A 72,089-nucleotide genomic window follows, 5' to 3' on the forward strand; every position below is an offset into this window, starting at 1 on the left:
GAGCGGATTGTGGGTGGTTGGACGAGCGTCTTGATGGCAAAGACGCTCGGATTCCTCACGTCTTGGACGGGCATCTTGCCTAGTTGGACGGGCGGATTTCATCACAGCTTTCTTTTCTTCTTTTCTTCTTCCAATAATCCTCCGAGATTTAGTCGGGGATGCAAGGATTTCTTCATCATTACCCATCTACTATAATATGTATAAAGGCCTTCTAGTCTTGTCTTCTCTTTGATGCTTGGTCATTAGATTTGATCAATTTAGCTCTATTTTGCCATGAAAATGCAAGGTTTGCACTCCTCTTCTACCAAGGAAACAAAACCTCAAAGAATATGCAAAACAAAGGACTAAAGATAGTAAATGACCCAAATATGCACTAAAAAACCATAGGAACGAGGCTAATTCGGGGACTAAATATGCTCAAATAATGGTCACATCAATGGAACAGGAACTCATAGGGAGTTCTATTCTGCATAAGAGTAGTGGGTAATCTGTTTATTATAAATGCTGCACTGGGGACACAATCACCCCAAAATGCAAGAGGTAGGCCAGAACTGAATCTGATTGCCCTGCTGATCTCAAGTAAATGTATATAATTTCTTTCAACCACTCCGTTCTATTGTGGCCTATCAACACAACTGGTTTGCTACCATATTCCTTTGGATAGTAAGAATTCTTTACTGTCACCTTCTGTAAATTCAAAACCATTATCTGATCTGAAGGTTTTGATAGTTTTTCCAAACTGGTTTTCAGCAAAATTATAAAATTGAACATGTAATTGAGCAACTTCAAACTTATACTTCATTAAGTAAACCCAAGTTACCTTGCTTTGATCATCAACTAAAGTCGGGAAATATTTATGTTTTTTTCTTGTCTCCTTTCTGTAGGGCCCCCACATATCTATATGGACCAAATCAAACAAGTCCTTGGCATTCTCAGTCCTTATGGAAAATGGTAGTTTTCTTAACTTTGCCATGGAACATGGAACGCAAATTCCTTTTGGGTTTAATGTTTGAACATTTGGGATATATTTTAGTTTAATGTCAGAAGCATAACCCAACCATTAATGCCAAAGATCAGAGTTTTTATCATTAAAATCAGGCAAGTCACTACACATACTATCAGGTGCACTACAAGATTGAATAGATGTGCCCCCTGAAACCATTTCTTGACTAGTGGTAAGAACAGATACATTTGTATTACAGACACCAGGATAACTATTCCTAGTGGAATTACCATCTACCTTAGGATGTTTAGTAACATTATTATTCATTAAGTAGTACACACCCTTGTTCTCTCTTCCAATCCCCCTAGTTGTCTTGGTTTGAGAGTCATGTACAACACACCATTTTTCATAAAACAGTACATAGCATTGCTCATCTTGAGTTAGTTTTTGTACTGACAATAGATTATGTCTAAATTTAGGAACAAAGAAAAAAAATTTAGAGTTAGGCCATTGGTGAAGGTGTGTATCAACATGAGAAATAATGGATGTTTCTCCATTTGGTAAGTTTATTTTGTCTTTGCTTAAGATAAAAGTAAGCTCTATTATTGTGCTTTGACACTTTCAAACTTGGGTGGTTTGCACTTCCTTGACTTGTACTTGCTTGACTTGTGGAGCCTTGACTTGTTTTTTTTTTTTTTTACACTCCCCCTCAAGATGAGAGCCTCAAGGATGAGGCGACTGATAACCATATGAGCTGAGCATTTACTGCTTTTCAACCAACTCGTATCTTACCTTTGCCTATTTATAGTACAATTTATCAACAAATTTATCTACAACAAAACTCATTCAAACTCATAGATAATCCATTCTCAAACATTGATACTTTATCAAAAATACCTTCCCTCATGGAACCAACTGACTCTCTTTATCTGCATCATGTAGAAAGCACTTATCCCTTGGTAGTAGACACTAAACTATCAGAGATTTAGAACTACTTAGAATGGAAAAGGCGGATGGAAATTGTCATCTGCTCAAAAAGAAAACTTGGATTCTTAACAGGAGTTGTTAAGAGGCCAACTGATGATCCTGTTAAAGCAGAAGCCTGGGATATCTGCAACAGTTTACTCATTTCCTAGATTTTTCATAATGTGGAAAAACCCATCAAGAAATCTGTCTTATATGTGAACTACAAAGGAGATATGGGAGTATCTTCAGGAGCAGTTCTATGACAGTGCTGGTGCAAGAAAGTTCAGACTCAACAAAGAACTTGAAAATCTTGAACAAGGAGAAATGAGCATCTGTGAGTACTTCACAAAACTGAGGATCTTATGGCAAAACTTTGAAATCATGACTGATTGGCCTCTTGTCACTCAAATGACTCCTGAAATCAATGCCTTGGCTTGATGCTCAGTTGAAAGAACGAGAGGAAAAGAAGCTCTTTCAATTTCAAAATGGACTGCACCCATCCTACACCACCATGAGAACAAATGTACTAATGATGACTCCCTTGCCTACTGTGGAAGACGCAACAGCTCTTTTCCAGCATGAGGAGGCTCACAGAAGAAATTACAAAGTCACTAAGAAAATGGAAGTGGATAACTCTGCCTTCTTCGCTGGTCAGAAGGAACCTGACACCACTCTTTTCTGTCCTCTATGCTCTAGAAAGGGACACACAAAGGATAAGTGTTGGAAAATAATAGGATATCGAGATGACCGCCTTGTATCAAAGAGATTCCCTGAAAAAATCTCAAGAGTACAAACTCAAAGGTGGATATCAGGGGTCAGGTGGATATCATGGTTCAAGATCCAAGGGTTAAAAAGGTGGACCATATAAAGGGAAGCAGTCTTTCAACTCCAAACATGGAAAATTTACAGCAAATACAAATATGGAAGAAGGTGCTAGTGAAGGAAGCATAACTCTCAGCAGTCAACAGTTTGAACAGCTAATGAGCAATCACAAAGGTATTAAGGGAACAAGTTACTATCCAGAGACTGATGATGAATTAGAGGCACACTTTGTAGGTATGGCCTACTTAAATTATAGCTATGCTTCTAATATCACCCAAGAATGGATCATAAATTCTGGGGCATCAGATCATATGGTATCCGACTTAACCATTCTGAGTAATATAAGGGAATTAAAGAACAAACCCAAAATAAACTTACCAAATGGAGAAACATCCATTGTTTCTCATGTTGTTACACACACCTTCACTAATGGCCTAACTCTAAAAAATGTTTTCTTTGTTCCTGTACTTAGACATAATCTATTGTCAGTACAAAAAATAACTAAAGATGAGCAATGTTTTGTACTGTTTTATGAAAAAATGGTGTGTTATACAGGACTCTCAAACCAAGACAACTAGGGGGCTTGGAAGAGAGAACAAGGGTACTACTTAATGAATAATGATGTTACTAAACATCTTAAGGTAGATAGCTTCTCCACCAGGAATAGTTATCCTGGTATCTGTAATACGAATGTATCTTTTTTTACCACTAGTCAAGAAAAGGTTTCAGAGGGCACATCTATTCAATCTTGTAGTGCACCTGATAGTATGTGTAATGACATGCCTGATTTTAATGATAAGAACTCTGATCTTTGGAATTTAAGGTTGGGTCATGCTTCTGACATTAAACTAAAACACATTCCAAATGTTTAGACATTAAACCCAAAAGAAATTTGTGTTCCATGTTCCATGGCAAAGTTAACAAAATTACCATTTTCCATCCGGACTAAGAATGCCAAGGACTTGTTTTAGTCCATAAAGAGACTTGTATTTTCTTTACATTATATTACTTCACCATAACCATACGGGTTGTATCTTACTTGACACTTGCTTTTGAAGCTTAAAACATGATGATTTTCAGTAAAAACTCAAGTCTTGAAAGTTGGACACGAACCCCTGTGCGATATTTCAAACGTAGCTAATGATACAATGTCGTTACTATGATAGTAACTACTCATTCTTTCGAAGCTTTTTTGCCCCCTTAATTACATATTATTTCTAGTAGACTAAAAATATAAAATGTAAGTCCCATTTACACATCATTATTTTACAAACACACTGTATTTAGGAGAAGTATATATGATTTTGAATGTTACTATGTTACACTAATTTTCTTTCAATGATGCTAAATTACAGAGAAAGCCACACAGAGTTTGTAGTAGCATATCAAAGATATGTAAACAGCATTTCCAATACAATATCTACTGGAACCCGATTTAAGATGAGATTTGACGTGGACGACTCACTTGAAAGAAGGTTCATCAACTTTAGCAATCTAAAATGTTACATTTTCCGAGTTTTTAACCCCTCTTATCGGATAGATCTGGGTCTGTTACGTGCGGTGGTGTCGTTTTTGAATGCTCAGTTGTCACTTGCTATGTTATTTTTGAGCCTTCAACTGTGGGGCTGCACCCATATCCTACTCGGCAATCCAGGATAAAGGAAATATTTTGGTTTCATAACATTTCCCTCAACTTGGATGACTAATACTTCATAACATATAGAAGTGCACCCATTTTAATGAGTCATTTGTTTTTTTCTTTTTTCTTTTTTAATAAATAATCTGTTTAAGATAATGTTGTTGAAATATATCAATGTTAAATCGGAACTAAATAAATGGAATGGAAGGAGTATCAATGATTAAATGTATTGGTAAATGTGTACAAGGGTGATAGCACAATAAAGAGTCATGTTAATTAGGAATAATTAGCTATCTATTAGTGTTACATTATGGGTCATTAGTTTATGTTTTGCAAATAATTGTTTTTCTTATCCTTTACTTGTGATTTGGCTAATTAAGGTTTATTTTTTAGACCTTTAGAAATGGTAATATAACATGTTGAGAATGGTTATATTGTATGGTTTGGTACATTGTAATGGGTTGAAGATTTGAAGAGAATAAGTCATGTGCTTGTTAAATGAAAGTCAAAGACAAGGTTAAGAGTCAAACTATCAAAGCCAACAAAAGTCAAGGGTCAATCCCGAACCTTAGTCAACAAAGGTAACAAGTGAAAAGTCAATAAAAGTAAGCTAATGGAAGATTTGAAGCCTTGGCATAGACAAACAAGAGCCAAAATGAAGAATTGAAAACTCGGTTCCACAAGGGTCAACTTCAAATGGATATATCTCGCGTTCTATACCGCGTATTGATGCAAGACCAAGTGGAGGTGAAAGCTTGTGATCTTAGCTTCCCAATGGTAGGTCACAAGCCTCATTTGTCCAAGAAACAAGGGAGATATGGCTCTCGCAAAAACGCGCTGCAAGGCTGAAAAGCGTAGGCTACGCTTTCTGCTGTTTTCAAGGCTCGTGATTCTCTATTTTGAAGACCCAATTTTGCCTTAACCTAAAGCCAAGAGCCGAGGGTATAAATACCCACATTTTAAGATCTTAGAGACCACCTCCTTACCATCTTAGATCTAAAATCTCGTGCTTTGTTTTTTAATCTTGTAATAATTAAACCTTAATCTTTCCAGAAAACTTTGGTTGTAAGACAATTATGAGGAGCTAATCTTCTCATTTCTTGCTGTAATTTCATTCAAAGTTTCTAACTTTAGTATTGTAAGACCTTCTAATCTCTCTTAATTTATCTAATACTCTTTTCTTGTACTTAATTTCATATGTTGAATGAGTTTATATTTGGGTTGGGCATCCATGCTTATTGTTGTTCAACTATTGCAAATCCTAGAGAAATGGTTTAATCTATCTAGGATTGTTTGAAGCAAATTTGTTGTATGTTGATTTGTTTTAAAGGATTCATATAACAAATAGGAAAGTTTGTGTCTTTTGCTCATTTTTATAGTTTAATCTTGTAAGGAATTGATTCCAGCATCATATTTTGGTTAAATCTTAATGCTCATGCTTAGTCTCTTTTCATGGTTTAATGACTTATTGTGTAAGCTTGAAGGGTGCATATAGATGGTTTAATTTACATGTATCAACATCTTGAGATGATAGTATTAGGTGGTGTTAGGAATTTATGCCTTGAATTTGTGTTGAAGACTGATGTGACTCATATTTGAGCACATTTAGTCCCCGAATTAACCTCGTTCCCATGCTTTCTAGCATATATTTGGGTCATTTCTTATCTTTAGTTTCCCATTTTGCATATTCTTTGAGGTTTTGTGTCCTTGGTAGGAGAGGATCGCTAACCTTGCATTTATGGAGAGAAATGGAGCTAAATGGATCGCATCTAATGACCAAGCATCAAAGAGGAGACCGACACTATAGGCCTAAGCAAATAAATAAAGTGAAATGGGCAATGATGAAAAGATTCTTGCATCCCCAACATGTAACACCCGCTCATACCAGGGTACCTTACCAAGGACTACCCTAGCATGGAAGGTTGTTACCATCTCGGTTTCCCGAGGTTAGTATATCAAAGTTACAATTTCCAAACAACATTTATATAAAGTATAAAGAGTTAGCTAATACATTATCGCAAACCAACTCAAACTAAAAGTGTAAGAACTTCAATACAACTGAAATCATTGACGGCTAAACTCATAACGGCGGAAACTAGACTCGAAGTGATGTCTCCCCATGTCTGTCCCATAACTAAACATCTGCATTACCTGTCACAATCTGCTCACCATCCCCGAATGGATCACCGCAGGTTTTACAAAACAACAACACGGGGTCAGTACTACTCAATCAATATAAGACCACAACAATACAAGCAGCTGATCATCGATTCCACACAGTAACCGACTACACACCGAAGTGTGTAGCCCTGCCAGATTACCCATCGCAACAGGTAATCCTCGCCGCCAGTGGGTGACCGCAGCCCATCCCCACCTAGTCCAGCTCATCAACGAGCGACTATCAATCCCTGTCCCTTAATGTGCACATCCCCTCCCGTGGCGGGTTCCACGGAGGGCGAACTAGGGTGTGAAGCCACTCCCGCAAGTGACTCCACCACAATCACAATCACATGACATCACAGCCATCTCAATCCGCTCATACCAACATCGTCTCAACAATCCCCATACTCCGATGATCAGCAGATAACAACAATTACAACAAGCACAATCTCAAATCAATTGACAGTAAACTGAGTAGGGAAACCCTACCTTTTCGCAATCCGCTTACGCTGCAATCAACCATACAAATGCATAACGAATATCATATTGTCACCTACAACAATAATCACATAATACAATTACACTTTGCACAATCCCATTTTCCCCCAATTCCATATATATATGTTGGGGTTGGTGTCCTTAACAGTTAGTGCAAGGACTTATAAACCTCTAAAAGGATCAAAGGGCATACTTTGGTATTATTATCAGTTGATCCACGTTTATCAATAACGGTTGGCTTGCTAGATAAGTTTGACGTTATTGTCATACAGATGGCGGTGATCAACTGGTCCCTAAAAGTCACACCTATAAGATACGTTCGAGAGATGTGACAGTATGAAAATACTGTCATGTAGATGCCAAAATTGACTAACCAGTTAGTCCGAGTTATTTGACTAAGTAATTAGTCAAATATGTGATGTTGAGATATTATATTTAATACGGATTAAATATCATGGGCTAAGGCGAATTAACCAGTTAATTCGTAAAATTAAATATACGTGATTTATATTTAATTAAATGTATATTAAAATAAATTATACAATACTGTTTTGTCGGACACGTATTAATAATTCAGCTAACTCGTATTATTAGCTGATGCCTTAATTTCCGATAACCGATAACAGTTTATAATATAAACCCGTCATATACATTTTAGCGATTTTGCGAACCAGACCATGAGCCAAGACTAAAAGGAAGTGGAAGCCCACTTCCCTAGGTAGCCCATGGCCGGCCGAGTGAGAGGGAACAAAAGGGAGGGTTTCTCCTCCCTTCTAACCAAATCAAAACATTTGTAAAAAAACTAGGGTTTCGAGAGAGCATTTTTCTCTGTAGAAACCGAGATCTCACATCTCAAGCAAAACACACATCAGTTCTCCCTATATTGCAAGGCAATCGGAGAACACTGTTCTAGCACAAGGGCATATCTCGGACAAGGTCTTGGGTGCAACAATTAGGAGGGAATCTCATTTGATTTCTGTTCTTTACGCCGCACTATAAGGACCCGAGGTTGATTCTAATTCCTTATCGTTTCCATATTGTTTTTATCGTTTTATGACTATAAATTGCATGTATAAATTTACGTTATAGTCCTGCAATTAAAGGGTAGTATACGGATATTAACCCACAAGTGGTATCAGAGCCAGGTTTGCACTACGATGAGATTTTTGCACCCGTAGTTATGCTGCGTTCCATTCGGATTATCTTAGCGATCGCCGCCTTTCATGACTATGAAATTTGGCAAATGGATGTGAAAACCGCCTTCTTAAACGGCTTTTTGGAGGAAGAGTTGTACATGGTACAACCCGAAGGTTTCATCGATCCAGTACATCCTAAGAAAGTGTGCAAGCTTAAGCGTTCCATTTATGGACTTAAGCAAGCATCAAGGAGTTGGAATCATCGCTTCGACCAAGTGATAAAAGAAAATGGATTTACTCGATCTGTCGAGGAACCATGTCTATATATCAAGTCGAGTGGGAGCAAGATTGTCTTCCTAATATTGTATGTTGACGACATACTCCTGATTGGGAATGACATACCTCTCTTAACTTCGGTGAAAGTATGGTTAAAGAACCATTTCCAGATGAAAGATCTGGGAGAGGCACAGAGAATTCTAGGCATCCGTATCTATCGAGATAGATCACGACGGATGTTATCTCTCGATCGGGGAGTCTTACATAGACAAAGTCCTAGAGAGATTCAAGTATGACTAACTCCAAGAAGGGGTTCCTTCCTATGGCTCCAGGGGTGCATTTGAGCAAGTCTCGGGCACCAGAGACACCGGAAGAGAAAGAGCGCATGACACGGATTCCTTATGCTTCGGCTATAGGATCAATCATGTATGCCATGATATGCACACGTCCGGACGTGGCATATGCATTGAGTATGACAAGTCGATTCCAACAAAGAACCAGGTGAACCACATTGGTTGTTGTCAAGAACATTCTTAAGTACCTACGGAGGACTAAAGATTGGGCTTTGACTTATGGAGGCGAACAAAAGCTATGCGCAACCGATTCTGCAGATGCTAGCTTCCAAACGGATCGTGATGACTCGAAATCTCGGTCAGGATTCGTTTTTACTCTTAATGGCGCTGATCAGTGGAAGAGTTCGAAACAAACTGTTACAGCAGATTCTACGACGGAGTCCGAGTACTATGCCGCGTCGAAGCAACAAAGGAAGCGATATGGATGCGTCAATTCTTACATGGGCTCTCCGTAGTGCCTAGTTCGAATGACCCGATCACCATCTATTGCGACAATAGTGGTGCCATCTTCCAAGCTAAGGAGCCAAAGTCTAGCAACAAGTCTAGACATGTACAACGGAAAGCTCATCTAATCCGGGATTACGTGGAGCAAAAGGAAGTAGTGATAGAAAAGATTGCTCTGAGATGATAACATAGCAGATCCTCTCACTAAAGCATTACGACAAGATAAGCATGAAGGGCACGTAAATTCCATGGGAATCAAACGTGTTCTTGAGTTGTAGTACTCTTTTATGGATCGATTCATTCTCCTTTGTACTCTATACGACATCATCGTTTTGATATTTTATATATATATTTTGTTTTTCATGTGGAATTGTACGACAATTTTGAACACCACAAAGTGAATTGAACAAACATCATATCTTGTTAGTCCTTAATTGCCCACATGAGTGATAACTCGCAATTATTTCGTGACGTTGGTTGATGGTGGGTTCAACGAGCCATAAGTCAACAAAGGTTGTCGACCAATCACAGAGGCGATTTATACGGATATTTCGTAGGACACAATTGTGACATCGACGTGGAGTCCTAAATGTTTTATAACATTCGTTGCCCGGTCGTGGATAGGACTTCCATAGTGATCCTAAGAGTCGATTCTTAGACTATCGACTGTCTCTTGAGACTACGGCAGATTTTGGGTGACTTTGGTTTCTTTCTCACGGTCATCCGTAACAGGGGGCCAAGTAGATTTTTTCGGGTCATTTCATCTTTGTGCTTAGATCGGAAGGACTCGAGTTGAAGGAAATATTCAGCCTTTATCAGGTACTCGATATTTCTCAGGGCCACTCGAGGAGTCAGAATCGAAATGCATGGCCATGCTCGGATACGGATTCGTTTTATCGGTTAAGTTACTCTCTAGTCGGGAAACCACTCTAGATACAGATCGATTGTAAAATACGACCTTTGTGGATCCAGATCTGCAAATTGTTTTACATTGAGTGGGAGAAATTTTAAATGAATATGAGAATCGGTTATCGCACCTACACTTGTTCGGACAAGTGGGAGTTTGTTGGAGCTTGTGTCCTCCAGTTAGTGCGGATAACGTCATTGCACATACACTTGTACGGACAAGTGGGAGCTTGTTGGGGTTGGTGTCCTTAACAATTAGTGCAAGGACTTATAAACCTCTAAAAGGATCAAAGGGCATACTTTGGTATTATTATCCGTTGATCCACGTTTATCAATAACGGTTGGCTTGCTAGATAAGTTTGACGTTATTGTCATACGGATGGCGGTGATCAACTGGTCCCTAAAAGTCACACCTATAGGATACGTTCGAGAGATGTGACAAGATGAAAATACTTGTCATGTAGATGCCAAAATTGACTAACCGAGTTAGTCGAGTTATTTGACTAAGTAATTAGTCAAATATGTGATGTTGAGATATTATATTTAATACGGATTAAATATCATGGGCTAAGGCGAATTAACTTGATTAATTCGTAAAATTAAATATACGTGATTTATATTTAATTAAATGTATATTAAAATAAATTATACAATACTGTTTTGTCGGACACGTATTAATAATTCAGCTAACTCGTATTATTAGCTGATGCCTTAATTTCCGATAACCGATAACAGTTTATAATATAAACCCGTCATATACATTTTAGCGATTTTGCGAACCAGACCATGAGCCAAGACTAAAAGGAAGTGGAAGCCCACTTCCCTAGGTAGCCCATGGCCGGCCGAGTGAGAGGGAACAAAAGGGAGGGTTTCTCCTCCCTTCTAACCAAATCAAAACATTTGTAAAAAAACTAGGGTTTCGAGAGAGCATTTTTCTCTGTAGAAACCGAGATCTCACATCTCAAGCAAAACACACATCAGTTCTCCCTATATTGCAAGGCAATCGGAGAACACTGTTCTAGCACAAGGGCATATCTCGGACAAGGTCTTGGGTGCAACAATTAGGAGGGAATCTCATTTGATTTCTGTTCTTTACGCCGCACTATAAGGACCCGAGGTTGATTCTAATTCCTTATCGTTTCCATATTGTTTTTATCGTTTTATGACTATAAATTGCATGTATAAATTTACGTTATAGTCCTGCAATTAAAGGGTAGTATACGGATATTAACCCACAATATAGTAACCCCAAAAGAATACAAATGACAAGGGAATGAAACTTACCAACAGTAGAACAAGAACTACACGCAAGGATTACGACGATTTGCACACACAACGAGATTAGAGGATGATTAGGGAGTGATTAGGGAGAGATCGTAGAAATGATAAAGCTTTCAAATGATATTAGAAACTGACGCGGAAATATAAAATACCCTAAACATTCCCTAATCAAACCGTCGAAATAACACTCCGCCAAACCGGACACTCGGTCGAGTAAGTGTATACTCGGCCGAGTGTCCCATACTCGGTCGAGTGTTCACTTTACTCGGCCGAGTGTTCCTCGGCAGAACCAAAACAACACACAACCTCAGCACTACTCGGCCGAGTAGGCTCTACTCGGTCGAGTAGTCACCAAGGAAAATCCGTAGTGTTACAATCTTCCCCCCTTAAAAAGAACTTCGTCCCGAAGTTCACACTCCACTATAAAACAAAGCACAACCCTACGCCACAAGACTATACCAACCACATATAACAACACCAAGGAACTATACAAGTCACCACAAAATCATTATCCCGACTCAAAGCAAACATCGAACAAAACAAAACACGACCGTGAAGTTCCAACCCAACCTATAAAACATGGACACTTAACACCAACTCCACAAACAACATGGCGCACGATATCGTCTCAACTATAGCATAGGCTCCCAATACTGGCTCCATAACATTACCCAATAACCACAAAATAATGTTGTCAACCTTGTATCGCTTCCATAACACTCAATAGCACTCAATCCACAAAAGAAGATCAATCATCAAAACGGAATGTTACATTCTATCATCCTTAAAACGAACTTCGTCCTCGAAGTTTACTCAAACACATAAACATCATCTTCCGACTGTCAAAACTATTGGACTCACAATCGTAATCATTCAACTGTCAACACTATTGAAATATTCTCTCATTCCTTAACATCGGACTACTACAGCACGATCATGACCTTATTAAAATCAACACAAATATCCGTCCTTTATGCTACACCAACACTCTACTTCCAATTATACCACCATATGCACAACCATAAAAATCTCTTTTATCGCATCCTACTCCTCTTAAGATAAATGTTACGTCCTCGTAACTCGCTATTACTAAATCCTAGCTATATATTCTCCTTATTCCCATCACCACCGCATGACAAAGATAACCACTTATAATCTGAACAGTCGCCATGCATATATCTTAGGCTCTCTTACTTAAACAACTCTCATCCTTCAATTCACTCGTCACACCCCCTAACCTATACCTCAAAATCCTTAACTTAACCCAAAACTTCAACTCTTCCACATTACCGCAATATGACATATATCTTTATATAAACTATATAAAACTCATATCACCAAAAGCATAATTCACACTCCACACTTGTTACGTACACTCACACTAGATCCTCAAGTTCTTTTCTTTCATTACCGCAAAACTCATACATAACTGAACATGACACTAATTCCCAATATCCTGCACTCACTATCTCAACAAAAGATTATGAACCACTTGTCGCTTTCAGATCATTACAACACATATTCCACGAATCACTTGCCATGACTATGACTACCGATGCCTCATCTTAAAACAAGATAAAAATTACTGTAACAACTTCTCACAACTGTGTCCCATCAACAGAATATCACTATACCATGATAACAACGAAAACATATACAACTCTCTTCCACATCATACTCTACCCTCATTCCCAAACTGAAACTGGTAAGAAACATCAACAAAACAAAACAACAGTCTTTATGTTCAACCAAAACTCACAAGGAACAGCAGCAAACAAAACAACAATCTATGTTTAACTGGTATGCACTTACGAAAACTTGTATTATAGTCATCTCACCTACTCCACCACAACCGGTGACAACATCGCAACATTGCCACCAACAGCCGCACCACAGTGCGAAAATACCCGCATCACAACAGTAAGTACCGTGCCCGGATCACCACCCGAGGCACCACAACCACACCGATAGACATCACAACATACACAATCCCATAAACACTGACTCAATATAACATCTTGGACAACAAACTTACTCAAAACTGCTTTACCAGATCAGAACACCATGCATAATAAGGAATAAATAGACAAGAATCTCATGCATACCATCCATACTTTTCATGGAATAAACCTATATCATGAATACACATGCAAGTATAACCAGTCTTGTCAGACCACCCAAACTATCACTTTTTTTATCATCATTTCATTAAGTTACCGTATCCAACATATATTACAAACATTCATATAACAACTTTATGACTATCACACCATACCGCATCTCGTGAGGTCACAACCTCACACAAACATTTACATACTCCTAAGACCCATAATCACATCCAAATAGCCAATCCTGATTACGTAAGTTACCACTTGACAATGAATACCTCTTATCCGGACTTAACTCAGGTGCCCTTCATAACATATCTTCTTTTACACACAATTATCACCACCCGGCGAACGTAGCCATAACATCTGTACCCAACTACTAACGAATACCTCATATATCCATACCTTAAAAATCCCTCACAACCAAACATTAATCACCTCCACAAAATCAACCTCATTAGAACAACTAACTTCCCTAAAATAACATCGTCCTCAACCACTAGTGACAATACTATGACACCAACATTTTTCATGTGACTACTCTCTTACTATCACTTCTTAATATAACAATCCTTTTCCTCCATTTGGTTCTCATCCCAAACGACAAACATCAAATATATCAACAAAAATCACCTCAACACTATTTCCAATTTCATCCGTAATCGTATCGTCACCCGACTCACCACCAAAATCTCATATCGTGCAAATTCTTTACCCAACTTTTGCTTTCTTTAATTCCTCGAAACTCATGATTATCATGTTGTCCTGGAACTTCTATATAACTGTAACTCAAATCCTCATGATAGTATCATACATCTCTACGATTCCTTACTTTTATATCACATATCCTCAGTGAACATGTTCCTAGTTTTACTCCCCTTATTCTTTTCTTTTACCCTCGACAAACTCCCTTAATGATTCAACTCTTCATTATTTCTGTCTAACTCTTAAGTGCTCCGGTTACGTTCACATTGCTCCAAACTCAATCCCCATTATTTTATGTCGATATCATCTCACTCTTTCTTACCATGGGTCTTCTCTCATTATACTATAACTCCCAATTGTCACTAATCTATCCATAAAATCAACGTTTAAAGTTCAACCAATTGCATCTCCCTTTTTACATCACTAGGAAACCAAAATTCATCTCATACCGTTAATTGCCCTAAGAATTACTCACTAGGCTCACATCGTGATATTCAAAATTCCCAAATAAACTGCTATCTACTCATCGCGGCATAACTTGACCTCACTATACACTATTCGTTTCCATCTCTTATAACGACCTTTTATCACATATATCCTTAAGCAACTCAATCCAAACCGTCTCCCTCCATAAATCCTTACACATCCCAATACGCCACTATTCGTATCACTCATCTCAATCTTTCATTCGCACGTTTCTTTACACTTACATCACCCTTGACCATATGCACTTACTTTTATATTACTCAACCCATGACTATATCACTTATCATATCTCACAAAACATGCTCCTTGTCTCAATGAGCTCATCAATCTACTTTTTCTTGTTCCACTATCCCTCACAACCACATATTAACACATGTATTCCTTTCCCAACACATGTCCTTCACAAGCCAGAATACTCCTTGTCATAACATCCGGTAACTTACGTATCAAGACCGTCTCTCATATAAAAGAATGCGTTAAGACTCAAAACATACATGTGTATATACCCTATGACTCAAAACAATGAAAAACATAGCCACCGGCTCAAAACAAAAGTAAAACATAGCCACCGACTCAAAACAAAAGTAAGAACATAGCCACCGACTCATAGTGGCCGCCCAACGAGGTACTCGGTCGAGTACATAACATACTAGGTCAAGTACAAGGTACTCGGTCGAGTAACTATATTACTCGGTCGAGTTTTCGACTCCAGAAGCAACTCATTTGCCGCAGAAGGATTACTCGGTCGAGTATTGGGAATACTCGGCCGAGTAGACCTTACTCGGTCGAGTATAAGACTACTCGGCCGAGTTCACGACTCCAGACGCTAAACAGTATTATCACAGAAAGATTACTCGGCCGAATATGGAATACTCGGTCGAGTGTAAAAGACACTCGGCCGAGTAGGGACTACTCGGTCGAGTATAGGCGCAGTTCTCAGCACCGTCCAGTTTTCGTAAAACAGTCATATCTCACTCGTTACTTGGTCAATCTGGGCGTGTGACCTATCGTTAGAATCGTAAGAGGACAAGCTATCACCTCAACTTGGAATCACAGCAATATCTTTTCTAGAACTCGACTTATGACAGTTTTAAGACAACCCTTCCAAAATCGGTTTGTATACAAATCAAAATTTCTTTTCAAAACAACTTTAACATGCATAAAACGAACAATAACGACCCAATGCTTCTAAAAACCAGTACATAGTTGAACATTTATCATATTCACATTGAAATTAAACACCACATTTACATGTACAGACGCATGACCTTAATCACATGCTTCTACCAACAATCAAGCATTAAAATCATCATATTCATATGCACATGTACCACTACCATACTTCATGCTCAACATTGTATTAAACAGGTAACATGATCACACTCTTCATGCTCAATATCAACCAGATACAATTTCACAATTCACTTTTCATCTTTTACCATGTTCCAACACTTAACATGCCAACATATTCCATGCTCAAAGTTTCAACATCAACAAATCGTCGATACATCTTTCAACTACTACCATATTCCACTTCTTTCCTCATTTAATCCAACCATGCACAAGATTCAAACTACAGATATCAAACACACATAACTCAAACATACAACAGTTTCTCCCCCATGTGACCGGCTTGAGATCGTAAGGGCCTTAGTGCGACTCCGGGACGTCTCCCAAGTCTTTGCGGTAGCTCCAAACAACTCTCCCCGGGTTCATTTTATTTAGACTCCCTAAGTTCATTGAGTTCATTAGTTTTAGGTGCCGGAATCGTCGGCTCACGATACCACTTTGTAACACCCGCTCATACCAGGGTACCTTACCAAGGACTACCCTAGCATGGAAGGTTGTTACCATCTCGGTTTCCGAGGTTAGTATATCAAAGTTACAATTTCCAAACAACATTTATATAAAGTATAAAGAGTTAGCTAATACATTATCGCAAACCAACTCAAACTAAAAGTGTAAGAACTTCAATACAACTGAAATCATTGACGGCTAAACTCATAACGGCGGAAACTAGACTCGAAGTGATGTCTCCCCATGTCTGTCCCATAACTAAACATCTGCATTACCTGTCACAATCTGCTCACCATCCCCGAATGGATCACCGCAGTTTTACAAAACAACAACACGGGGGTCGTACTACTCAATCAATATAAGACCACAACAATACAAGCAGCTGATCATCGATTCCACACAGTAACCGACTACACACCGAAGTGTGTAGCCCTGCCAGATTACCCATCGCAACAGGTAATCCTCACCGCCAGTGGGTGACCGCAGCCCATCCCCACCTAGTCCAGCTCATCAACGAGCGACTATCAATCCCTGTCCCTTAATGTGCACATCCCCTCCCGTGGCGGGTTCCACGGAGGGCGAACTAGGGTGTGAAGCCACTCCCGCAAGTGACTCCACCACAATCACAATCACATGACATCACAGCCATCTCAATCCGCTCATACCAACATCGTCTCAACAATCCCCATACTCCGATGATCGCAGAGATAACAACAATTACAACAAGCACAATCTCAAATCAATTGACAGTAAACTGAGTAGGGAAACCCTACCTTTTCGCAATCCGCTTACGCTGCAATCAACCATACAAATGCATAACGAATATCATATTGTCACCTACAACAATAATCACATAATACAATTACACTTTGCACAATCCCATTTTCCCCCAATTCCATATATATAGTAACCCCAAAAGAATACAAATGACAAGGGAATGAAACTTACCAACAGTAGAACAAGAACTACACGCAAGGATTACGACGATTTGCACACACAACGAGATTAGAGGATGATTAGGGAGTGATTAGGGAGAGATCGTAGAAATGATAAAGCTTTCAAATGATATTAGAAACTGACGCGGAAATATAAAATACCCTAAACATTCCCTAATCAAACCGTCGAAATAACACTCCGCCAAACCGGACACTCGGTCGAGTAAGTGTATACTCGGCCGAGTGTCCCATACTCGGTCGAGTGTTCACTTTACTCGGCCGAGTGTTCCTCGGCAGAACTAAAACAACACACAACCTCAGCACTACTCGGCCGAGTAGGCTCTACTCGGTCGAGTAGTCACCAAGGAAAATCCGTAGTGTTACACAACAAAATCCCCGCGGATTGTTAAGGAGCCAAACAAGAGAAGAACCCTGTGTCACGATCCGAGCGGCTTAAGCTCAGGACGAGCGTACCAGAGCTCGATCCGAGCGTCCCGACTGCCAGCCTGAGCGGATCTTCTTACAGGACATGACGTGCTTCAGGTGAGGACGAGCGGATCCTGGTGGGAGTTGCAAGCACGATACGCGCATGTCCCTCGGGAGTTGCAATTCCTCAAGCTTCTCTTAGGGTCCTAATAGTCATTTAAGCCCATAGTAACCCTAATCCTTGTACTTAATTTTAGTATAAATACCCCATTGTACTACCTAGATTTTCATCAATTCTTAATCAATCCTTAATCATCTCTTAATCAACTCTTAATATCATCTTAATCTAGTCTTAATTTAGTTGTAATACACTTCTCAATATTAATTACATTTTAATATTTCCTTAATTTCTCAATTGTTCTTAGTTTAGTTGGGTAATTAGAAGATTATTGGGGTTTATTGGAGGATTGACAACCTTCCATCAATCATCAAGATTACTTCTATTATTCTTTGCTTTATTATCTTGGATCATCTCAATAGGTATAATCTCTTTTTACCCTTGTTCAATTATTATTAATCACATCATTTATTCATCATGTATTGCTTTGTTAGTATGATTGACAACCTTATTAGCATGCTAAACTTGATCATGAGTGAGTAGTCCTTTAGCTAGGGCTAATGGGGAATTAGGGGAACCAAACATGGGAATTGATCTATGCTTAATCTAATATGTTTTCATAATTAAATTGCTTACTTGTTGTGATTTCAACCTATGCACATGTTCTGTTTGATGAAATGCGAGCCTATGAATCCTTGCATTTTTTACCCATCTCTTATCATTTCATTGAGGCTTGTAAGATATAAACCAACTCGTGCCTCATTAGACCATGCATAGAGTTGAATAGTAGGAGACTAAGTCGACTTGTAGGTATTGTACAGTCTAGACGACTTGGCTCCGGGACCTAAATCTTCCTAGGGATTGTAAGATATATACACTAACTCGATCTCATCACAACAATAAGTGCTTGCTTCTAAATTGAGAACATGTTCGTATGATCTATTTCCATGAATCCCCTATGAACCCATGACACCCTAGTGCTTTTAATCAATTGTTTACAAACCCCTTTATTTGCTTTACTTTATTTTCATTAATTTACATTCATCTTGTTGATTAGTTTAGTTTACATCTTAGCTCAACCCAATTTGTGACACCCTAAGACATAGCTACTTGCAATTGAAAATCCTACATCAATACCCGTCCCTTGGGATCCAAACTTTATTTACCTCTTTACTAAGATTAGTTTGTGAAGTTATAAATATTGTTTTGGTTGGTAGATTTTGACGACGAGTTTTAACCGGACCAAAAATGGCGCCGTTGTCGAGGACGGTATTCAATTGATTTGATTTTCGTTAATTGTTTTTAGTTGTGTCTTTCTTTACCTTGGGGAAGTCAATCTCCTCAAGGTTATTCTAATTGTTTTCGAGTTGTTTGATATTTTGCATGACTAGGAGATCACAAGGTAATTTATTACCTATTGATTTCGAGATTGAAAGGAACTTAACCAATAATAGAAGAGTTGCTAGAGGTACTTCAAGAGTTGTAGGTATTGGAGAGATTGTGGACATTCAACCAAATAACATTGAGTTTGTCAACCCTTTTGCAAGAGAAGGAGAGGATAACCCAATTCAAAACCCACCACAAAATCAACTTACAATGCCTAAATTTTCATCACATTCCGTACCAACCGAGGAGAACCTACCAAACGGTACTCCTACACCACCACATTTAACCGGTAATTTCATTGCCAAATCCGCATTCATACAATTAGTTAAGAGAAGTCAATTTGGAGGGATGCCTAGTGAAGACCCTCATTCACATATGGAAACTTTTTGTGACTATTGTGATGCAATTTCTCAAATCGGAGTTACTCAAGACCAAATTCGATGGGTGTTATTCCCTTTTTCTTTGATCGGTACCGCAAAGCAATGGTTGAAAAGCCTAGACAAGGCTACCCTTGGTATTGATTCATGGAAGAAGTTAGCACTTGCCTTCTACAAGAAATTATATCCTCCAGAGAAGACTAATATGTTGAGAGCCCAAATCACCGGGTTCAAGCAAAGGGATGAGGAATCATTATATGAAGGATGGGAGAGATTTAAGGACACTTGTCGTTCTTGTCCACACCATGGACTTAGTGAGTGGTTCCTTGTGCAACAATTTTGAAATGGTTTATATGAAGACTCACGCAATGTTCTTAATATGGGATCCAATGGGATGTTTACCGAAGTTGATGACAATCAAACATGGGCCAAAATCGAAGAGATGGCGGATCATAATTCCCAATATAGTAAGCCTCGAAAGGCCACAAGAGGAGGAAAGCATAAGGTAGATTCCATCACTCAATTGGGTGCTCAACTAAGTGCTCATATCGACACCATCAATTTGAAGTTTGAGAAGGTCATGGCTAAGCTTGATGAAGCTTCCAAATCACCCAAACAACATGTTAATGCTATGGTAGCATCATCCTCAATCCCAAGCGGAGTATGTGAATTTTGGAACCTTGGGACATGATCAAAATGAATGTAGGGGAACAAATGAACAAGTAATGCTTTCCAAGCATACAAGAATGGCACCTCTTATTCCAACTACTATAACGAGAATACCAAATTTCATCCAAATCTTTCATACAAGAGTCAAAATGTCCAAAACCCCCAACCCACATACACCCCACCTCCAATGAGAAATCAAGCCCAAAGACCCTTTTTCAACCAAAGCCAAGGTTATCAAAATCAACCTTCTTACAACCAATCAAATGACCAAAGCTTTGATGCCCAAAAAGCGGTCCTCAAAATGCAAAAGAACCAACAAGAATTCTTCACCCAAATGCAAAAAGATAGCTAAGCTAACGAAATCACCATCAACAACATTCTTGCCCACACCAAAATGTTAGAGACTCAAATGACTCAATTAGCATCTTCTACCTCTCAAAGACAAAAAAAAAAAAAAGCAATTACCTCCTTAAGGTAACCCACCTACAAGACATGAGTGTTGGAATATGTGTCCTCCGACAATAATGCGATCACGACTATTGATCATGATGATCACATGTTTAAATCTCATTATAAAGAATACAATTGGGAAGTAATATTGTTACTGTCAACTGGTCAACATATATCGGTAATGATTGGCTGACTAGAGTTTGACATTACTGTCGTGTGACGGTGGTGATCAGTTGACCCCCTAGGTCATACCTATAGGGCAACACTCTTAATTGATTATTTAATTAATCGTATAATGTTACGAGTTAATTAAATTACTTGAAAATTGACGGACGATTTTGGAAGTATAATTTACGTATCATTTTGAAATGTGATTAAATGAGATACGGTCTGAGTAATTGAATTGTATCATTACTCGGATGAAATTAATGTTTAAAGAAACAATCAAAAATTGAATGAATTATTATAAATACAATCTGTTGTGATTTATAAATGGTAAAATTTTTGGCACCAGTAATTATGAAATTACTAAGTCGATTTTTGTATGTGACGTATTTTTGATGATACGTTGATTTTTAATATGTTAAAAATACATAACAAATTTATGTGACATGTGACATGTGGCATATTGACAATTGACAAAAATAATATGGAATCCATATTAACTCAAGTGGGCCGAAAATTAGAGGAGTTTTAAGCTAATTATATGTTGATTATAATTAGTGGAGGGCATGATGATTACCCTAGTAACTAGCCATGCAACCCTATGGTTTATTGTAAAGAACAATTTTTCCATGCATTGGCTCTCCTCCCACTACCCTTGTCCGGTTTTTAAGAAGAGAAAAGCTTTGGGGTTTTCTCTTAATTTTTACCTCATATACAATAATGTAATTGTATTGTTTATTCACTTTTTGACTCATCCAAAATAAGATTTCTAGAGAGATAAAAAAGCTCTCTTATTCTTCCTCATAAAAACCAAAAATATCAAGTGTATTGTAATATTTTTGGGTCATTTTTCTACTAAATTAATATTGTACTAGTTCTTATAATATTAATTAGATTAAGAGTTAAGCTTTGGGTATTATTCCTAAGGAGAGATCCTACACTTGGATCTTGTTCTTTCATTAAAGGAAAGCTCAAGAACAAAAGAAAAGGAGATTTCTTTTGTGCCCATTTGAACCGAAATTTCAATGTAAGGATATGATTTCTTCTCTATTTTATTATATTGTTTGCATGCATAAAATCCGTATTTAATTTTATGACAAATTATTTCGACATATATGAGTATGTTAGTATGTATATAGATCTACATTTCCTTCAATTGGTATCAGAGCCACGGTTGTTTGCATGCAAATCGGTTAAAAGTTTTTCCGAGTTATAAGAATAACATATAAAACTTGTAAAATTTGTGTTATTATAAAATATCACAAAATTAATCCATGCATGTTAATATTTCTGGTCCTAAAATGTTTTAGGATATTTTGGTTAATTTTTCGGATTTTTATTGTTCATAATTTACAAAAATGGCATTTAAATGTGATTTTATGAGTAAAAATGTCATTTTTGGTCTAAAATTAGCTATACTTCGAATTTTTCATTGATTTTTGGATATGTTGTCACATATATTATTTTGAGATAACCTGTAAATTTTCATAATTTTTGGACTTGTTATGCTCGAAAAATGAATTTTTCATTATTAAATTTGGATTTAAGTGAAAAATAGGTTAATATGAGTTAAATTTCGAATATGGTCATAGAAAATTAATATGTTGTCACATGCAATTTTACAAGATGTGTGTAAAATAATTGGCTATAAAGAAGTCTTTTTGCATGATTTATGGATTTTTGAAGAAAAATAGCATAAATAGTGACATTATTAGTGAAAAATTAATAAAACATAATCTATGACTTAGGAAAAACGTCTAATGTTGCATTTTATTATCTTTTTCAGATATAAAATTGAAAAGTTAATGAAAATAATTTTTCCATATTTTTATGATTATTTTATTAAAAATCGATAAACCGCAACATTGTTTTTCCGGAAAAATTTCGAAATTTTTAACCTAAGATTTTGAACATTATGAGTGTCATGGAAATTTTCCAGAATGTTCATGAGTTTAAATTTCAAATTTTGAATTTATTTGAAATTTTGTGATTTATTTGAAGTTTAATAGCTTATTTTTGTAATTTTTAGTCCATTTATGAACAATTTTATAAAATATGGGTTAATTATGGTCAAATTATTAGTGAAGACTAAATTTTGAGTCCTAAGAGGTTAGGGTAATTAACTTATGCATAAATATGAGTTTATGTATTTTTGTGATTATAAAATGTTGAAATCACGCAAATCCGTAAAAACCGAGTAATATACGATATTGGCTAATTAAAGGCGATTTAGCATAAAATTGAGCATGTTCATACATATTATAATGCTACATTTTCTTTATGATTGTCATAATTTTAATTTATGTAATTTTGAATTATGTAATTTTACTTAGTATGGCCTTAGATTTAATTGGTATTTCCCGAAATGTATGGGAATATCGATTCGGTTGTAATTTTATTGTGATCTCGTATCACCGTTTTGTAATTTAATAGATTTATTTTATTTTAGTTACAAATGTATAATAGGAAATTATGTAATTTATTATGTAATTTTATTCATTCCGGAGTTCCCAAAGACGGATTTCTTCAAGAATGGCGATACATAAAGACGGTGTTACCTCGAGATGCGTGCCACAACCGAAGTTCAAGGGACCAATGGAGTTGGTTTCCGAATATGTAATAGTTAAATAGTTTTTCTATTTTAGGAAAGGCCATACTAGGATTTATTTATTTATTTTTATGCTTGCATTTTATTTTATGTCACATGCATTGCTAAATCGCCATAACTAAACATGCATTATCTTTTATCGAGTTTATCGACCGTGTCAATTAGAATTATCGTAGTTCACCGCTTTAGTTCACTTAAAACGTGATAGATAATAAATTGACATGACCTCTCGCTAAAACAATCATTTGAGACATAGCCTTACCAAATAGTAGAAACCATGAAAACCTATTTCGTGAGGGAGTGCACTCGGCCACACCGGGGTACAAACCTTGTTACGTAGGGGAAGTGGGTGATAAATGTTAATCCACCGAATTCATGTTGATGAGGGATGTATCGGCCCCACCGTGCCCAAGTTAATGTGGGTTTGGATCATGGACACATTTATTTGAAATTTGGATTGAACTCAACAAAAGTATTTGATAAGGGATGTATCGGCCCCACCGTGCCCTTGTCGATGTGTTTTGGGCTAAAGATAAATGTTAATGTAATTTTATCGACCAAGAGTTCTAAAAGTAGAATCGATTAAAGAGTTAATCCACCGAGTTATATTGATAAGGGATGTATCGGCCCCACCGTGCCCAAGTTAATATGAATTTGGATCTTGGAATCATTTATCATAGTTGGGTAGAGGTCACTATGTAAATGCTATACTTGTTTACAAGTATTAATAAAACGATAAATGTTAAGTTTTCCACTATTCCGTTTTTATATTGTTCTATTTCTTTACCACAATTCATATACGATATCATTTCGATTTTGATTCAAATCTCCATTAAAACATCGTAACCAAAGACAAAATTTGATTTTTCTTCTTAAGACCTCAAATTAACCATTGCTAAGGATCTCTTGTAAAGAGTATAGATTAAAGTTATTCATTATCAAACAGGTTTTTGATTCTTGACCAACACATCTACTTACAATGGATTGTTTTTCATATACTTAATTGAATTAAGTACCTTGAAGCGATAAATTATTTTGGTAATTAGTTTTGTCAAGAATTCGTAATTGACCAAAATAACGCAACCACCTCAATGAAAGTTTTTAAGACTAAAACGAACAAATGAAGAGTGTTCTTCATGAATTCAATTTTGCTTCTCAAAGCAAAGACTCATTGAAATGAGTGGGAGCATTCTCTTAAACCGTTAAGATGAGAACGAGGTTCAAGAAGTAAGGATTATAATGGAATTGATACAAGGTAATGTTAAAAGTAAAGTTGTTGAGAATAGCGATACTAAACCTATCAATCCCGACCGATAAAAAGTTTCCATTGTCTTAAATGTTGGACACAAGAAAGGAAACTACCCCAAATTATTGAAGAATCAACAAATTAGTTGTGGGACATCTAATAGGATCTTCTTCTTTAAATGTTTATATGATTGACATAAATTTTGCTAGTACCACTTCGTCAATATTTGAAACCGGTGGTGGTTTACATCGTTGTACTTGATACATAGAATGATTAGAATATGACGACTAGCAACAATAATGTCGAGAGATAGAGTAATTGTGTACTCAATCTAGTTTTTGGATTTAAAGTGGTACTTAATTGTGACTATTAAGTGCATAAACTCTAAATAAGAATATAAAATTGTTAAGAGACAAAAGAGGTTTTTCACTTTTGTGACCCTATTCACCACGATTTGATGAATGGCTAGCCCATTATCAAGGTGATTATATTCTAAACCAAACTAGAATGATATATCATGAAGATGATGCTAGACTCAAGTTGGTAACCCAAGGTTAAACCTTAAAATTTTGGAATAATGAACGCAAAGAGTTAACGAGTACTCTTGAAACCATTAGATTGTTAATGGTATATGCGTATCTTGTATTCAACGCAAGATGTCTCGTGCCTTTTGGTTGAAAAGGAGATCGAGGTTATAAATCATTGATCCATAATAGGTTGATCATTCTCTTTTACCAACGATTTAAGTTGACACTAATATGTTCACTTAATAAGGTAAATAGAGAAATCTTTGAAGAATTTCAAAGAGTTCAAGGAATCACGATTTAGTCGTGATGGGATTATCAAAGTGAAGACTTTGATATAAGCCAAATGAATTGTGATATAGTATCACAAATTAATCTCTCTTAGCACGCATTATGGATTAATGTGTGGTTGGATAAGAAATCAAACGCTATTCGATATGGTTTGGACTTCAATCAAGTTACTTTGAGTTACTTGATCTTTTTGGGGATTTTATCATTTTGTCTAAATTATTTTTCCACTAAATCGAATCATATGAGATATGAAATGGTAAGGGTACCATGGTTGTAAGTTTTTCACAAGAAACAAATGCTCATTTTTCCTCTTCAATTATCACGAGTACGACGGGTTTGCAGCTCGTGAAGCTGTCTTTCTAAAATACAAGTTTATTTTTAGAAGACAGAGTGGGAGAAATTATTCAAGAGCCACAAAGAATGCCACAAAGAATATTATGTCGCAAGAAACTGGTCTTTCTTGGCTACATGAGATGTTTTGTGTAAGACATTGTTTCTTCAAAAACCTAGGAGGTTAAATTCGTCACTTGCTAAAAATGATGAATTCATGCTACTTTTAAGAAAGTAAAGAGCTTATAACTTACAAAGAAATTGTTTGATTCAAGTTGATTGCTTCTAGGAAGTAATGAACATATGACTTACATAAGAGTGTTCAAGTCACAACTCAATACAAGGCTTAGAGCCATGAAAATCCAAAACAAAAAGGCATGATTAGTGACAAAGGGTTTTGCACTAATAAAGAGATATTTCAAAGCAAGATTGGTTGCAAAGGGTTTTGCACTAATTAAAATGCTTAAGTCTATTTGGATCTTCTTAAGGATTGTGTTTCATTATGAGGTTATGAAATACGTAGCAAGTGAATCTAAAACCCGCTTCTTCAAAAGAAGGAATGTATTCAATACATGTCTTGAGTTTTGTAGATTCTTGCAATCCTAAGATTATGTGAAACTTAAGAGAGAATCTTAAGTAGGACATCAATGAGTTGGAATCAATGATTTGATCATGTTATAAAACGTTTCTCGATAAGTCGAGAAGTTGTGCTTATACATGGAGTTTAGTGGGAGTTACGAAAGTTTTAATTAGTCCGATATGTGGATGACATATTGATCATTGAGAATGATTTAAGACTTTTGGAGTATTATAATACATCTTGAATATCCGGATTTATGAAGATAAATCCACATGATATTAGCGTCAGTAAGAAGTCTTATGTTGATAAGATTCATGACTAGTTCAATTAAATTGAACATATTTGATTGATTTCATTTGCTTCCGCTGCCGAATCAATTAAAAAGAAACGATGTATAACACTTCATATGCTTTGAGTATGATGAATTGTTTTCAAAAATCGAATTTAAGTAATCTTTACCAAGTAAGCTATAAAGATTACCCTTAAGTGCTTGCAGAAGCATTAAGGAAGTAAAGCAAGTGTTTATGATGCAATATTGTGTAAGGGTGTTACACAAGTGACAATTGACAATTGAGATTGCGCATGGTTTCCGACAAAACCATAATCAAAACACACTAGGATGGTTAAGATACCATTGTGGCAATGTTAATTAAGAAGTAGATTTTCTAGAATCGTTCTAGGCAATAAAGAACAATGAGAGATATTTATAACGGAAATTGAGTACACTTGCAATTATGAGATGTACAAGAGGATGAGCCCCGCACACTGTGAAAACAGTGGGAGCTATTCTTAGGCTAGAGGGCCTATGTCTTGATTGGATCTCGACACGTACTCAGAAAGTTTTGTAATGCAAATGTATACATTACAAAAGGAAAACGAGTATGTAGTGAGGTTGAGTAAGGTACAAGAAATTGATAAAACCTACTAACCAAAGCCTTCTCAAAGGCTGAACATGAAGAGTCATGTCATTTCAATTGAATTGAAATGAACAACTACGTACAAGATCAAATTAGATTATAGAACATGAAATAGTAATCAGGCATTGACTATTCATGCGTGATAATCGCATTTGTCGTTCGAGTTTTATTTTAAAACTCTTTTATTATACTTTGTTACATCCAAACGGGTTGTGGAGACAATTGAACCCCGTTAAAGTGAACACGGATTAACATTGTATTTGCCCATAGTTACTTGTATGAGGTGACGTCTCGAAGTAACTAGAGTGTGATGCGATTGATGGCAAGTTCAAGTGCCATAGAGTCATGTGAGATGACTAGTCGATCACATAGGCAGACTGTTAAGAACATTTTGTCGGGCCTTATGACCGCTTATAGAGTTCTGGCAATTTATATAGCCTGGTCGTGGCAAGAGCTACTATAGTATTCAAATGAGTCGATTCTTTTGACTAAAGACTATTCACCTAAGATGGCACAGTTTCAGATTAACTTTGATTTGTGTTACTACGACCTTCGTAAATGGGGTCAAATGGGCATATTTTGGGTTATGATGGCTGTGGCTAGTCGAAGGGAATGAGTGCGATAGGAATTGTCCATCCCCTTGTCAGGGTTAAAACAATATCTCAGGGCCACTCGAGGAGTAATGAACTGGAAATGCGTGGCCACGCTCGGAAGGTATCCAGAGTGGATAAATCCGGTCAAACAGTTATTCTCCAGATCGAGGAAACCACTCTCGATATGATCACTTGCAAGTACGACCTGAAAGACACCTTGCATTGAGTGGGAGATAGTAATAGGACAAGAGAATTGGTGACGCACACTTGTCGAGGACAAGTGGGAGATTGTTGGAATATGTGTCCTCCGACAATAATGCGATCACGACTATTGATCATGATGATCACATGTTTAAATCTCATTATAAAGAATACAATTGGGAAGTAATATTATTTATGTCAACTCGGTCAACATATATCGGTAATGATTGGCTGACTAGAGTTTGACATTACTGTCGTGTGACGGTGGTGATCAGTTGACCCCCTAGGTCATACCTATAGGGCAACACTCTTAATTGATTATTTAATTAATTGTATAATGTCACGAGTTAATTAAATTACTTGAAAATTGACGGACGATTTTGGAAGTATAATTTACGTATCATTTTGAAATGTGATTATATGAGATACGGTCTGAGTAATTGAATTGTATCATTACTCGGATGAAATTAATGTTTAAAGAAACAATCAAAAATTGAATGAATTATTATAAATACAATCTGTTGTGATTTATAAATGGTAAAATTTTTGGCACAAGTAATTATGAAATTACTAAGTCGATTTTTGTATGTGACGTATTTTTGATGATACGTTGATTTTTAATATGTTAAAAATACATAACAAATTTATGTGACATGTGACATGTGACATATTGACAATTGACAAAAATAATATGGAATCCATATTAACTCAAGTGGGCCGAAAATTAGAGGAGTTTTAAGCTAATTATATTTTGATTATAATTAGTGGAGGGCATGATGATTACCCTAGTAACTAGCCATGCAACCCTATGGTTTATTGTAAAGAACAATTTTTCCATGCATTGGCTCTCCTCCCACTACCCTTGTCCGGTTTTTAAGAAGAGAAAAGTTTTGGGTTTTTCTCTTAATTTTTACCTCATATACAATAATGTAATTGTATTGTTTATTCACTTTTTGACTCATCCAAAATAAGATTTCTAGAGAGATAAAAAAGCTCTCTTATTCTTCCTCATAAAAACCGAAAATATCAAGTGTATTGTAATATTTTTGGGTCATTTTTCTACTAAATTAATATTGTACTAGTTCTTATAATATTAATTAGATTAAGAGTTAAGCTTTGGGTATTATTCCTAAGGAGAGATCCTACACTTGGATCTTGTTCTTCCATTAAAGGAAAGCTCAAGAACAAAAGAAAAGGAGATTTCTTTTGTGCTCATTTGAACCGAAATTTCAATGTAAGGATATGATTTCTTCTCTATTTTATTATATTGTTTGCATGCATAAAATCCGTATTTAATTTTATGACAAATTATTTCGATATATATGAGTATGTTAGTATGTATATAGATCTACATTTCCTTCAATGAGACGGTTAGTGTCATCCATTTGAGGAGTGGTATAAGATATGAGGGGCCGAAGAGGCCAATTGATGAAGATATTGTGGATGTTAGTGACAAGCAAAGAGTTGTGGAGAACTCTAAGGAGGTAGACCCTACCACCAATAAAGTTTCAAAGAAGAAGAATGAAGAGAAGGCTAAGGAAAAAGAGCCTATTGTGATTAGACTTCCATTCCCAAGTCGCCAAGCTAAGCCTAAGCTTGATGAGCAACTTGGAAAGTTCATGGAAATTGTGAAGAACTTAGAAGTCTCAATCCCATTCACGGAATCGCTCAATCATGTTCCGGCTTATGCAAAGTACATGAAAGACATTCTTACCAAGAAGAAATCCATCCGAAAATTAGAGACTATTGCCTTTACCAAAGTGAGTAGTGCTATTCTTCAAGGGACTTCCCCTCCAAAGCTCAAAGATCCGGGAAGTTTTTCTATCCTATGTACCATTGGCGACACTACAATCAACAAAGAATTATGTGACCTTGGAGCAAGTATAAGTGTCATGCCATACTCGGTATGTAAGAGGCTAGGAATGGGAGAGCTCAAGCACCAATATCACTCTTCAAATGGCGGATGGATCAACAAAGATACCTTTAGGGGTATGGGAGGATGTGCCCGTGAGAATTGGCAAATTCTTCATCCCGGTAGACATTGTCATTGTTGACATAGAAGAGGATTCCAACATTCCTATCATCTTAGGAAGACCTTTCTTGCATACCGCCGGAGCGGTAATCGATGTGAAATATGGAGAGCTCACACTTGAAGTAGGGGACGAGACAATCACTTTCAATCTTAACAAAACAATGAGAGCTCCCAGACTACATGAGCCATGCTTCATGGTCGATCACTATAGCCGAGAAAGTGATAGAAAGAAGTTAGAATCTCTATGCAAAGATCAAGCCATGGGTAAAGAAACACCACCCATATGGAAGAAGAAAGTGGATGACCTTCAAGTAGCTCTATTCGGAGAGCAATGAATTTTCAATAACAACAAAGAGAGCTTGAATAGCTCACCCATCTTGACAAGTAATGAAGAAGGCATCATTGGCCATGACAACAAGAAAGAAGAGTTGCTTTTGTCAACTCATGACATCATTGGGGAACAAGTTAGTGAAGTTTGCGGTCTATGGGATGATGAATTTGAAGGATTGGTCAATCCTTATATTGGAAATGCTATGAGCTTAGACCAAGGCTTTGTTGATCCTTGTCATCACTTTGACTTGGATGACTACAACAATGAAGAGAACAATGTGCAAAGATCTACCCTAGACCTCTATCATGAAAATGAGCAAGCCTTCGACTACTTCTACAAGGTGTTGAGCAACATCAACAACACCTTGGCTTTGCCCCCTTGACATCTCATCCAAGAATGAGAGTTTTGTGGAGTCCCTAAACCACCATTTGTAAATATTCTAACCAACTCGCATTTTATTTCCTTTATTGCATCTTTGCCATTTTTGGATTTGCATTTTTGTGCTTTGATCAAGATTTTTGACATGAGAGCAAGTGAGGGAGGTATTTTAACTTGTTTTGATGTGTAGTGTTTGATCAAGTGTGGGGATGGAAAATGCCTAGGCTAACCAAGCCTTTGTAGTGCACCCACAACATTTAACAAAAGAGAAGAAGAAATAATGACATGGGAAAAGGAATCCCCATGAGCGGACCTGAGCTCGTGGGAGATGAAGAGGATCCGAGCGTCCCCATCATCAATCCGCGCGTCCTGGCCTTAGGACGTGGGCGCTGGGAAAGTTTAAATTGAAGAAAAAGTCCTGTAAGAGAATCTGCGCAAGCCAGCTTTAATCCGCTTGTCCCCAACTTCAGGACGCTCGAGCTGTAGTGAATCCGCGCGTCCTGGGAAGTTCCAAATTTATCAAATTTTCCTGTAAGGAAATTCGCGCATCCCAGAAAAAATTTGAGCGTCCTATCAGAAATCCACTCGAGCTGAGGAGGATCCGCGCGTCCTGGCACTGTTTTGCAATTTCAGGAAATCCTGTAAGAGGATCCGCGCATCCCGTGAATAATCCGAGCGTCCCAGCCTGTACTTAAACAAAACACGGGACAATCCCTTCCTTCCTAATTCATTTCTATCTTTCAAAAACACAAACACATACATTTTCTCCCACTTTAGCCCTCAATCAACCCATTCAAAAACACCAATTTCTCAACAAAAGTCACCACCATTCAAACAAAACTGCTCAAAATAAGATTAAATCACTCCTTTATCAACAAAAGACCATCTAAACATCAAATTCCTCACAAATTGAATCAATTTTCTAGGGTTTGGGCAAAAATTTGAAAATCCTAAATTGATTGAGGAATTGGTTGAAGTTTGAGGAAGCAAGGAACATTCAGGCAAAATCTTAGTTTGTTGATACCAATTTGGGAAGGAGAATACACTGGCAAGGACCAAAGGCGGAACCAAGGCACCCAAGACAACAAATTTATCAAAGAGACAACAAGCTCTTCTTGCATCTAAGGCTTTGGTAGTGACCCAACCAAGGGTGGAAATCCAAGAAACCGCAACTCCTATTGAGGAAGCTACCACACCTACTCCGGTTGTAGAACAATTGTCAGATTTCTGGAGGTAACTTTCTTAACCGATGCTCATAGGAATGCATTTTTATCCCTTGCTAAAAAGACTATTGTGGTTACCAAGTTTATTTGTCAAGACACTTTGGAAAAATTGGGTGTGCTTGAGCGAACTAGAGCATTTTTCGAGTCCATGAAGTTGTTAACCCTCTTTGAAATGGAAGAATTGACTTACCCTTCATTGACCATGGAGTTCATAAGCTCCTTGAAGGTGTATAAGATAGAGACTCGAAATTATGTTGATTTCCGTCTTGAGAACAAGAGTAGAAGCATGAGTAAGACCAATTTTGGTGAAGTGTTTGGTCTATTAAAATATGATCATTTTGAGAAAAAGCCTTTAAAGTATGATGCCGCACCCCTTTGGAAAGCTATTATCAGTCGAAAATTTGATTCTTTCCGGGAGTGCCATGCTTTATATGTTCACCATCCGGGCATAAGAGTATGGCACAAGTTTGTGGACAATACCTTGATCGCAGGAAAGGCACCAACCACTTCACCGAACTTGATTTTGTCTCCCTTGAGTCCTTCATGAATATCAATGGACAGTTCACCAAAAGGTACAACATTCTTCAACTATTGCTTGATCGGTGGCTTGAGATTGATAATGGGAAAGATGGAGCAACCTTCATTGTAAACGGGGGCTTGGTAACAAGGCTAGCTAAGCACTTTAACCCGAATTTCAACAAAGATAACACCTACAAACCGGTTAAAGGGAGCAACCTCTTTGATATGAGCACTATGATCAACAAATTCCATTGGGTCAAGAATGACAATCTTGACAACAAATATGAGTGGCTCATCAAAGAAGCTAAGTCCTTTGTTTTGCCTAGCAAGATTTGCCGTATCTCCGTCCGTAGACCAAACTACCTATTGCCCGTCTCCAAGGAAGCCGGAGTGATAATTAAGCAACATAAGGAACCAATTGGAAAGCCCTCCTCCTCCACCATTGTGACTCCACCATATCCCTTTGCCTACCAAGAATTCAAACCGAGTGGCTCTAATGTCGTGGTAGGCAATGACTATTTGACCCAACTAATGCAACAAATGCATAAACAAGCTGACGATGATCGGGTGAATGCTTACCGTGCCCAATATCCACCCCTTCTACATCTATCTAGGAAAGGACTTCTTGATCCTTCATGTCCTTTGCCTAGTTGGGCGGATAGGGAGGTATTCTTCCCAAGTGCTTCTCAAGATGCCGAAATGGATAGTCGGGTGGTTAATGGAAAGGAGGTTGTTGTTTTTCAAGACGGGGAAGGTAATGATTCATGCCAAGAAGAAGAAGAGCAAGGTTCAAGTTCCAATGATGATGATGGAAATGGTGAATCCTCCGGGTCAATGGAGGTGGATGATGAAGAAGATAATGAAGAAATTGATGATGCAAGTGACGATGATGATGACGGCAATGATTCCAGTGATGAGGATGTCGTAATGCGCGATAATTGAGGGTTAACAAGGCTATCTGGAGGATACCACACATGCGGGGTTGATTACTTGACTTCAACCTATTCCATTGTGAGTTTCCTACACCTCTTTTAGCTTTGTCTCTTTATCATGTTTTTAATCTTTATCTTGAGTATTTGTTTTGAGTCCTAACAACATTTAAAGGATACCCACCTCGGTTCCATTGAGGTGTCTCATTTATTGTTCCCATTTGAAAATCCAAAATGACAATTAGGATTCATGCATTGCATCCTTTCCTTGTCCATGAACTTCCCTATTTTTACACTAGCAATAGTGTCTTACTTGGTTTGGGGAAGTTCACACACAAGGAATGCGAGTTAATTCAAATTAGCTCTCCGAACAATAAAAAGCATGCATCATATAGGGTAGATTAGAATGCATCACTTATGTATATATGTCATATAGTTTGCATATTAGTGTAGAAATCATGCATTTAACTTGCATTGCATAATTTCCTATCATTTTGGCCATTGAGGACAATGCCCATATTAGTGTGGGGATGGGAAATTCTAACTTAACTTTTAAAATCAAAAATGATAAAAAATTGAAAAATTTCGAAAAACACAAAAATATGTTCTTTTATTTCACAAAAACAAAAACCATAAAAATTTGAAAATTTTAAAAATCCAAAAATATGTTCTTTCCTTTGTAGTGTAGAATTGTATATTGTGTATATACGTGTGTTTGTTTGCCCTCTTATCACATTGGATCGACTACGCCACATCCGAGGCATGAGGAATATGAAGACCGCATGGTATGATCTTTCCAATTCCCTTTTCCCTCTCTATGTTAATGACTATGTGGCTTTATTTTGGTTGATGCGGTATAAACCAATGTGATCTTAGGAGTTGCATGTAGTTTATATGGCATACTAGTTGATAGAAGTATATGCATTAGGTTGTATAAATGTTAGTTGCATCATGGCATGTAGTTGCATTTTAGGAAAATTTTTGTGAAAACATCTATTTGGGAAACTTGACAAGTGTATATAAGGCTCTTGTAGATACTTTTTCTTCTTAAGACTTTGCTCATTAGAATACTTCTAAAACACCCTAGGATGTGTCATGCTAGTATCCTTTGACCCATGGACTAAGGCCAAGTCAAGAGTACCTTGTGATGTGATGACTCCTTGGCTACCGTTTATTCCAAGGTGACCCTTGAAACCATGCAACCATCTTCCACTTCTATCATCATTTTTGTCAACAAAAAGGGAATGGGCACAAAAAAATCTCAATTTGAGTTCAAGTACCAAAATGAAAATCAAGAAAGTTTGCACAAATTTGCATAAAAGAAAATAGGAGTACAAAAATAAGAACTCTTATGCTTCAAATAAAAGCACCCTTGTTACAAATTGGGGTGACTTTGAAAATGTTCAAAAAATGCAAAAGTTGAAAATTGTCAAGCATAGACAAAAGAAATTGTTCTCAAAAATGTCAAATGCCACAAGAAATTGGGGGAAATAACAAAACCAAAAGCAAACTCCCACTATGAAACTCAAAAGCATATTAATACCTTTTTCCATTGATCCCACTTTTGTGCATGGTAGAGATGGGACGACCCTTCTTCTTGTCTAGGCAAGAAGGGGAATTCCGCGATCCTACAGTGTTTCTAACATCATAGGGAGACTACTCTTGACAAAAGCATTTAGCGATTGAGGACAAAGGTACCCTAGCTTGACACAACTTGGAGGTGATTTCTTGGTATCCTCCTAGGCTTAGTAACTTGAAGAAACTATATATATAATGGAGCGTGTACCCTTAGATTATTTCCCTTCTAGATAATTTTCGCCACTTAGATGAGGAAAGTGGCTATTCATTTTTGTAGATGCATCCATTACTTGTTTTAGGTGCTTAATGATTGGATGTATCGCCATTTTGGCAAGTCCCACCTTGCCTTGCAAGAAGCCATCTTACCTCATGGATGTCTTGTTGTGAGTTGAAGGGGCGGAGTGAGACCCGCTAATTGTCTCATATCGTCTATATTAGTAGGATAGTTTAAATAAAGGTCATAGTTTTAGTCACCTCTTTACTCGGGACGAGCAAAGGTTCGGTTTAGGGATGTTTGATGTGACTCATATTTGAGCACATTTAGTCCCTGAATTAACCTCGTTCCCATGCTTTCTAGCATATATTAGGGTCATGTCTTATCTTTAGTTTCCCATTTTGCATATTCTTTGAGGTTTTGTGTCATTGGTAGGAGAGGATCGCTAACCTTGCATTTATGGAGCGAAATGGAGCTAAATGGATCGCATCTAATGACCAAGCATCGAAGTGGAGACCGACACTAGAGACCTAAGCAAATAAATAAAGTGAAATGGGCAATGATGAAAAGATCCTTGTATCCCCAACACAATCCCCGCGGATTGTTAAAGAGCCAAACAAGAGAAGAACTCTATGCCACGATCCGAGCGGCTTGAGCTCAGGACGAGCGTGCCAGAGCTCGATCCGAGCGTCCCGACTGCCAGCCTGAGCGGGTATTCTTACAGGACAGGACATGCTTCAGATGGGGACGAGCGGATCCTGGTGGGAGTTGCAAGCACGATCCGCGTATGTCCTTCGGGAGTTGCAATTCCTCAAGCTTCTCTTAGGGTCTTAATAGTCATTTAAGCCCTTAGTAACCCTAATCCTTGTACTTAATTTTAGTATAAATACCCCATTGTACTACCTAGATTTTCATCAATTCTTAATCAATCCTTAATCATCTCTTAATCAACTCTTAATATCATCTTAATCTAGTCTTAATTTAGTTGTAATACACTTCTCAATATTAATTACATCTTAATCTTTCCTTAATTTCTCAATTGTTCTTAGTTTAGTTGGGTAGTTAGAAGATTATTGGGGTTTATTGGAGGATTGACAACCTTCCATCAATCATCAAGATTACTTCTATTATTCTTTTTTTTATTATCTTGGATCATCTCAATTGGTATAATCTCTTTTTACCCTTGTTCAATTATTGTTAATCACATCATTTATTCATCATGTTTTACTTTGTTAGTATGATTGACAACCTTATTAGCATGCTAAACTTGATCATGAGTGAGTAGTCCTTTAGCTAGGGTTAATGGGGAATTAGGGGAACCAAACATGGAAATTGATCTATGCTTAATCTAATATATTTTCATAATTAAATTGCTTGCTTGTTGTGATTTCAACCTATGCACATGTTAATTAAGAGAAGAGAGAGATTTGAGAGCACAATAAAGAGGGTCGATTTGTAAGGTTCCTTAAGAAAACTCAGTTTGTTCTGGGCTCTATTATTGGTGTTCGTCTGTCTTTGAAGATCGGAGGAGTTTGTTTAGATCTTGGTAGGCCTCAAGATTATTTGTCCTTCGTCTTATTGGAGTAGTCTCTTTTGCTCCTTTGAGACTACTATATTTGTTGGTAGAATAGGGTATACTTTTGGCTCATATTGAGCGAGTGTGTACCGGTCTACTGCTGTACTATTTTCTCCACTATAGTGAAATTTGATCTCCTCGCAGGGTGGACGTAGCCAGTTATTTTACTGGTGAACCACGTAAATCTTTGTGTCAACTTTATTTATATTCGTTATTTATTGTTCTTATCACCTTATCAACTAACTGTTTGGGTAACGCGACGCCTCCCGTTACAACAGGTGGATAATTTTAAGAGAGAAAAAAGGGTCAAGTTTTGCTAATTGTTGGTTACTAAGAGGAAGTTACACCAAGTTCTCTTTAATATTGAATTTTCTTGCATACTACTTGTTTGTTTGTTGAATTGTCTCAATAGCAAAACCTCTCTTGTTACTCTTTTTCATGTTGTTTCCAAACCAATGCTTCCTCCTTTTATGTGTCCTACAAGTTGAACATTGTTAATACCCATTGTTTGTGACTAGTTCCAATTGTTGAGTTTAAATTGTCATTAATATCTTAATTAGTAGTTAATGGAGTCTTAGTTAGTGATTGTTGGCCAATAGTTAACAATTCGAGTCTTTAATTAAAGGTCCTTCCCTTGGGTTCGACCCTTACTTACACTATATTACTTTATCAATTAGAGTAGTCTAGAGTTTAGTTTGGCTTATAAATTATTTATTTGATAGGTTAATTAGTGGATTAACGACACTTAGTAATTTTCCTATGAAAGGGTTTACTGTTTCCGTTGTTGACATAAGTTTCCTATGGAAGGTTCACAAGCAAGGTAGTTTAGTGGGAAGAGCTATCGATCTGTCGAGGCTGAAGAGTTATGAAGAACTAATACACGAATTAGAGCAGCTATATGGAATGGAGGGCCTTCTACATGATCCTGCTAAAGGATGGAGAATTATTTACACTGACAGATGTGATGATTGTGGGAGATGACCCATGGCAGCAAGTATCATTGCCTTCACCCCCAAGTTCTTGCATTTGTCCCAATCCGATTGATCACTTTTGATTTTGGCTATATAGTAATAAGTTAACAACATAACCGGAAAATACCCTAATGGTGTGTTTGAGAACAAAGATTGTATTCTCAAATTTATATTTGGACGAATTTGCATGTTTGGCAAACCTATTAGATTTGGATTTTCAAATCCTACCAAATTCAAGTAAGGCTAAAATAAGCTCATTTAAAATCCACTCTTTACCCCCCTCATTTCCAAATCTTTATTTTACTTTGCTAAATTTAAAATGAGACATTTCAAATTAAATTCTTGTTGCCAAACACTCTCTAAATGTCGTTCTGTAGTTTATAGAGATGATGTCCGACAAGCAGAGCTATTGTGAAATGAGAATAGGACCATTTCAATTAAAGCCATGATGCCTGGCTAGAAGTGAAACAAACCCATAGCAACAACTCAAAACGACTCAATGGACCTGACTCGGTTGATCATTGACCCATAAACAGTTAATACATGCATTTGAACCATAGCCGAAATGAACTGATAAACAATGCCCGTAAAATGTCTTGAAATGATCCTTCAAACAAAATGCCTTGTCACGTTTGCTTTCAGCACATATATAAAACAGAAAACAAGTAATCAACCTTTCCCGACATCAGCACTTATGAAAAAGAAGTTGAATGCAGTGAGTTCTGCAATGTGGTATCAAAAATCCACATACACACAAGAGAAGAAGTAGAGAAGATGACAGTTGGAATGGTGGCTGATGACAACCATAGCTGTCTGGAAGAAGCACCAGGCCTGATAGATGCATCTGTGGGTCATTCTCATATATGACAGCATTAAGGACTTGAAATGCACCTTAACCGTCAGTCTGACCGACATATCAGCACTGTGTTATTATATATGCAAGTGTCACTGTCAGTCTTCCTGCTGTACTTTGACATGCTATAAAATTTGTTACTCGACTGTAGGCTACCTTTGAGTCTCTATTACATGCAAATAAAAACTTCAAAGGTTTAGCTCAAATTCTCATAAACAACAAAACAGTGTACATTCATGGCTCTACTTTGTTGCGGAGTACTCTCTATCTCAACCTAAATTGTGCACTGATTATAGTAATGTTACCAATAATCTTTACACGAACATGAACCATCAACAAAATGATGGAAGCGGGTAACGTCTCGAACTACAATCTCTCTTCCAGTAATTTGGGAAAAAATCTTGATGGCAGCATGACAATCACCACAAATCCGTAGATTTTTCACAACTCGGATTACATGGTGTGGGGGAGTGGTAATCAAGGCAAATGCAATTGCCAATTTCTCGCTGTGATACCGAAGAAGGTGATCTTTCTCTTCCTCCTCTAAATCAAACAGAGCAAATTCTTTTGCGGGTAAATATCCCGCTGCTCGAGAATCCTTGAGTAAATCCTCTAATTTAGCATATATTTGATGAGCCATGGGATGTGAATAGTCACGGGCAAGAAACTCATGAACAATTCCATCCACTTCAATCACGCTACACCCTGGTATCTTTCTAATCCCTTGCATCCTCATTCTTTCCCTTGTTCTTTCGGCATCATGCCATTTATTGTTTGCTGCGTACAGATTTGATAAGAGAACGTAATATCCCGGATTCAAAGGTTGTAGCTGGATCAACTGTTCTACCACAAATTCACCAAGAAGGGTGTTTCGGTATAATCTACACCCACCAAGCAATGCTCCCCAAACAACTTCATTTGGCTCCATAGGCATTATTTTAATCAATTGACGAGCTTCGTCTAATAACCCTGCCCGACTTAGAAGATCAACCATACAACCATAATGTTCAATAGTAGGTGTAAGGCTAAAGATACACTCCATGGCATTGAATAATTTTCTCCCTTCATCGACAAGACCGGCATTTGTACAGCCAGAAAGCAGGCCAATAATAGTCTGACCATTAGATTGAACACCAAGTTTCTCCATCTGTGCAAAAACACCAAAGGCAATGTTAACATAGCCATTAGTGGATAAGGTACTGATTATAGCATTCCACACAACAATGTCTCTCTCTTTGGTCTCTCTAAAAGCTGTGCATGCTAGCTCTATATTCCCGCATTTTGCATACATGTCCATTAGGGCAGTTCTAAGAACAGGATCAGAAGCGAATTTACTTGTTTCAATGGAGCGGATAGCCTGCTCTCCCAAACCTATTGCCCCAAGCCTTGAACAAGCCTCTAGAACTCCAAGCAATGCGCAACTATCGGGTTCAACTTGCTCTCTTTCCATCTGAGAATACACTTCCAACGCTTCCTCAGGTAAATCATTGAGGACATAACCCTGAATCATAGTAGTCCAAGAAATGACATCCTTTTCTTGCATTTGATCAAAGACACGCTCTGCTTTATCCATACAACCACACTTAGCATACATGTCAATCAATTTTGTATTGACAGTAACATCTTTCCTTATTCCATTGATATCGACATATCTATGAAGCCACTCCCCAATCTCAAGCTCCCTAAGGTCAGCGCACGCAGACAAAAATCTAACAAGAGCAAAACTATCCGGCCTTAAACCCTGCTCCAAAAAGATCTTAAACAAGTCAACAGCTTGATAAAAATGGCCAGCATTAATGTAACCGCTCATAATAGCAGTCCATGAAACAACACATTTCTCACGCATATCATCGAACACCTTGTGTGCATAGCCAACATAACCACAACCAGCATACATTCCGACCAAACTTGTATTAACATAAACATCTCCATCAAGATTCAACTTGAATATCAAATTATGCATCTTCAAACCCAATTTATAATCGGAAACACGACCACAAGCCTTGAGAACAAAGGGGCACGTAAAATGATTAGGCAATAAACCATTAGATCGCATGGTATGAAAGTAAGCAATGGAATCATGAAACAAATCAGCTGAAACTAAGCCTCTAATCATGGTATTAAAGAGAATGATATTAGGGTAACGGGTATGATTAAAGATACGGTGAGCATAATGAATATTGCCGAAGTGAAAAGAGTAACCGAGAATGGTGTTAAGGAGGCGGCGGTGTTGGGATAAACCAAGACGAAAGAGACGGGCATGTGCATGTTTGAGGTGTTTAAATGATTTGCCGCCATTGATGATGAGGTAGTTTTTAAGTTGTTGTGATTTTGAAATTGGTATAGTGGTTGAACACTGGCTTGGGTATAGGACTTTCAATATGTTGTTCATCACCTCCCACTATATTCTCAAAACTACTACTAACTCCACATTTTATTAGCGCCAAAAACAAACTACTGACGACGGAGGGATAAATACTCCTCCAAGAGGTAACACCACATATAGCATTAGTGCATTAGAGCTAGAGTTGGCAAACGGATCGGTCCGGTCAAGTCATATCAGGATCGGGTCAGTCAATTAATCTTGCTTGTCACGGGTCGTATCCATCGCAAATTTAAGACGGATCGAATAGGAGCATATTGTGTGCAAGTGGCGTGTTGAGTATAGTAGCCTCAAATGGATTTGACATTTGCAATTAAAAAAAAAGGGTTTTTTTGTCAGAAACTACCTCTTATTTATGGTTATTTGTGAACAACTACCTTTTATTTTTTTTTTGACTTTCAACTACCTTTCATTTCTTCTTTTTGCAAAAGACTACCAGAATTCCACTTCCGACTAAAAAAAGTCAACTCTTCGGCGTTGAGTCGTCATTTTCATGTTAAATATAATTTTTTTACTTCTGAAACCTTATAATTGACGATAAATATTGATTAAACCCAACATTAATCACCTCAATTTGTCCATCTCTTACCCGAATCAAAATCCTAATTCATCAAACAAACAACCATGGAAATTTATTAGAACATGGTAAATACTTCTTCAACAATAATGATTTATTATGGGCAAACAAAGCCGCCTAGTGTTAACTATTCGAAAATAATCATGGATTCAATCTTAGGATTACTTGTATACTATCTCATTAGTTTTCTTATACCCACCATCTTCGCTATAAAGAGAAAAAGAGGGTATTTTAATATATCTGAGATGCACTCATGGACATTAAGTTGATGAATTGTGAGCAGTCTATAAGCTAAGGTTGTCGAAATATAAAGACGTAGTTGAAGGTGGCAGTAAAGGTGATTTTACAACGGAGATAGAGAAGGAGATTCAGATGGAAGAGACTTTTGATAAGATTTTGGGCATGGAGAGGAGCTTTTTCACATTTTGTAGGGTGAACAAATGGAGAAATCTAGGTTTTTTTTTTTTTTTTTTTTGTTGACCAGGAGTATCCCCTACCGACAGTTGGGGCAGTCTCATTCGGGGTACTGAAGGTAATTTAATGGGTTGACCCCTCCCAAGTTTGGCTTTTTCATTCGCAAGAGTCGGGAATCGAACCCCTGATCACTTACTTAAGAGATGAGAGCCCTTACCACTCACACCAGCCAACTTTGGTAGAAATCTAAGTTATATGTGTGAAAATGGGAGAAAAGCACAAATTCTTGTTTCAGACGGACATTTTTGGTCTTATTTGTCAGACGGATAAAATGTTGCCATTTTTTAAGAAAATGTAACCAATTAATTCACAAAATGTTATGACTAGAGGTGTCATTTTTTACCCTGAAAATGATGTGAACAATAATGGTAACATGTTATCAGAAAATAACAACATTTTATTGTAAAATGATGACATGTTACCCGTCTTATTTCAGACCAAAAGCAATGGTCTTAAGAAAAACGGACTGGGAGAAAAGAGCAAGTCAACACCGGAAAGTTGATTTTTTTTCGCCGGTAGTTTCTGATAAAAAAACCCTTAAAAAAAATGTAAATATCTTACATTTCCAATGCACTCTAGGATATCACACTTTCAGTCTCTTCGTTTTCTCTTTTCATTTTCTTCTCTCTTCATTCAACTGTTAGGTTCATAAACCCTCTTATTAGACATCTCTAATAAAGATCTCATTTACATTTTAATTAGATGTGGTGGATCTAGTTACATTCAAACAAAAATAAAAGTAAAAAGGAGAAAACGATTTTTCCTTACATTATAATGAAACGGAAATGGGCACAAGGTTGAACTCCTTCCAATCATGTTCTTGAGCTATGAATAATTGTAATACCCCATATATTTAATTCATTTTACGTTGCGTTGATTCTTTTAATAGAAAATAATGTGAAATATAAAGATTAATTTAAAATTTAAATCAAAGACAAAATATTTAATTCTTGGTTTTTGAGGTGGACCGTATTACTTGTTGTATGAAGTCTATATTTAATTATTTTATTACTTGTTCCTTAACTTACAAAACCCTATGAATATATAACCTAATATATTGGGTGCTTTTTCTTTTGTTTGCTCTCAATTCCCAAATACTTTTCCGTCCACCTAAGTCCCTTGTTCATCATACTTTGTCTTTTTCCAATAAGTTTATAAAAAAAAAAAAAAAAAAAAAAACAACTTCCAAGCAGACGATTTATATTACCTTGATCCAGGAGCGTCATCCAAATTGATCAATTATGCCTCCCTTTGATTCCTTGACTTCAACTTGCGTCTTGGTTAATATCATAAGCATGGTTTTGAATAATTCCGACTTGTTTTTATTAAAGCAACACGATTCTACCGATCCTATTATTATTACTATTTTTCGGAGTTGTATGTATGTGTGCTGATCGATTTGTCCGAATTTATAAAGTTGAGATTTCTTTTTGTGATATATTGCTTAAGTTATTATACATACTATTAGTTGTACATATCTCTTCTTATTGTGTTTATTTTGGTGAGATGGGTTTGACATAATTATTTAAGAGGTTGGTTGTAATTCGTGTGTAATAATACAAGGATTATGGGCGAATGAAAAAGGTATGTTATTTATCATGATTACCATGCTTCCGTTGGATATTAGTTGAGCAATCATTAGTGGTGAATTGATTAATGTTGGATTTGGAGGTAATAGGTTGCAATTAGCAGATATTGGATCGAATGTTTATCGGTTCATGTGAAAAGAAAGTTTGACATTCAAGATAAGTTTTTATAATAATTGGCTTCTGGATTTTTGGTTTGTATTATATTTAATTCGTCTTTTCTTTGATCTTGGCTAATGGGTGAATAGCTTAGAATCTTGTACTTTAAGTGTTGGGCACGGTTCTGTGAACCTTTGACAATATCGATATTGAAATTGAGATGGAAATTGATTACTAGTATTGAGTTATAAGTTGTGGGGCCTTTGAGCCGAGTTATTTTTATGGTCCAGTGCGACCATGGTTATTGAGTTATTTGAGTTTGAAATCGATATTGAGATGGAAGTATTGTTTCGCGGTCTTATCCGCCAGTTCACTCACCCCTTGTCCTTGGCTTAGGTTCGACGATAAGAATACGATACTTGGTTACTATGGATTTTGTATTATACTATGAGACGGAATAATGGGTGAGACGGAGTAATGAGATGAAACTTGGTTAATTATTTGGACGAGAGAGTGTATTATATTATGGAGTAGGTTTGAGTATGGGATGAGTTACCGGGAGTGTTTTTATTATTCTCTGTGTTCATTTTTATTTTTACATGTCTATGTTTCCACGCCATGACCAAAAACTATTCTGCTTCTATTGAGGTATTATCTGTTACTCAGCTTTCCGGCTGACGTGTTTTCTCCCTTCAGGGCTACTCGTCATGGGGGTAATTCCTTTCTGTCTCTGGTGTTATTTCGTGTTACTGCCGCTGCAGTTCATAAAGGATTTTATTTCAAGTGAAGATTTTAATTAAAGACTTTGTAAAAGTTTTGTTCCCTTTTCTTTTATTTTTAAAAGGGATTTGTAATAAGTGACTTTGTATATTAATTATAATATCCTTGTATTTCGGCCATTTTTGTATGTAAAAGTTAGTTTTAATTTAGCCGAAAATCAGGGGTGTTACAATTTGTATCAGAGCGGGTACTTTCTTGGTTAGGTGTTGAGATCGTCACATCTTAGCACCGCACTTTAAACTTTTTAAACTCTTCTTAAATTTTGAGTTTTCTTTTTATTTTATTTTGAAAATTTTAAGTTCGAGGACGAACTTTATTTTTAAGGAGGGTGGGGTGTAATACCACTCAAATTATATGGTGTCAATATTTTCAAAACTTGAACATCGGGACGAAGTTTCTTTTAAGAGGGAAAGATTGTAATACCCTATATATTTAATTCATTTTACGTTGCGTCTGATTCTTTTAATAGAAAATAATGTGAAATATAAAGATTAATTTTAAATTAAAAACAAAGACAAATTATTTAATTCTTGGTTTTTGAGGTGGACCGTATTACTTGTTGTATCGAGTCTATATTTAATTATTTAATTACTTGTTTCTTAACTTACAAAACCCTATGAATATATAACCTAATATATTGGGTGCTTTTTCTTTTGTTTGCTCTCAATTCCCAAATACTTTTCCGTCAACCTAAGTCCCTTGTTCATCATACTTTGTCTTTTTCCAATAAGTTTATAAAAAAAAAAACTTCCAAGCAGACAACTTATATTACCTTGATCCAGGAGCGTCATCCAAATTGATCAATTATGCCTCCCTTTGATTCCTTGACTTCAACTTGCGTCTTGGTTAATATCATAAGCATGGTTTTGAATAATTCCGACTTGTTTTTAATAAAGGTAACACGATTCTACCGATCCTATTATTATTATTATTATTATTATTATTATTATTATTATTATTATTATTGTTCAGAGTTGTATGTATGTGTGCTGATTGATTTGTCCGGATTTATAAAGTTTAGATTTCTTTATGTGATATATTGCTTAAGTTATTATACATGCTATTAGTCGTACATATCTCTTCTTATTGTGTTTATTTTGGTGAGATGGGTTTGACATAATTATTTAAGAGGTTGGTTGTAATTCGTGTGTAATAATACGAGGATTATGGGCGAATGAAAAAGGTATGTTATTTATCATGATTACCATGCTTCCGTTGGATATTAGTTGAGCAATCCTTAGTGGTGAATTGATTAATGTTGGATTTGGAGGTAATAGATTGCAATTAGCAGATATTGGATCGAATGATTATCGGTTCATGTGAAAAGAAAAGTTTGACACTCAAGATAATTTTTATAATAATTGGCTTCTGGATTTTTGGTTTGTATTATATTTAATTCGTCTTTTCTTTGATGTTGGCTAGTGGGTGAGTAGCTTAGAGTCTTGTACTCTAAGTGTTGAGCACGGTTCGGTGAACCTTTGACAATATCGATATAGAAATTGAGATGGAAATTGATTACTAGTATTGAGTTATGAGTTGTGGGGCCTTTGAGCCGAGTTATTTTTACGGTCCAGTGCGACCACGGTTATTGAGTTATTAGAGTTTGAAATCGATATTGAGATGGAAGTATTGTTTCGCGGTCTTATCCACCAGTTCACTCACCCCTTGTCCTTGGCTTAGGTTCGACGATAAGAATACGATACTTGGTTAATATGGATTTTGTATTATAGTATGAGACGGAATAATGGGCGAGACGGAGTAATGAGATGAAACTTGGTTAATTATTTGGACGAGAGAGTGTATTATATTATGGAGTAGGTTTGAGTATGGGATGAGTTATCGGGGAGTGTTTTTACTATTCTGTGTGTTTATTTTTATTTTTACATGTCTCAGTTTCCACGCCATGACCAAAAACTATTCTGCTTCTATTGAGGTATTATCTGTTACTCAGCTTTCCGGCTGACGTGTTTTCTCCCACTGTTTTATAATTACTTGTGCCAAAATATTTTACCATTTATAAATTACAACTGATTGTATTTATAACAATTCATCCAATTTAATTGTTACATTAAACAATTATTTCATCCGAGTAATGATACAATTCAATTACTCAGACCGTATCTTATTTAATCACATTTCAATATGATACGTAAATTTTACTTCCAAAATCGTCCGTCAATTTTCAAGTAATTTAATTAACTCGTAACATTATACGATTAATCAAATAATCAATTAAGAGTATTGCCCTTTAGGTATGACCTAGGGGGTCAACTGATCACCACTGTCACACGACAGTAATGTCAAACTCTAGTCAGCCAATCATTACCGATATATGTTGACCAGTTGACAGTAACAAAATTACTTCCCAATTGTATTCATTAAAATGAGATTTTTAATAATGATATTTAAATCATGTGATCGCACTATTATTGAGGACACATTTCCCAACAATCTCCCACTTGTCCTCGACAAGTGTGCGTCACCAATTCTCTTGTCCTATTACTATCTCCCACTCAATGCAAGGTGTCTTTCAGGTCGTACTTGCAAGTGATCATATCGAGAGTGGTTTCCTCGATCTGGAGAATAACTGTTTGACCGGATTTATCTACTCTGGATACTTTCCGAGCGTGGCCACGCATTTCCAGTTCATTACTCCTCGAGTGGCCCTTAGATATTGTTTTAACCCTGACAAGGGGATGGACAATTCCTATCGCACTCATTCCCTTCGACTAGCCACAGCCATCATAACCCAAAATATGCCCATTTGACCCCATTTACGAAGGTCGTAGTAACACAAATCAAAGTTAATCTGAAACTGAGCCATCTTAGGTGAATAGTCTTTAGTCAAAAGAATCGACTCATTTGAATACTATAGCAGCTCTCGCCACGACCAGGCTATATAAATTTGCCAGAACTCTATAAGCGGTCATAAGGCCCGACAAGGTGTTCCTAACAATCTGCCTATGTGATCGACTAGTCATCTCACATGACTCTATGGCACTTGAACTTGCCATCAATCGCATCACAATCTAGTCACTTCGAGACGTCACCTCATACAAGTGACTATGGGCGAATACAATGTTAATCCGTGTTCACTTTAACGGGGTTCAATTGTCACTACAACCCGTTTGGATGTAACAAAGTATAAAAGGAGTTTTTAAAGAAAAACTCGAACGACAAATGCGATTATCACATATGAATAGTCAATGCCTGATTACTATTTCATATTCTATAATCTAATTTGAATAGCTCCCTCTTAGCCTAAGAATAGCTCCCACTGTTTTCACAGTGTGGGGGACTCATTCTCTTGCACATCTCATGATTGCAAGTGTACTCAATTTCCGTTATAAATATCTCTTATTGTTCTTTATTGCCTAGAACGATTCTAGAAAATCTACTTCTTAATTATCATAACCACAATGGTATCTTAACCATCATAACCACAATGGTATCTTAACCATCCTAATGTGTTTTGATTATGGTTTTGTCGGAAACCATGCGCAACCTCAATTGTCAATTGTCACTTGTGTAACACCCTTACACAAAATTGCATCATAAACACTTTGCATCATAGCCTTAATGCTTCTGCAAGCACTTAAGGGTAATCATTATGGCTTACTTGGCAAAGATTACTTAAATTCGATTTTGAAAACAATTCATCATACTCAAAGTATATGAAGTGTTATACATCATTACTTTTAATTGATTCGGCAGCGGAAGCAAATGGAATCAATCAAATATGTTCAATTTAATTGAACTAGTCATGAATCTTATCAACATAAGACTTCTTACTGACGCTAATATCATGTGGATTTATCTTCATAAATCCGGATATTCAAGATGTATTATAATACTCCAAAAGTCTTAAATCATTCTTGATGATCAATATGTCATCCACATATCGGACTAATTAAAATTTCCGTAACTCCCACTAAACTCCATGTATAAACACAACTTCTCGACTTATCGAGAAATGTTTTATCACATGATCAAAATGTTGATTCCAACTCATTGATGTCGTACTTAAGATTCTCTCTTAAGTTTCACATTATCTTAGGATTGCAAGAATCTACTAAACTCAAGACATGTATTGAATACATTCCTTCTATTGAAGAAGTGGGTTTTAGATTCACTTGCTATGTATTTCATAATAATGAAACACAATCCCTAAGAAGATCCAAATAGACTTAGGCATTTCAATTAGTGCAAAACCCTTTGCAACCAATCTTGCTTTGAAATATCTCTTTATTAGTGCAAAACCCTTTGTCACTAATCAAGCCTTTTATTTCGGATTCTCATGGCTCTAAGCCTTGTATTGAGTTGTGACTTAAACACTGGCTCTAAGCCTTGTATTGAGTTGTGACTTAAACACTCTTATGTAAGTCATTCGTTCATTACTTTCTAGAAGTAATTAACTTGAATCAAACAATTTCTTTTGTAAGTTATAAGCTCTTTACTTTCTTAAAAGTAGCATGAATTCATCATTTTTAACAAGTGACGAATTTAACCTCCTAGGTTTTGAAGAAACAATGTCTTACACAAAACGTCTCATGTAGCCAAGAAAGACCAGTTTCTTGCGACATAACATCTTTGTGGCTCTTTGAATAATAATTTCTCCCACTCTGTCTTCTAGAAATAAACTTGTATTTTTAGAAAGACAGCTTCATGAGCCGCAAACCCGTCGTACTCGTGATAATTGAAAGGGAAAAATTTGAGCATTTGTTTCTTGTGTGAACTTACAAGCATGGTACCCTTACCATTTCATATCTCATATGTTTTGATTTAGTGGATAAATAATTTAGACAAAAATGATAAAATCCCCATAAGGATCAACTAACTCAAAGTAACTTGATTGAAGTCCAAACCATATCGAATAGCGTTTGATTTCTTAGCCAACCACACATTATTCCATAATGCGTGCTAAGAGAGATTAACTTGTGATACTATATCACATTTTCTTTGGCTTACATCAAAGTCTTCACTTTGATAATCCCATCACGACTAAATCGTGATTCCATGAACTCTTTGAAATTCTTCAAAGATTTCTCTATTTACCTTATTAAGTGAACATTTTAGCGTAAACTTAAATCGTTGGTAAAGAAAATGATCAACCTATTTTGGATCAATGATTTACAACCTCGATCTCCTTTTCAACCAAAAGGCACGAGATATCTTGCTTTGAATACAAGATACGCATATACCATTAACAATCTAATGGTTTCAAGAGTACTCGATAACTCTTTGCGTTCATTATTCCATCTTTTAAGGTTTAATCTTGGGTTACCAATTTGAATCTTACATCATCTACATGATATGTCATTCTAGTTTGGTTTAGAATATAATCACCTTGATAATGGGCTAGCCATTCATCAAATCGTGGTGAATAGGGTCACAAAAGTGAAAACCTCTTTTGTCTCTTAACAATTTTATATTCTTATTTAGAGTTTATGCACTTAATAGTCACAATTAAGTACCACTTTAAATCCAAAAACTAGATTGAGTACACAATTACTCTATCTCTCGACATTATTGTTGCTAGTCGTCATATTCTAAGCATCCTATGTATCAAGTACAATGATGAAAACCTCCATTGGTTTCTAATATTGACGAAGTAATACTAGCAAAATTTATGTTTAATCAAATAAACATTTTTAAAGAAGAAGGTCCCATTAGATGTCCCACAACTAACTTGTTGATTCTTCAATAATTTGGGGTAGTTTCCTTTCTCGTGTCCAACATTTAAGACAATGGAAACTATATCGGTCGGGATTGATAGGTTTAGCATCGTCATTCTCAACAACTTTACCTTTAACATTACCTTGTATCAATTCCATTATTATCTTTACTTCTTGAACCTCGTCCTCATCTTAACGGTTTAAAAGAATGCTCCCACTCTTTTCAATGAGTCTTTGCTTTGAGAAGCAAAATTGAATTCATGAAGATTACTCTTCATTTGTTCGTTTTAGTCTTAAAACTTTCATTGAAGTGGTTGCGTTATTTTGGTCAATTACGAATTCTTGACAAAACTAATTACCAAAACAATTTATCGCTTCGATGTACTTAATGCATTTAAGTACATGAAAAACAATCCATTGTAAGTAGATGTGTTACTCAAGAATCAAAAACCTGTTTGATAATGAATAACTTTAATCTATACTCTTTACAAGAGATCCTTAGCAATGGTTCATTTGAGGTTTTAGAAGTAAACTCATATTTGTCTTTAGTTACGATATTTTAATGGAGATTTGAATCAAAAAACGAAATGATATCATATATGAATTGTGGTAAAGAAATAGAACAATATGATAACGGAATAGTTAAAACAAAACATTTATCGTTATAATAAAACTTGTAAATAACAAGCAAAGCATTTACATAGTGACCTCTACCCAACTATGATAAATGATTCCAAGATCCAAATTCATATTAACTTGGGGCACGGTGTGCCGAAATACCCCTCATCAATATAACTCGGTGGATTAACCCTTTAATCGATTCTACTTTTAGAACTCTTGGTCGATAAAATTACATTAATATTTATCTTTAGCCCGAAACACATCCGGAAATACGTCGTGAATACTTTCGTTGAGTTCAACCCAAATTTCGAATAAATGTGTCCATTATCCAAACCCATAACAACTTAGGGCACGGTGTGCCGAAATACCCCTCATTAACATGAATTCGGTGGATAGACATTCATCACCCACTTCCCCTACGTAACAAGGTTTGTACCCCGGTGGGGCCGAGCGTACTCCCTCGCGAAATAGGTTTTCATGGTTTCTACTATTTGGTAAGGCTATGTCTCAATTGATTGTTTTAGCGAGAGGTCATGTCAATTTATTATCTATCACGTTTTAAGTGAACTAAAGCGGTGAACTACGATAATTCTAATTGACACGGTCGATAAACTCGATAAAATGACAATGCATGTTTAGTTATGGCGATTTAGCAATGCATGTGACATAAAATAAAATGCAAGCATAAAAGTAAATAAATCCTAGTATGGCCTTTCCTAAAAATAGAAAAACTCTTTAACTATTACACATTCGGAAACCAACTCCATTGGTCCCTTGAACTTCGGTTGTGACACGCATCTCGAGGTAACACCGTCTTTATGTATCGCCATTCTTGAAGAAATCCGTCTTTGGGAACTTCGGAATGAAAAATTACATAATAAATTACATAATTTCCTATTATACATTTGTAACTAAAATAAAATAAATCTATTAAATTACAAAACGGTGATACGAGATCACAATAAAATTACAACCGAATCGATATTCCCATACATTTCGGGAAATACCAATTAAAATCTAAGGTCATACTAAGTAAAATTACATAAATTAAAATTATGACAATCATAAAGAAAAATGCAGCATTATAATATATATGAACATGCTTCATTTTATGCTAAATCGCCTTTAATTAGCCAATATCGTATATTACTCGGTTTTTACGGATTTGCGTGATTTCAACATTTTATAATCACAAAAATACATAAATTCATATTTATGCATAAGTTAATTACCCTAACCTCTTAGGACTCAAAATTTAGTCATCACTAATAATTTGACCATAATTAACTCAAATTTCTAAAATTGTTCATTAATAGTCCAAAATTACAAAAATAAGCTATTAAACTTCAAATAAATCACAAAATTTCAAATAAATTCAAAATTTGAAATTTAAACTCATGAACATTCTGGAAAATTTCCATGACACTCATAATGTTCAAAATCTTAGGTTAAAAATTTCGAAATTTTCCGGAAAAACAATGTTGCGGTTTATCGATTTTTAATAAAATAATCATAAAAACATGGAAAAATTATTTTCATTAACTTTTCAATTTTAGATTTGAAAAAACAAATAATAAAATGCAACATTAGACGTTTTTCCTAAGTCATAGATTATGTTTTATTAATTTTGCACTAATAATGTCACTATTTATGCTATTTTTCTTCAAAAATTCATAAATCATGCAAAAAGACTTCTTTATAGCCAATTATTTTACACACATCTTGTAAAATTTCATGTGACAACATATTAATTTTCTATGACCAGATTCGAAATTTAACTCATATTAACCTATTTTTCACTTAAATCCGAATTTAATAATGAAAAATCCATTTTTCGAGCATAACAAGTCCAAAAATTATGAAAATTTACAGGTTATCTCAAAATAATATATGTGACATCATATCCAAAATTACTGGAAAATTCGAAGTATAGCAAATTTTAGACCAAAAATGACATTTTTACTCATAAAATCACATTTAAATGCCATTATTGTAAATAATGAACAATAAAAATCCGAAAAATTAACCAAAATATCCTAAAACATTTTAGGACCAGAAATATTAACATGCATGGATGAATTTCGTGATATATCATAATAACACAAAATATACAAGTTTTATATGTTATTCTTTATAACTCGGAAAAACTTTTAACCGATTTGCATGCAAAAACCGTGGCTCATGATACCGATTGAAGGAAATGTAGATTCATATACATACTAACATACTCATATATGTCTAATTAATTTGTCATAAAATTAAAACGGATTTTATGCATGCAAACAATAATATAATAGAGGAGAAATCATGTCCTTACATTGAAGATTTCGGTTATATTGGGCACAAGAGAGATCACCTTTCTCTCTTGTTCTTGAGCTTTTCCTTTATGGATGAACAAGATCTAAGTATAAGATCTCTCCCCAAGCTTTATACCCAAGGCTTCTCTTAATTTAATTAATATTACAAATACTAGTATAATATTAATCAAGGTAGAAAATTGAATCAAAAACTTTTATAAAACCCTTATGTGTTTCGGTTTTATAGAGAGAAGAAGAGAGGATTTTTCTTCTCACTAGAACTCTATTTTGGATGATAGATTGGATTAATGAATAATACACTTCACTAAGTATATTATTAGGAAAAATTATGGAAAAACAATGATGGCATTTGCCTTCTCAAAACCGTGTAAGAGGAGGGCATTAGGGGAGCCAATGCATGGAGAAATTGTTCTTCACAAGGAACAATAGGCTTGCATGGCTAGGTTTGCTTTTAATCATTGTGTTTTCCACTAATTACAAACAACATATAATTAGCTTAAATCCTTCTAATTTTCGGCCCATTCAATAATATGGATTCCATATTATTTTTTTTGTCAATTGTCAATATGTCACATGTCATATGTGACATAAATTTGTTATGTATTTTTAACATATTAAAAATCAACGTATTATCAAAAATACGTCACATACAAAAACGACTTAGTAATTTTATAATTACTTGTGCCAAAATATTTTACCATTTATAAATTACAACTGATTGTATTTATAACAATTCATCCAATTTAATTGTTACATTAAACAATTATTTCATCCGAGTAATGATACAATTCAATTACTCAGACCGTATCTTATTTAATCACATTTCAATATGATACGTAAATTTTACTTCCAAAATCGTCCGTCAATTTTCAAGTAATTTAATTAACTCGTAACATTATACGATTAATCAAATAATCAATTAAGAGTATTGCCCTTTAGGTATGACCTAGGGGGTCAACTGATCACCACCGTCACACGACAGTAATGTCAAACTCTAGTCAGCCAATCATTATCGATATATGTTGACCAGTTGACAGTAACAAAATTACTTCCCAATTGTATTCATTAAAATGAGATTTTTAATAATGATATTTAAATCATGTGATCGCACTATTGTTGAGGACACATTTCCCAACAGGCTACTCGTCATGGGGGTAGTTCCTTTCTGTCTCTGATTTTATTTCAGGTTACTGCCGCTGCAGTTCATAAAGGATTTTATTTCAAGTGAAGATTTTAATTAAAGACCTTGTAAAAGTTTTGTTCCGTTTTCTTTTATTTTTAAAAGGGATTTGTAATAAGTGACTTTGTATATATTAATTATAATATCCTTGTATTTCGGCCATTTTGGTATGTAAAAGTTAGTTTTAATTTAGCCGAAAATCAGGGGTGTTACAATAATAGGATGATCCTCCAATGTTTCAAAGTAGAAACTCTCCTATCAATTGCACCCAAGACTTTACCCAAATGATTCTTAATAATATTAACTAGATATTATTAAGAAATAAAATCCCTTAATATTATTATTATTTACTAGTCTAGTAATTGAATGATAATATTAATGTAGTTGTGTGATTTTAGAGAGAGAGGCATGCAAAAATGGAACAAGAAAAATTGAGCAACAAATTGCTCTTTTTAAGAGCACAAAACCGGCACCCCCTTGTCCCTTAGTGGACAATTTATTTTTCTTATTTTATTTGCATGCTTGATAGGTAATGAGTATTACTAGAGTAGGTTTGTCATAAGCATGCAAGTAGTGAAATCATTACATGCAACAATAGTTGATTAAAGAAAAGAGAAAATAAAATGTTGTCCAATAATATAATATTTCGGCCACTTTAAGATAAAATGGACCATTTTGATTTTGTAATGTTTGTCACACAATCATCAGGATCATATATTTATTTATCTTACATAAATAAATATTAGTTTGATCATATAACAATTATATAATATAAACAAATGATTAATATATACTTAACTCTTAAGTGATAATTATGTCATTATAGGTAAATATAATGAGTCCTACAATGTCCAATTTAATTAATTTACAACCCTTGTAAAATATAATCAACAAATAATTTATACCTCTAAAATATATTACCTCGATTAATTTAATGAATTAACGTTTAGTCATTAAATTAAATATTATTTAATCACATTACAATAAGATATAAAATTTCATTAGTCAATCATCGCATAATTGAATAATAAACTTGCGTTGACTCGAGTTCTAAACTCCACCTCAACAAACTGAAAGAAATTCTTAATCCTCTAATTAAACTAATTTAATTATAGGTCTAAATTACTCATTGATTTAGATGATGATCTAGTGCATGCATAATATAATATAAAGAGAAAGTAAGAACAATGTTCCTTACATTGTAGAAATCGGTTTTAGGGCACAAGCGAGGACACCTTCCTACACTTGTTCTTGAGCTACAAGTTTATGGATGATCCTCCAAAATCCCAAAGTAGAGATTCTCCTCTTGATTTCACCAAGACTATCCTTTAATTCTAATAATATATTAACTAGATATAATTATTAGAAACCTCTAAATTTAATCTAATATTATTTCTTATTACTACTTTAGTAATCTAAATAAATATTTGATTTTTGAACAAATGTATATTCTAAAACTTATTTTAGAGAGAGGAGAGAATGTGAGAGAAGTTGTATAAAAACTAAAAATGTAAGAATGAATAAGAATAAGAACAATTCTTATTCTTATTAGGGGGAGTGGAAAATCGGTGGGAGGGAGTGGTCTAAGGATCCAATGCATGCCCTTCAACCTTTTAGAATTGTTCTTATCAAAATGAACTAGGGTATAGTCTAGGCTTAGATGTTAATCATTGTGTTTTTAATAATTAAAAACAATTAACCATTTTAACCCTAAACCCCTCTTAAAACCGGTGCCTTTATGTAATATGGAATCTATTTTATTTTTGTCAATTGTTATTTTGTCATATAATGTGTATCATGTAACATGTAACATGTTATTAGTAATATTAATTCATATTTAACAATTAAATATCATTATATATATTAGTTTAATTATATATAACAATTGACTAGTAATTCATAATCACAACTATATAAAATGGGTCATGTTAATATAATCTACAACATATTGTAATTATAATTAACCTATCATTCTTAATTTAATTGTTTCATAGACAAAGTTTTAGTAATATAACATTTTAATTACTAAAACGAATCTTATTTAATCGAATTACAATAAGATATATATATATATATATATATATATATATATATATATATATATATATATATATATATATATATATATATTCTTACTCACATTTATAAATTGTTCAATTTTAAGGAATTAATTAATCTGTATCAATATACAATTAATTAATTTATCTATTAAGGGAATCGTCCTTTATGTGTGACCTTAAGGGATCAACTGATCACCACCGTCAAACGACAGTAATGTCAAACTCTAGTCAGCCAATCATTACCGATTAATGTTGATCAGTTGACTTATAGAAATGAATCATCCCTTTACGTATTCTTATCATGAATTTCAATAATGTGATCGCACTATTGTTGAGGACACATACTCCAACAATCTCCCACTTGTCCGAGACAAGTGTGCGTCACCAATTCTCTTGTTCTATTAGACCATCCCCAAGCAAGGTCAATTGCTAGGTCATGACCTTGATTGGTCACACTAATCACCACTTAATTAGAAAATTATGGTGACCTTTGGAGAGAAGAGGTCAATTTATAACCTTTGGTGGAGAAAATTGACCTACCTCATGACCTATATGTGGCGATATATGATTGGTTGACAATATTAATAATTAATAAAAAAAATATATATGAAAAAGGTTATATAATGTGGAGAGATGTAATTGGTTGGAAAGTGAAAAATGATTGAGTTGATGACCTAGGTCGTGACCTTCTGCTTGGGAGGGTGAAAGTAGGTCAAGATAAATAAAGTGGGATTAAGAGTAAAACCGGGTCGCGACCTAATTAGCGCGATGTAATACTCCGTATTTATGGTCTTGGGGGTACTCTATCGAGTAGCCCTTACTCTGTCGAGTAAGGGTGTGTCGCAGAATAAAACAGTTTCTGACCTGATGGGTACTCGATCGAGTAGCTGGGGCACTCGATCGAGTAGGGGGTACTCGATCGAGTACCTTGGGTACTCGATCGAGTGTCCAGGTTTATCGGGGTTTTTCTCGGGTTTTGTTAATTACGCGATTAAGGTATTTAAATCAATTCGTCTTTATTCTAAATCACTTTTACCAAAACCTAAAACCTGTTTAAGAGAGAAAGCGATCGATCATCTTCCTAATCGCGTCCTTAACAATTCCGGAGTTCGGACGGTCGGTTTGCATCGTAGTTTGTGTCGTTGGATTCCTTGCGTCGAGGGTAAGCTTCTAGCATAATTTTTATAACGTTTTGATAAGATTAGTGAAACCCTAATTTTAGTAATTGGGGGTTTTTGTGAATAAGTGATTGAATAGTAGTATTCGTATGTTTATGTTAGGAGGAGAGTTCATAGAGGAGGCGTTTTGAGACAGCTGTAGATACCGTCTGCTTGTGTGCTTTCCAGGTAGGATTTCCTACTCAGTATTAGTCCCATAATGGGATATTGGTGATGTCTTTGTAGTTAGTTAATTGATTTGTTGATTGTAATTGTGTTTGTGATTGTGGTTGTGTTGTTGATGGTTCTCGAGATGCGTTTCTCGAGTGGGGTCACTTGCGGGAGTGATCTCACGCCCTAGTTTCGCCCTTAGTGGAACCCGCCACGAAAGGGGATGTGCACATTAATGGACGGGGTTATCGCTCGTACGATGAGCGGGGCTTAGGTGGGAACGGCTGCGGTCCCCCCCTCGCGTGGGTGGTCCAGTGGACGATCGATGATTGAGACGGTTGGTTGGATGTGTGTGTGTGTGTGGCGGTTAATTTTGTCTGTTTGTCTTGTTATTGTTATCTGTTTTGATTGTGTGATTAGTACCGACCCCGGTGTTGTTTTGTAAACTGCGGTGATCCATTCGGGGATGGTGAGCAGATATTGAGCGGTATAGAGATGATACGGGATATTTGGGATGGCCACGACGTGACGATAGAGTCTTCCATTTGTAGTTTAGCTTTTATTTACATTTCAGTTTGAGTAGACAGTTTGGAATAATGTATCGTACTATCAGTTTGGGTTTCAAGGATTGTATTCTTTCATTAAACGATTAATAATAAATGTTGTTTCTTTATCGCTGTTGTTTGATTATCATACCTCGGGCAACCGAGATGGTGATGTCTCCATACCTGAGTGGTCCTGGTAAGGCACTTGGAGTATGGGGTGTTACAAATGGTATCAGAGCGACGATCCTGAAACCTGTAACCAATGAACTTAATGAACGTAGAGAGTCAATTAAAATGAACCCGGGGTAAAAGTTCTAGGAGCTAGTGCAAAGGCTTGGGAGACGTCCTAAAGTCGCAAGGGGTCGCCCTACAACTTTGAACCGGTCACGTGGGGGAAAATGTGTTTGAGTCATGTGTGTGCTTAGTAACTTGTGCAACAAAGTGATGAATGTGTTGATTGTTTGGTGTTGAAATAGGAAGTTGAGCATGTGAAAGGAAATAATTATATGTGGAACATGTTAATGAGATGATAACATGTTGGATGTTTATAATGTGGCTTTAATAGCATGATGAATTGATCTTATCGATAGTAGCGTAGATGCGTAGCGTATTTACTCTGTTATCATGTGATTTTATAAAGTTGGCATATTAGTATACGAATAATATGCGGGTATCTCTTACGTGTTGGGGGTACTTGATCGAGTGAGACTAACTCGATCGGGTAGGTTTTTGGCGATTTTGAGTCCAGAATCGAGTTTTGGGGCACTCGATCGAGTAACTAGGGGTACTCGATCGAGTAGGGGGTCACTCGATCGAGTAGCCTAGATACTCGATCGAGTGGGTTAGAGATCAGAAGGTCTGTTTAGTTCTGGAGTTTGGGTACTCGATCGAGTACATGGTGGCACTCGATCGAGTAGCCCTTTACTCGATCGAGTGGGTTTGGATACTCGATCGAGTGGGTTCTGGGCAACGCGTGTTCGTGTTTTGAGGTTTAGTACGCGTGTTTATGTTTATCCCTTTCTTCTATAGCTTCAAGATGCCGCCCAAGAGAAATGCCTTGTACGCGAGAGCTGAGCTTATGACTACGGATGACATCGTTAAGATGTTGGAACATCAAGACGCCCTTACGGAGACCCTGAAGAGAGTGAATGAAGACAAGGATAAGAGTAAGGAGAAGGAGGTTGACCATGCTAAAGTCAGCCTCTATATCGCGAGGTTTAACCCGAAGGAGTACAAGGGGGTTGAGGAGCCTAACCACCTTGATAGTTGTCGAGGGAGATGGAGAACATACTAGATTTAGTTATTTGTCCCGATGAGATGAGGGTGGATCGGCTGCATTTTATCGAGGGAGGGCGGCAAGTGGTGGGACTCGGTGAAAGTGAGTGCCAAGGAGTTATATACCAACCAGGGGTTACCTGCTATACCTTGGGAGGAGTTTCGTAGGGCTGTGAGGAAGGAGTTCGTGCCGAAGCATGTGAGGAGTAAGTTGAGGGAGGAGTTTGATAAGTTTAAGATGATGGCTGAAATGTCGTGGTGAGTACTACGAGACAGACGGTTCAATGAGAAATCCAGATATGCCGAGGACATGGGTTTGAGTGAGGAGAATCTTGCTCTGAGGTTTGAGAGAGGGCTAACCACGACAATCATGGATAAGTTACCCGTGGGAGTCCTTACTGATGTGAAGGAAGCATATGAGAGGGCTGGGAGAGCTGAGAGGCTAGTGGAGATGGCTAAGGAGAGGTTAGGTGGAGAGAAGAGAAAGTCGGAGAGCGAGGGTGGTGGCCAATCTAATTTCAAGAAAGGCAACCACAATCAGTCTAAGGGGTTTTCTTCTGGTTCTGGGTTCAGTGCTGGAACTTCCTTTGGGAGAGGTCGTGGGAGTGTGAGCAACAGCTGGGGAGTGACCTGCTTTGGATGTGGTGGCGTAGGCCACAAGAGACATGAGTGCACAAGTGCACCGGGATCTTTCCAGAGACCTGCGCAGAGCTTCGCGAGCAACAGACCGGCGGGATCATGGCCAAACCGTGGAGGTCAGAGCTACCAGAGTGGAGGCAACCGCAACGGCGGTAATTCTTATCAGAAGACACCGATGAACAACAACAACAATCAAGGGTCGGGTGCTAAACCGACCGCATCGCACCCGATCTTGTCCAGGGAGGTGGGCAGAAGTCAAGTGGCAAGCTGTTCATGATGGACAAGAAAGCAGCTGAGGAGGACGAGCACGTTATCACCGGTACATTTCTTGTTAATGGCGTTCCTACGTTTGTTTTGTTTGATTCGGGGGCTTCTCAGTCGTTTGTGTCTTCGAGTCATGTAAAGCAGTTGGGTTTGAGGGTATATGAGTCTGTTAGGGAGCAAGTTTTCATACCTTCAGGTGAGTCTGTATCGTGTGGGAGGTTGTTTAGGGATGTATCTTTGATAGTTGGGCAAGTCGACTTCCCTGTAGACTTGCTAGAGTTTCCTTTTAACGGTTTTGAGATGATAGTTGGGATGGATTGGTTAGGAAAGTATAAAGCTAAGATAGACTGTCATCAAAAGAAAGTATCCCTACGAGGTCCTAAGGGAGTTAGTGTGTCTTACCGTGGGTTTCTAGTCAAACCCAAAGTTAAGTTGATTGCAGCTGTCGCTTTGAAGTCGTATCTGAGGAAGGGATGTCCTCGATTTCGTGCCATGTGAGAGATGATCGGATAGAGAGCCCGGCAATTGAGGAGATACCAGTGGTGGGAGAGTATGCGAGATGTCTTTCCGAGAGGAGATTCCGGGGTTACCACCGCAGGGAGATAGATTTCACCGTTGAGTTGAAGCCGGGGACGGGGCCAATCTCTAAGGCACCGTACCGGATGGGTCCTAAGGAGATGGAGGAGCTTAGGAAGCGAGTTGGATGAGTTGATAGAGAAGGGATACATTAGACCAAGTGTATCGCCGTGGGGAGCACCGGTTCTTTTCGTGAAGAAGAAGGATGGAAGTTTGAGGTTATGCATAGATTACGGGAGTCGAACCGTGTGACGATAAAGAACAAGTATCCTTTGCCAAGGATAGATGACCTGTTTGATCGGTTGAGTGGTGCAACGGTCTTTTCTAAGATCGATTTGAGGTCGGGTACCATCGGTGAAGATTAGAGATGTGGACATACCGAAGACACCTTCACGTCGAGGTATGGCCACTATGAGTATGTGGTGATGCCGTTTGGGTTGTCCAATGCGCCGGCAGTGTTTATGGATTTGATGAATAGGATCTTTAGACAGTACTTGGACCGATTCGTGGTGGTGTTTATCGATGATATCTTAGTCTACTCAAAGACTAAGGAGGAGCATGAGGAGCATCTGAGGATCGTGTTGCAGACGTTGAGAGATCATGAGTTGTATGCTAAGTTGTCCAAGTGTGAGTTTTGGTTGGAGAAAGTTGCTTTTCTGGTGCATGTAATCTCTAAAGATGGGGTAGCTGTGGATCCGGCGAAGATTGAGGCAGTGACAAAGTGGGAAGCGCCGAAGAATGTTGCCGAGGTGAGGAGTTTCTTGGGTTTAGCTGGATACTACGGGCGGTTCGTGAAAGATTTCTCCAAGATAGCTAGACCGATGACGGCGTTGATGAGGAAAGAGAAAAGGTTTCGTTGGGATGAGAGTTGTGAGACGGCGTTCCAAACATTAAAGGAGCGTTTGACCACGGCTCTGTCCTAGCATTACTGAAGGAAGCGAGAATTTCGAGGTTTTTACGGATGCCTCGAAGAATGGGTTGGGGTGTGTGTTGATGCAGAATGGTAAAGTGATCGCCTATGCTTCTAGGCGATTTGAAGCCTTATGAGGAGAATTACCCTACTCATGACCGGAGTTGGGTGCGGTGGTGTTTGCTCTCAAGATTTGGAGACATTACCTTTATGGAGCAATCTTTAAGGTATTTTTCTGATCACAAGAGTCTCAAGTACATCTTCACGCAGAAGGAGTTGAACATGAGACAGAGGAGGTGGATGGAGTTGATTGGTGATTACGACATGGATATCATCTACCATGAAGGAAAGGCCAACGTTGTAGCTGATGCCTTGAGTAGGAAGAGTGTACATTCCTTGTGTACAGCTCTATCTTTGATGAGAGGCGAGGGATGAGGTAGCGAGCTTTGGGATTCATATGTTGCAGAAAGGAGAGGCTATGGGTGATATGACAGTACATATGGAGTTCTATGATGATATTCGAGGTAAGCAGGCTTTGGATCCTAAGATAGTGGAGTGGAGAGCTGGAGTAGAGAAAGGGACGGTGTCCCGGTTTTCCATCCATACAGATGGTAGTTTGAGGTTTGATGGTAGGTGGTGTGTTCCTAATGACGAGGAGTTGAAAAGGACAATCATGACGGAAGCGCATTGCACACCATATTCAGTTCATCCGGGTGGAGACAAGCTTTATAAAGATTTGAAGAAAACGTTTTGGTGGCACGGGATGAAGAAAGAGACAGTGAGTTTGTGTCCCGTTGTTTGACATGCCAGAGAGTAAAAGGGGAACAGAGAAGACCACAAGGTAAGGTTCAATCCTTGGAGGTGCCTGAGTGGAAGTGGGAATCCATTTCCATGGATTTCATTGTGGGTTTACCTAAGAGTCAACAAGGTAACAATATGATTTGGGTGATAGTAGATCGTCTGACCAAGTCAGCTCACTTTGTTCCAATGAAAGATACATGGACTAAGGCACAATTGGCCATGGCCTATCGAAAGAACGTGCTTAAGTTACATGGAGTCCCTAAGGACATAGTGTCTGACAGAGATGCGAGGTTTATATCAAGGTTTTGGAAGGAGTTGCAGGAATCGTTGGGAACAGCTTTGAAGATGAGTACAGCATTTCATCCTGCGACAGATGGGCAGACTGAGAGAACAATCAAGACCTTGGAGGATATGTTGAGAGCGTGTGTGATGGACTTCGGTGGTAGCTGGGAGCAGAGATTGGACTTGATAGAGTTCTCTTACAATAACAGCTATCACACTAGTATTGGTATGGCACCGTTTGAGGCTTTGTATGGGAGGAGATGTAGAAGTCCAATCTGTTGGGACGACAGTGCTGAGGCAGTGGTTTTAGGACCAGAGATGGTACATGAGATGGTGGAACAGATTAAGATGATCAGGGAACGGATGAGAGCAGCTCAGGATCGACAGAAGAGTTATGCAGATCTACATCGACGAGACATAGAGTTTCAAGTTGGGGACAAAGTTCTTCTGAAAGTGTCTCCTATGCGCGGAGTTATGAGATTTGGGAAGAAAGGCAAGCTAAGCCAGAAGTTTATAGGGCCTTATGAGATCTTAGAGCGAGTTGGGGAAGTGGCTTATCGTTTGGCGTTACCGGCTGCTTTGGAGAGAGTACATAATGTGTTTCATGTATCGCAGCTGCGGAAGTATGTGAGTGACCCGTCACATGTGTTGGAAGCAGAGAGCTTAGAGCTGGATGAATCTTTATCGTACCTTGAGATGCCTAAGCAGATCCTAGACCGAAAAGTTAGAAAGACCAGGAGTGGTGAGACAGTTTTGCTTAAGATCCTTTGGTCTAACCATGAGACTGAGGAAGCTACATGGGAGGCGGAGGATATCATGAAAGAGCGTTACCCTTTCCTTTTTGATCAGGTATGTATGGTTACGGGGACGTAACCTTGTTTCTTTTAGGGGGGTAGGAGATGATCGCGAGAGTTTTTAAGAGTGTTTACACCCCTTGTATATGTTGTGTCGATATGTTGTCGGGATAAGTTGGGTTGGGTAGCATGTTTTACGTTGTGTTTATTTTGACCTTCGAGTCGGGAAGCTTATGGGAGTACCTTTGTTTGGTAGTGGTTTGAACTTCGGGGACGAAGTTCCTTTTAAGGAGGGAAGACTGTAATACTCCGTATTTATGGTCTTGGGGGTACTCTATCGAGTAGCCCTTACTCTGTCGAGTAAGGGTGTGTCGCAGAATAAAACGATTTCGACTGATGGGTACTCGATCGAGTAGTGGGGCACTCGATCGAGTAGGGGTACTCGATCGAGTACCTTGGGTACTCGATCGAGTGTCCAGGTTTATCGGGGTTTTTCTCGGGTTTTGTTAATTACGCGATTAAGGTATTTAAATCAATTCGTCTTTATTCTAAATCACTTTTACCAAAACCTAAAACCTGTTTAAGAGAGAAAGCGACAGTCATCTTCCTAATCGCGTCCTTAACAATTCCGGAGTTCGGACGGTCGGTTTGCATCGTAGTTTGTGTCGTTGGATTCCTTGCGTCGAGGGTAAGCTTCTAGCATAATTTTTATAACGTTTTGATAAGATTAGTGAAACCCTAATTTTAGTAATTGGGGGTTTTTGTGAATAAGTGATTGAATAGTAGTATTCGTATGTTTATGTTAGGAGGAGAGTTCATAGAGGAGGCGTTTTGAGACATTTGAGATACCGTCTGCTTGTGTGCTTTCCAGGTAGGATTTCCTACTCAGTATTAGTCCCATAATGGGATATTGGTGATGTGCTGTAGTTAGTTAATTGATTTGTTGATTGTAATTGTGTTTGTGATTGTGGTTGTGTTGTTGATGGTTCTCGAGATGCGTTCTCGGCTGAGTGGGGTCACTTGCGGGAGTGATCTCACGCCCTAGTTTCGCCCTTAGTGGAACCCGCCACGAAAGGGGATGTGCACATTAATGGACAGGGTTATCGCTCGTACGATGAGCGGGGCTTAGGTGGGAACGGCTGCGGTCCCCCCAGCGGGTCGGGTCCAGTGGACGATCGGTGATTGAGACGGTTGGTTGGATGTGTGTGTGTGTGTGGCGGTTCATTTTGTCTGTTTGTCTTGTTATTGTTATCTGTTTTGATTGTGTGATTAGTACTGACCCCGGTGTTGTTTTGAAAACCTGCGGTGATCCATTCGGGGATGGTGAGCAGATATTGAGCAGGTATAGAGATGATACGGGATAGCTGGGATGGCCACGACGTGACGATAGAGTCTTCCGCTGTAGTTTAGCTTTTATTTACATTTCAGTTTGAGTAGACAGTTTGGAATAATGTATCGTACTATCAGTTTGGGTTTCAAGGATTGTATTCTTTCATTAAACGATTAATAATAAATGTTGTTTCTTTATCGCTGTTGTTTGATTATCATACCTCGGGCAACCGAGATGGTGATGTCTCCATACCTGAGTGGTCCTGGTAAGGCACTCGGAGTATGGGGGTGTTACACGCGACCTCTGCTTGGGGATGGTCTTACAATCTCCACTCAATGCAAGGGGTCTTGCAGATCGTTCTTGGAAGTGATCATATCAAGAGTGGTTTCCTCAATTTGGAGAGTAACTGTCTGACCAGAATTCTATACCGTAGATACCTTCCGAGCGTGGCCACGCGTTTTCAGTTCACTACTCCTTGAGTGGCCCTGAGATTTTTGAATAACCTTGATAAGGGGGTGGACAATTCCTATCGCACTATTCCCTTTGTCTAGCCACAGCTCATCATGACCCAAAAGATGCCCATTTGACCTCATTTACGAAAGTCGTGGAGCATAATTTAAAGTCACTCAGAAATTGTGCCAACTTGGGCGAACAGTCTCTAGTCAAAGAATTGACTCAAAAGAATACTATAGTAGCTCTCGCCACGACCAGGCTATACGAATTACCAGAACTCTATAAGCGGTCACTGCCCGACAGAGTGTCCATAACAGTCTGCCTATGTGATCGACTAGTCATCTCTTATGACCTTATGGCATTTGAACTTACCATCAATCGACTCACACTCTAGTCACTTAGAGACGTCACCTCATATAAATAACTAGGGGCAATCACTATGTTAATCCAGTTCACTTTGATAGGGTTCAATATTGTCTTAACAACCTATTTGGATATAACAAAGCAATAAATGAGTTTAAAAAACCCAAACGATAAATGCGATTATCACACATGAATAGTCAATACAATATTACTACTTCATATCTTATAATCTAAAGTGTACATTTTACACTTGTAAAAGTGCAATAAAAGCTTGGTTAGTGGACATACCATGTATCCATTCTGTCCAACTTTATGAATTGCTTTTTCCTTCTATTCAATGTCATTTCTGATGTCATGAACTTTTCTAAGTACATGTCTAGACTTCTTCATAGACTTGAGCTCTTTAACTTGAAAGATGCTCCTACTGTCATCATATAACTTGTGATAAAATGCTTGGTGGAAGGATCTACCTATAGTCCATTTATGAACCACCTTATCACAATGTACTCAGACTCCATTTGTAGAACTTGCAATGATTGATACTAAAACATTTTTCTAATCATTAACTCCTGATTCAATAAAATTAGCCTAGGATTTCGATAAATCCTTATAGGTTTGAAAACTAGAGTTTGTGTAACCCTTCAATACACAACTTAGTATGTCATCCAAACACAAGAACGGATCCTCAGTTCTTCTCAAGGATTATAATGGATGTTCTTGAAGGCTTTCAAATGACCTTCATATAAAATAACTTGTCATTGACTCATTATGCTCCAAGCATATGATTCATTGGGGCATGTGTATATATTGGCATACATGATCGTTCTAATGGCGGAAACATTAGCAATCGATTTCATGTGATCAACAACTCATTGGGTTCAGTGAATGACTATGACTCTATCATACTAATTCCACTTTCATCAAAATGAATAACCTCCTCAACAAATGTTGATATTAAACTGATAAAGAATCTTATCAACATAAGATACTTATCTAAGTGCCAATATAAATTTACCTATGTCATAATAGATTTGGAATTTTAGAATGCATCATGTCAACTTTCATCGAGAATTGAAAACCAAAACACTCTTTCATTGATGGTAGTGTCAGCATGTCATTCTCAATGAGTAATATGACATTTAACATGAAAGACAATTTCTCCCACTGAACTTCATGTCTAAACATGGCAATTTTGACTCCCACTTAAATCCATGTACACTCATGGCTTCTCGACAACTCGAGTGAAACCATTTTCTTATCACATAATTGAAATGATCATTGCAATTTTATGTGTTAATTAAAACCTTGTGCTTATGTCGTACACACACCCTTTTCTAAATACCTATTTAGAAATTGGTGTTAACATCTAACTTGATTATACACACTATAAGGTGTACCAATGATGATATGGATCTTTGCATAGTTACCTTTTGACTTAGCTTTGTAGATAACTTAATGTCTATCTATGCAACTCCTATGCACATATTTCCCTTTGGTTCATTAAGCTCTTATGTAAAATTGAATTGAAATTACTTGATACAACCACTTCATAATCTTTATTGAAGAACACTTTCTTTTGGTCTCGTCACTAGTCTTGAGTTTAACCTAAGAAGCTTTCTTTTGGTCTCCTCACTAGTCTTGAGTTTAACCTAAGAAGCTTTCTTTTGGTCACCTCACTAGTCTTGAGTTTAACCTAAGAAGCTTTCTTTTGGTCTCCTCACTAGTGTTGAGTTTAACCTAAGAAGCTTTCTTTTGGTCTCCTCACTAGTCTTGAGTTTGTTGCTAATTTTCTCCCACTCTATCTTTTGAAAAATACACCTATTTTTCTCGAAAGATAGCTATATAAGCAACAAACAATTTGATACTTAAACTTGTGAAGGAAGAAAATATCGCACATTATAACCTTAATTAATGACCATCTTGTAAAGACATTGTAATCTAGTGGTAAGATAGTCTAATCTTTATAAGATAAAGGATTGGATTCATATCCATGTCTTATACAATTTTAGGGTCTTAAGCACTCCCATAGCTCGTATGGAGTTTTATAAGTGGTTACAAGTCTTAGTTATAAGTGGTGTTTTCAATTGGTTTATAAAATTCCCTACCTTGAGTTCAAATAACTCTATTTGACTTTACAATCGTTCTTTCTTATATTAAATAAGATATGATATTTAGTCATAAAAGCATAAGAGGGAATCAAATTCATGGCTTATGAACTTACTACAATGATCCAATCGTTGTAATACTTTTATGATCAATTTAAGTCAAAATAATTTACGTTATTGATGTAAATGGTGTATAATGACAAGTTTTAGAACAAAGAAATTCCATAAACCGAATAACTTGGGTTGAAAGCCAAGTCAATAAAATCCATACAACCATTGTTTGTAAAATGGAAATAAAACAAATTTCCATGTCTAACACGGAAATCAAAAGAAGTTCTAAAACAACAAGTCAAAATACAATAATACTAAGAAGACAATACAATAAAAGCCAAGCTTCCATAGGTCTTCTACTATGGGTGGTTACCCTAGCATCCCTTGTTGAAGATATTCCTCAAGCTTGCTTCTCCTTGCCTTTGTCTTTGCTCACATGCCCTAAATTACATTAAAAGGGGGTGAGAATCACAACTTGAATCTAAATACCAAAGTTGGGATTTATATCAATAACACAATAGATTAGAGATTTCATTACCTACTGGAGTCAGACGTCCAGCTTTGACATCTCCTAAATACTTCGGGCAATTACGCTTCCAATGGCCCATACGACAACAATAGTGGCACTTATCCTTGGAAGAAGCACCCTTTTTGGGCTTGGATAAGCTATTCCCAATAGCTTTCCCTTTGCCCTTGTTGGGAGTGGCCTTCTTACCCTTGCTAGCACTCTTCTTGAATTTCCCTTTGCTCTTATTATTAACATAGAGCACATCCTTGGTCGTAGTCACATTTAGACCCATGTCTCTCTCGGCTTGCACAAGCAAGTTGTGCAATTCATGGAGAGAGGTTTTCATGTTTTGCATATTGTAGTTTACCCTAAACTGAACATATGCTTTGATGCGGTTCAAGGAGTGGAGCACTCGGTCAATAATGAGTTGCTCGGGAATTTCAACCCCTTGCAATTTGAGCGTCTCAACATGCTCAATCAACTTGAGCACATGAGGGCTAACCTTTTAACCCTCTTTGATGTTGAGCTCAAAAAATGCGGAGGCCGCCTCATATTGGATGATTCTAGGAGCTTGTGAAAACATGGTCACAAGCTTAGTGTAGATCTCATAGGCGGTGCCTATCTTTATAGCACTCCTTTGGAGATCGGCTTTCATAGAGAAGATCAAGACATTCTTGATCGCGGCCGATTCCTTTAGGTAAGCCTCATAGGCCTCCCTAACCGCGGCGGATGACCTAGTAGTAGGTGTAGCGGGAGCGGCTTCGGTAAGGTAACGAAGCTTGTCGTCACCTTCCGCGGCCAAGCGAAGTTGCGCGTCCCATTCGACAAAATTAGTACCATTCTTTTCAAGTTTACATTGATCCATAAAGGATCGGATCTAAGAAGCATTAGTGAGTGGTGGAGCGGTTCCACTAGTTGAAGCGGATGAAATCGGAGTTGTCATTACAAATTAATCAAATTGACTACAAAAAGGAAATGAAGGAAATAATTAACATTTATCATTTTACTTGTAAACATTTTTAACAAGGTTTAAAATTATGCATTTATATAATGACCTCGCACAGTCGCACCTAAATTATATAAATGATTCCGAGATCCATCTTTACACAAACATGGGCACGGGAAACCAATATATCCCATACTTGCATAAATTTGGTGAATTAACTCTTTAATTGATTCTACTATAGAACTCTCGGTCGATGTATTTCTTAAATTCCATCTCTAGCCCCGGAACATAAGACTAGTCTTTATATCCCGTTGCGTCCAACCAAATTTCGTGTGTAATAACGTTTTATTACCCCACTAACCCAATGAAAAATGAAAGTACCCCGGGAAACCGAATCTACCCCAAATGTCAAAGGCATTCATGAGTCCTACTATTTGGTAAGGCTAATCTCGATTTTAAATATGTGTGAGGTCTTGTCGATTTATTATCTATCATCTTTAAGTGAACTAAGTCGATGAATACTCGATAATTATAATTGACAACAGTCGATAAGACGATAAAATATGCATGTGAAGTTATGGCGATTTGGCAATGCATGGGCAAACATATAAAGCAGGCAAATAAAGAAAAGTAAATTTCCTAGTATGGCCTTTCCTAAAATAGAAAATCTTATATTCTATTACATATTCGGAAACCAACTCCATTGGTCCCTTGAATCTTCATGTGACACGTCTTCCAAGGATAAACACTGTCTTGATCGGAACTCCTTTCCGAATGACACCGTCTTTAGGAAACTCCGGAATTACAAATATTTAAATAATAAAAATGTACATTGCACTTCCTATTATACATTTGTAAAATAAAATCAAATAAAAAATAAAATAAAAGTGATACGAGATCACATTAAATTACAACCGAATCAATATTCCCTTACATTACGGGTAATATCGATTAAAACTAAGGCCATACTAAGATAAAATTACATAATTCAAAATTATATAAATTAAATATGACATTCATCAATGAAATATGCAGCATTATAATATGTATCTAACATGGCAAGGTGTGTACCAAATCGCCGTATTTAAACTTATATCGTAAATATAATCCGGTTTTATGGTTATTCGCGATCTTTAACTTATTAAAATCACAAAATAATACTAAAATCTAATTTTAGTCCAAGTTAATTATCCTAACCTTTTAGGACTCAAAAATTAGTCATTACTCAATTTTTGACAATAGTTCAACTTGATTTAACATTTATGCTCATAATAGACCTTAAAATCATAACTTTTTATGAAATAAATCCAAATTAAATTACAATAATTTCAAATTTTGAATTTAAATTTTTGAACATTCTGGAATAATTCCATGACACTCATAATGTCAAAAATCAAGGTTAAAATTTTTGAATTTACTTCGAGAAAAATATAGTTGCGATTTAACGGTTTTATCAAATAAAACATCTAAAGCATATGAAAATTAATCTAATCAATGTTCCAACTTTAGATCTGATATGTGGGATAATAATTAAAATTAAAATAATTTTCTCTTTCCATGTAGTTTGTTTTAGCTATTTTTGCTAAAATAGTCAATATTTATGTCATTTTTACACTAAAAATTCATAAATCATGCAAAATGAATCGTGTTCATCTCAAATTTTATACACAGTGATTAAAATATGCATGTGACAATATATTAAAATTTTATGGCTTGTTTCAAAGTTTAACTATTTTTAACCATTTTACCTCCATTTATTCCATTTTTATCACATAAAAAAATATAAATCATGCAAAATAAATCAAATTTATACGAAATTTTACATACAATAAGTAAAATATAAATTTGAGGTCATATAAAAATTTTAAGGTCAGAAACTAAGTCTAACTATTTTTAGTATTTTAAATACCATTTTATATATTAAAATGTAATAAAATCACTAAAAATCATTAAAATGAGCAAAAATTACCATAAATCATCAAAATGACCTAAAAATATTTTAGGACCAGAATATTTAACATGCAAAAATTTTCGTGACTTTTTTATATAAATCACAAAATATCTAGTTTTATATGTTTTACATTTAACTCGGAAAAACTATAAACCGATTATGCATGCAACAACCTAAGCTCTGATACCACTTGAAAGAGATTCTTACTCCTCTAATTAAACTTATTTAATTATAGGTCTAAATTACTCATTGATTTAGATGATGATCTAGTGCAT

The 72,089-nt window shown here is 36.7% G+C and overlaps 1 protein-coding gene and 1 non-coding gene across 2 annotated transcripts; both read right to left on the reverse strand.

Moving 5' to 3' along the window:
• Nucleotides 1-19,967: 19,967 nt before the first annotated feature.
• Nucleotides 19,968-20,074, reverse strand: LOC141603879 (small nucleolar RNA R71). Its single transcript, XR_012525720.1, has one exon. It is a non-coding gene; the product is annotated as a small nucleolar RNA R71 (small nucleolar RNA).
• A 19,048-nt stretch (nt 20,075-39,122) lies between these two features.
• LOC141600038 (putative pentatricopeptide repeat-containing protein At3g08820) lies at nt 39,123-41,486 on the reverse strand. The gene has a single exon (XM_074420215.1). The coding sequence runs from the start codon at nt 41,330-41,332 to the stop codon at nt 39,242-39,244; it is 2,091 nt and encodes a 696-aa protein (XP_074276316.1). The 5' UTR covers nt 41,333-41,486; the 3' UTR covers nt 39,123-39,241.
• Between the last annotated feature and the right edge of the window lie 30,603 nt (nt 41,487-72,089).

This window comes from Silene latifolia, chromosome 9 (assembly GCF_048544455.1).
Source record: "Silene latifolia isolate original U9 population chromosome 9, ASM4854445v1, whole genome shotgun sequence".
NCBI classification, from domain to species: domain Eukaryota; kingdom Viridiplantae; phylum Streptophyta; class Magnoliopsida; order Caryophyllales; family Caryophyllaceae; genus Silene; species Silene latifolia.

What these genes read in the sequence shown, in the direction of transcription:
- LOC141600038 (XM_074420215.1), bottom strand. Translation starts at nt 41,332, where the DNA reads ATGAACAACATATTGAAAGTCCTATACCCAAGCCAGTGTTCAACCACT.